Source organism: Clytia hemisphaerica, unplaced genomic scaffold (assembly GCF_902728285.1).
Source record: "Clytia hemisphaerica strain Z4C2 unplaced genomic scaffold, Clytia hemisphaerica genome assembly, whole genome shotgun sequence".
NCBI lineage: Eukaryota > Metazoa > Cnidaria > Hydrozoa > Leptothecata > Clytiidae > Clytia > Clytia hemisphaerica.
Window position 1 is genome coordinate 67971 of NW_027103608.1, and position 72089 is coordinate 140059.

At 35.1% G+C, this 72089-nt stretch overlaps 3 protein-coding genes and 1 long non-coding RNA gene across 4 annotated transcripts; 2 read left to right on the plus strand and 2 right to left on the minus strand.

The window, feature by feature from the left end:
• Positions 1 to 26645: 26645 nt before the first annotated feature.
• On the minus strand, positions 26646 to 27899 carry LOC136802179 (uncharacterized). The gene is made up of 3 exons (XR_010845972.1): positions 27784 to 27899; positions 27088 to 27186; positions 26646 to 26855 (listed from the first exon to the last, which is right to left on the minus strand). It is a non-coding gene; the product is annotated as an uncharacterized lncRNA (long non-coding RNA).
• Positions 27900 to 31552: 3653 nt separating this feature from the next.
• Positions 31553 to 36359, minus strand: LOC136802164 (uncharacterized). The gene is made up of 4 exons (XM_067058885.1): positions 35883 to 36359; positions 35351 to 35517; positions 33069 to 34671; positions 31553 to 32360 (listed from the first exon to the last, which is right to left on the minus strand). The coding sequence occupies exons 1-4, from the start codon at positions 35945 to 35947 to the stop codon at positions 31553 to 31555; spliced, it is 2643 nt and encodes an 880-aa protein (XP_066914986.1). The 5' UTR covers positions 35948 to 36359.
• Positions 36360 to 46042: 9683 nt separating this feature from the next.
• On the plus strand, positions 46043 to 47149 carry LOC136802165 (uncharacterized). Its single transcript, XM_067058886.1, has one exon. It carries the CDS (start codon positions 46043 to 46045, stop codon positions 47147 to 47149), a length of 1107 nt encoding a protein of 368 aa, XP_066914987.1.
• Positions 47150 to 47640: 491 nt separating this feature from the next.
• On the plus strand, positions 47641 to 48582 carry LOC136802166 (52 kDa repressor of the inhibitor of the protein kinase-like). Its single transcript, XM_067058887.1, has one exon. It carries the CDS (start codon positions 47641 to 47643, stop codon positions 48580 to 48582), a length of 942 nt encoding a protein of 313 aa, XP_066914988.1.
• Positions 48583 to 72089: the final 23507 nt, after the last annotated feature.

Genomic DNA, 72089 nt, shown 5'->3' on the forward strand with positions numbered 1-72089 from the left:
ATTGAAATAATTCTCTTATTGTTTGACAACCTAAACAAAATGTAAGCAAGCAGTGGAAATATTCAGTGTGGTTGAACGCATTGAAAACTTGCGTTGTTCCACGACTTAATTTACTTTAGGGCTATGGGATGGGGGTAACAAACAACTGAAAGGTTAGAGTATTGTTTCAAATGAACTACAAACATTATTTTTTTTCCAGACCGATATACAAGACACTCGGATGAACAATAAGACCTTACCGTCCTTTTCCAAGGCTCGTTGATAAACAGCCATTTTGTGAAACCAGTGTGATAGTTGACGTTGCTATAGTTAAGCCCTTGATCTCTGGCTATGATGTTACCATCCACATTATCACCGCACAGCTAAAGGTAAATGAAAGGCTCTTAATTTTTCGCCCATTCAGTTTAAGTTGAAATGTGACCAAAAGGGAAAACAGAAACATGCTATGCAAAAGCCTTTTTTATGTATTATTTTTTAAAGAGGTCTTTTAAGAAAAATTTAAATGCATTGAACATAATAACACAAGAGAGGTCTTTGTGCAATGATGTGGATAAAAGAAAACTGAAACCTAAGCAAGCAAAAACTGCTGAGGATTTGGAGGAAACAGAGGGTTAACCAAAGGAAATTCTTACGTCAGGCCTTTCTTCCACATCTTTAGGAGACACGGCCTCTTCAATTTTCTTCTTCCAATCTTTCACCTCTTGGTCGTGGTTCAATGCTAGCTTTTTGTACTTTTTATTCCCAGTACCATAGGAATTGGTCAAACCCATTTTGTTGAACCAACTCTGAACGAAGCCTTCTTCGCACCTGCTGCCAACAACAATTGGTCGTTGCGATGCGCCACAACAGTTGCCCTATTTTGACCGTATCGTGCTTTGAAGACGATGGAATAGCACTGGAGTCGCATCGCTTTAACATCTCGTTTAGTGGAGTCTTGTATACCCATTCCTCCCTGACCCATGTTGTCATATCCAAGTATTCAGCAGGTTCTTGTTATTGTTAACTTACCTTTTCAGTATCTTATCAATATGCTTATAGAGCCATTCAAGTTTCTTTTGTTTATCATCAGTCTCTTGGATGTCTTTTGGTATCGGGTTATCTAGGCATAAGAAAAGAAAATATCCAAGATTTAATTGATGAAATTTAATGTACCAGCATAGTCATTCATTTGAAAGTAGGTCATTGTCATGGCAACAATCTGTCCTTTTTTGGCATTTGTTGTTTTTAAGACATTCATGGACCACATCGAGGTACCGAATTCTGATGCTGATTCTTTCTTTAAAATATCCTCTTTCACCTGGAAAAATGTGTAATAAATTCAACTATATTATTTAGACACAAAATTCAAATGTGTTAAAGTGTTATCTATTCAAGGTCATCCTTAATAATATTGGACTATTGGATCTTGCTTAGTGCCCCATGGAAGTGTCATTCCCTAGTTATTGGCTGGCACTGTATTATAGATCAATAACCACTTCTTCTTACCTCATAGAGAGTTTTAACCAAATGCCAATCAGCAAAGGCTGGATCAATACCCTCCAGACGATCATACGATGTATCACCAGACAAAAACGCTTACTTTATGTTGTGCATTCGTTCTTCTGTCATCTGATCACCAACCACCTTAATTGGTAAGATGACTTCCTTTTCCACTAAATCGTTTGTTCTGACTGGTGTGTAACTAAAAAGGTATAATTGGGATTGCTTATTTTCCCCTCTGAATAATTTTAATCTATGAATTATTGAAAATTTGTTATTGAAAATTAATTGAATTCTCTTGCACCATGTTACCTTTCCTGTAATTCTTTTGTGATTTCTTCAATGCCTGCATTAGATGACTCGTCTTCGAAAATCACACCCAGTGGTATCTAACAAGAACACGAAATGCTGAAATTTAGTCATTCACCTTACTTCCAAGCCTTCAACTTGGCCTTTGAAAAAACATTAAAATGGGGCCATTATGGCATAGTGGTCCACATGGAGTTAATTTTGTGTTTGGGTCTTCATTCATTGTCTATATCTGCACAGCGACCGTAGTACAGTGGTAGAGCATCCGGCTACGGTTCGCAAGGTTGTGGGTTCAACCCCCAGCCGGGTCATACCAAAGATTCCCAAAATGGTACTTGATGCCTCTCTGCTTGCTGCTCAGCAACTAAGAGAAGGATCAAGGGTAAGTGGAGAAATCCAGGGAGAAAGAGTGGCGCCCTCCCCTACCTTCGGGTAGATAGCTATCGAAAGAGGAGCCTTCGGGTCGCCTCCGACTGCGGTCGCAGACTTACTTACTATATCTGCATATGTTGGGAAATATGGGGTTGTTTGAATCTCACTATAACAGTTGTAGTGGAAAAATAGTTCAAATTAAATTCTATTTTTCAACTTACGACTTTGGATTTTTCCTTCATCTTGTCAGAGAATGGGTGTTTTATATGTCTCCTGACAACTTTAGAAAATCCTTTAAAAGCTGATAGGAAGTCCACCAAAACACGTGCAAACAGAACTTTGTAATTCGCCAACATGACTGAGTTAGTATGCTTAGAGGCCATCAGTGTCATGTCCTTATGTTCTTCTGGTTTTCTGAAATCTAAAACATTGAAATAATTCTCTTATTGTTTGACAACCCAAACAAAATGTAAGCAAGCAGTGGAAATATTCAGTGTGGTTGAACGCATTGAAAACTTGCGTTGTTCCACGACTTAATTTACTTTAGGGCTATGGGATGGGGGTAACAAACAACTGAAAGGTTAGAGTACTGTTTCAAATGAACTACAAACATTATTTTTTTTCCAGACCGGTATACAAGACACTCGGATGAACAATAAGACCTTACCGTCCTTTTCCAAGGCTCGTTGATAAACAGCTATTTTGTGAAACCAGTGTGATAGTTGACGTTGCTATAGTTAAGCCCTTGATCTCTGGCTATGATGTTACCATCCACATTATCACCGCACAGCTAAAGGTAAATGAAAGGCTCTTAATTTTTCGCCCATTCAGTTTAAGTTGAAATGTGACCAAAAGGGAAAACAGAAACATGCTATGCAAAAGCCTTTTTTATGTATTATTTTTTAAAGAGGTCTTTTAAGAAAAATTTAAATGCATTGAACATAATAACACAAGAGAGGTCTTTGTGCAATGATGTGGATAAAAGAAAACTGAAACCTAAGCAAGCAAAAACTGCTGAGGATTTGGAGGAAACAGAGGGTTAACCAAAGGAAATTCTTACGTCAGGCCTTTCTTCCACATCTTTAGGAGACACGGCCTCTTCAATTTTCTTCTTCCAATCTTTCACCTCTTGGTCGTGGTTCAATGCTAGCTTTTTGTACTTTTTATTCCCAGTACCATAGGAATTGGTCAAACCCATTTTGTTGAACCAACTGAACGAAGCCTTCTTTGCACCTGCTGCCAACAACAATTGGTCATTGCGATGCGCCACAACAGTTGCCCTATTTTGACCGTATCGTGCTTTGAAGACGATGGAATAGCACTGGAGTCGCATCGCTTTAACATCTCGTTTAGTGGAGTCTTGTATACCCATTCCTCCCTGACCCATGTTGTCATATCCAAGTATTCAGCAGGTTCTTGTTATTGTTAACTTACCTTTTCAGTATCTTATCAATATGCTTATAGAGCCATTCAAGTTTCTTTTGTTTATCATCAGTCTCTTGGATGTCTTTTGGTATCGGGTTATCTAGGCATAAGAAAAGAAAATATCCAAGATTTAATTGATGAAATTTAATGTACCAGCATAGTCATTCATTTGAAAGTAGGTCATTGTCATGGCAACAATCTGTCCTTTTTTGGCATTTGTTGTTTTTAAGACATTCATGGACCACATCGAGGTACCGAATTCTGATGCTGATTCTTTCTTTAAAATATCCTCTTTCACCTGGAAAAATGTGTAATAAATTCAACTATATTATTTAGACACAAAATTCAAATGTGTTAAAGTGTTATCTATTCAAGGTCATCCTTAATAATATTGGACTATTGGATCTTGCTTAGTGCCCCATGGAAGTGTCATTCCCTAGTTATTGGCTGGCACTGTATTATAGATCAATAACCACTTCTTCTTACCTCATAGAGAGTTTTAACCAAATGCCAATTAGCAAAGGCTGGATCAATACCCTCCAGACGATCATACGATGTATCACCAGACAAAAACGTTTACTTTATGTTGTGCATTCGTTCTTCTGTCATCTGATCACCAACCACCTTAATTGGTAAGATGACTTCCTTTTCCACTAAATCGTTTGTTCTGACTGGTGTGTAACTAAAAAGGTATAATTGGGATTGCTTATTTTCCCCTCTGAATAATTTTAATCTATGAATTATTGAAAATTAATTGAATTCTCTTGCACCATGTTACCTTTCCTGTAATTCTTTTGTGATTTCTTCAATGCCTGCATTAGATGACTCGTCTTCGAAAATCACACCCAGTGGTATCTAACAAGAACACGAAATGCTGAAATTTAGTCATTCACCTTACTTCCAAGCCTTCAACTTGGCCTTTGAAAAAACATTAAAATGGGGCCATTATGGCATAGTGGTCCACATGGAGTTAATTTTGTGTTTGGGTCTTCATTCATTGTTTATATCTGCACAGCGACCGTAGTACAGTGGTAGAGCATCCGGCTACGGTTCGCAAGGTTGTGGGTTCCACCCCCAGCCGGGTCATACCAAAGATTCCCAAAATGGTACTTGATGCCTCTCTGCTTGATGCTCAGCAACTAAGAGAAGGATCAAGGGTAAGTGGAGAAATCCAGGGAGAAAGAGTGGCGCCCTCCCCTACCTTCGGGTAGATAGCTATCGAAAGAGGAGCCTTCGGGTCGCCTCCGACTGCGGTCGCAGACTTACTTACTATATCTGCATATGTTGGGAAATATGGGGTTGTTTGAATCTCACTATAACAGTTGTAGTGGAAAAATAGTTCAAATTAAATTCTATTTTTCAACTTACGACTTTGGATTTTTCCTTCATCTTGTCAGAGAATGGGTGTTTTATATGTCTCCTGACAACTTTAGAAAATCCTTTAAAAGCTGATAGGAAGTCCACCAAAACACGTGCAAACAGAACTTTGTAATTCGCCAACATGACTGAGTTAGTATGCTTAGAGGCCATCAGTGTCATGTCCTTATGTTCTTCTGGTTTTCTGAAATCTAAAACATTGAAATAATTCTCTTATTGTTTGACAACCCAAACAAAATGTAAGCAAGCAGTGGAAATATTCAGTGTGGTTGAACGCATTGAAAACTTGCGTTGTTCCACGACTTAATTTACTTTAGGGCTATGGGATGGGGGTAACAAACAACTGAAAGGTTAGAGTACTGTTTCAAATGAACTACAAACATTATTTTTTTTCCAGACCGGTATACAAGACACTCGGATGAACAATAAGACCTTACCGTCCTTTTCCAAGGCTCGTTGATAAACAGCCATTTTGTGAAACCAGTGTGATAGTTGACGTTGCTATAGTTAAGCCCTTGATCTCTGGCTATGATGTTACCATCCACATTATCACCGCACAGCTAAAGGTAAATGAAAGGCTCTTAATTTTTCGCCCATTCAGTTTAAGTTGAAATGTGACCAAAAGGGAAAACAGAAACATGCTATGCAAAAGCCTTTTTTATGTATTATTTTTTAAAGAGGTCTTTTAAGAAAAATTTAAATGCATTGAACATAATAACACAAGAGAGGTCTTTGTGCAATGATGTGGATAAAAGAAAACTGAAACCTAAGCAAGCAAAAACTGCTGAGGATTTGGAGGAAACAGAGGGTTAACCAAAGGAAATTCTTACGTCAGGCCTTTCTTCCACATCTTTAGGAGACACGGCCTCTTCAATTTTCTTCTTCCAATCTTTCACCTCTTGGTCGTGGTTCAATGCTAGCTTTTTGTACTTTTTATTCCCAGTACCATAGGAATTGGTCAAACCCATTTTGTTGAACCAACTGAACGAAGCCTTCTTTGCACCTGCTGCCAACAACAATTGGTCGTTGCGATGCGCCACAACAGTTGCCCTATTTTGACCGTATCGTGCTTTGAAGACGATGGAATAGCACTGGAGTCGCATCGCTTTAACATCTCGTTTAGTGGAGTCTTGTATACCCATTCCTCCACGTAATGCAGCACCCAAGACAGGACAGAATTTGTCGATTTCTGTACACAGTGCCACGTCGTCAAGAGAGATTAGACTTTCCACAGAAGCATCAACTCGAATTTCTTGCAAACAGCTTTTTGTGGACCTGTTCCAGCAGGGTTTCAGTGGACACCTAAATTATTGAATATTTATAAATTGAACAACTGCTCTCTCGAGTTTATTCGAGAAGAACGATACAACGTTAAGACAATTTCACCAGTGGAGTATGCACAAGTCCATTTTGATTTTTTCTATACATCCATCAGAGAAATCAAATTGATTTTTTGGGTTTGAATTTTTTTTCTTTTGGTACCAAGTTATGAAATAAGGAGGTTGTTATAAAGTGATTTTTACACAAATTTTCTGTTGATCCCCTACAATTTAAATTAAGAATTTAAAGAAAAAAGTCACAGATTTTTTAAAACTTTTTTTTGTGAAGAGTTTGCTCCTGTTTGCTCAAAGGGTGAAAGACTTGTCATACTTGTCTCCAACATACTTAAGATTAAAACATACTTAAGATAAAGAGCCTTTAGATTTCCCAATTTTGAAAAAATACATAGCCAGTAAAATATAGAGCTTTTGTTTATAGTAGCATCGTTGAAGAATTCTTTCTAAATCTCAGATCTTTACTTTTTATCTGGTTTTTACTTATTTTTATCTCAGGATTTTACAGCGCTAATAGTTTTAATATAATTTTAGAACGTTGTTAAATTTTTCAGAATTTATGATGCAATTATACGATATTCCTAACTGCGTATGATTATTGAATTTTGAAATTGTATAAGTCGACTTATTTCCATTAAATTCTAGTCTTGAAATCCTCCTTATTTCACATCCCTGTCTCAATAAACCGGGTGATGTTTTAAGTTTGTTTAATTTTGTTGCCTCTGGGCTCTCTGCAAGGGAAACTTTTTGAAGAAGCTAGAGGGGTATTTTTCTACCGGGGACGAAATTTTTGCCAAGTTTTCCAGCGGGTATGTGACACAGGGGTGTTTATGTTAGTTCTTTCGTTAAGGGGTGTATCAAAAAATTGCAATTTGGAAAAAAAGTTTTCGAACGTTCGAAATTAAAGATTCGAAACTCGAAAGTTCGATTTCGAACGCTCGATTTTGAACGCAAGGAATTCGAAACCGGAAGTAAAACAAGTTCAAAACAAAAACTAATAACTAAAAATACTCAATGCTTAAGGCAGACAAACTTTCCCGAGAAAAAACAATTATTGAACTTTTTATTGAATATTCTTAGAGAGTAGAGAAGAGCATAATGGATTAAAGAAATATTTTTGGAAATTGCTCATTTTCCAACGATTCGTGAAAAAATTTGTATAATTTTCCTCAAATCCGTAGAAGTAAATCTCGTAAGTTTGTACGCCTGAAGTATTTGAGTAAATCTCTAAAGGGGCACAGTCTTCCTGGGCCTGAGCAGTTGTATTTAGGGTTTGTATTTACAATTCTAGTGACCCTATAAATATTTTGCTTGCAACTTGCGAATCGAGTGACTTGCCTGAATCGCTTCGCAATTTTTATACATATACACTAGTTTCAATTTTTTACAACATTAAAGTTTGAAAAGAGCAATTTCATTTTTATTTTTTTTCCACCCTCCGGTCCAAAAGATCATCTCCAAATGTCCGTAAACCAGAAAATAAAAAAGTAATTGCCTTATTGAAAATATTTTTCACAGCCAAAGGAAAATTCACTCACTTTGTTCAAAATAGCCTAATTAAAAAACACTTACTTCTTCTTTCTCGGGTAAGTTATGGCATGTCTTAAAATTACCATAATTTTTAGATCGCATTAGTCGACAGAAAATGACCAAACAAATGACTGAACGTGAAGGGTACTATGATGTAGTTTCTAACCTGATGTGTAACCTAATTGTTTTTTCGCTGATTTTCGCGAAAAACCGCAAAAACTGATTATTACGTAATAATCGATGACGTCATCAAAACTAAAAATTGAATTTCTCAAGAATGGTTTATCTAATTATCTTCAAACTTTCACCAAAGATGTATCTTACTAAAGTCGATCATTTGAAAAAAACTCTTTTCGAAATTTTGATGACGTCAGCAGAAATTAGTAAAAAACGAAAAATCCTATTTTCTACTGACGTCATCAAAATTTCGAAAATATTTTTTTTTCAAATGATCGACTTTAGTAAGATACATCTTTGGTGAAAGATGTATCTTACACCCCCCCCCACAGATAACGTCAAGCAATGTACTGATGTTTACCAAAGATTGTAGCCATTTTTCATCAAAGTTTTCCCGTTCCGTCGCAAAGTCCGTACTTGGTTGTACCAATGCGTGTATGTGTTCTTTTAACTAATGACTTTTATTTAAAAAGAAATTAAAAGCTCCACTTGGCGCTAGGTCCGTGCTGTGTTTTAGGCGTACCACCTTCTTTGCCAACTTGTGCGATGAGGTTCGCTCGATCGCGCAAACAATGAAAAAAAAGGGGGAAATGATAACATAGCGCGAACCAATGGGATTATGCGAGCAGCAAATTTTCATGTATTTCATACACGAATATGTTTTGGAAAGCTTATAAAGTATAGTGTGGTTGGTGGTTACAAGTATCCGCGATTTTCACAAAAAGGTATACCTTTGATTTTTTATAATGTCAAACCTAACTTTTGAAAACCCCCCACCCCCTCATAACGTCAATTTGACGTTTTGCGTTGTCAAATGAATATGGACGGCTCCCCTTAAGTGCTCGGAGTGATCCAATTTAATTTAATCGCAATCAAACTCAGTGAACATAATTGTAATCGAATAAATCAAAGATTAATCGAATGTAATTGACAATCAATCGAAGCAATCGAACATAGTCAACAATCAATCGAACCAATCTAACCTTACTCAAACGTAATTGAACACAATCGAATATTACCCAGGAATCGACCGTTTGATTGAGATTCAATTACATTCGACAATCGAATTGCAATTATTCGATCGCATTCGATTACGATTTTTGTTTGAAGTTGTTCGATTGACACCGTCTGGCTATGTGGACGCCCCTAGAAGTAATTAACCGAGCAATATCGAACATAATGGTTGTATACAATCAAATGACAAATCCTGGATAATGTTCGATTGCAATTCGATTGCGTTTAAAAATTAAATCAATCGATGCTCGATTACGTTCAAAAGTTTACTTTAATTTGACTTTTAACACTGTTGTTCACAAAAAAGGAGAGGCAAAAGGTGGACAACCTGAACATTGACAAATGACAATTGAATACTGGGAACCTCCATCACAAACCAATCTAACTATAAATTTATGATTAGCTATCCTCAATTTATAAGAAAACTATTTGTATTGAAGAAATGAGGATTAGCTACTGAATGATAGATCAAATTTAAAGGAGAAGAAATTGGGGTTAGCTGCAAAGGGATTGTAAAAAGAAGTTGCAGTTGATGGGTGGTGGATAAATTATCATGAAAAATATCAAGTCCGAAGATGTGAAAATGTATATATTGTAGATAGCGTTACCTCAAAATTCAACTTGATAAGTTAAAACCAATATCAGAGTAGCCATAGTTCTTCCAAATCCATCCTTCTGAGTTCACATTCATAAAGATATTCTTGGATTCTTTGATAAACATTTCAGTTGAACAACAAGCGGAAGGAGACTCCATCTTGTCTTTCTTCGCCATCACTTGGGATTTTTCGCAAAAACTAAATTGCTGACCGCTACCGGTACACTCGCAAATTGGTAGAGTTCGGCCGCGAAGGTTTTTTCCGGTAGACATTATTAAACAGGAAAGATCCCGGTACTATTGAACAAATTATCCCTTGTTGTGCGCAGATTTGTAATACCTGCGCAGATTTGTAATACTTTCTGCGCAGATTTGTAATACCTGCGCAGATTTGTAATAAACTTTGCGCAAATTTGTAATACTTGAGCTGCGCAGAAATGTAATACTTCTCTGCGCAGATTTGTAATTTAGAATTGATATTTTCATTGGTAACCAAGTTCTATTCTGCGAACAAAATGCATTATAAAAAACTTAGAAAAAAATACCCAAATAAAGTTGTGATTATTGAGCACATCGAACAAATAATCAATTAATATTTCTTTTCTAAGCAGTGCTTTTATAAGAAATTTATCTGGTAATATAAAAATTGTTTATGAGAATAGCGCGAACATAATTTTTTATAAGAACTGCTTTTATAAGAAACTAATCAATAACTCGTAAAATAAAAATTATTTCTTGTCGGTAACTGTTCATTTCGAAGTAAACAAGATGCGAAGAATAACATGAACATGTACATTTTTATAAGAACTGCTTTTATAAGAAACTAATCAATAACTCGTAAAATAAAAATTACTAGCCGTATGCGCAGCGTCGCACGCTGCGTGTCCCATTCCATTGAATCACTACACATCTAAAAAATTCTAACGGAAGAAAGATAGCCGCCGATTGATGATTTGATTTTGATTTTAGGAAATAAAGGAGAAAGAAGATAACATTGCATTGCAATTTTTAAGAACAATTAAATAAATGGCTTAGCAAAAGTATATTTTAGATCTTCTTAGCCATCGTGGCTAGCCATCGTGGTTGGACATTCGAGGGTGACTTTGAAAAGTTTTGAAAGTGATAGGGAGCCGCTATTATAAAGTTTTAAAGAGCATCTGAATAAGAATTCTTTAAAATGACAAAAAAAATTGGGGAAGATGGTTGACTTTAACCCATCAAGCTCCAAAAACTTGTTGAATAGAAAATAGTATCTTGGGGTCTCAAAGTTAGTCTAGTGGTAGGAAATCTGCTTAAGGTGCAAAAAGAGGATGATTCAACGCCATGAAGAGGAGGCTTTGTAAAGCTTTGTTAGATTTTCGAAAACTTTTTACAAAATGTTGTAAACACACACGTTTAAGCGTATTAATATATAGATTCGAAAACTTTTTACAAAATGTTGTAAACACACACGTTTAAGCGTATTAATATATAGATTACAGGGACAATTTCAAAGTGAAAGTTTGAAAGACACTTTTGCTATACCCTTGAATGAAGTAACTAATTTTACGCAAGCCACAGTTGGCTTACTGGTTCAAAAGAATGCACATTCTTCAAAAAGACCAAAGTTCAAACCGGGACAAAGTATTATTATATAAAAATGTTTTGAAAAGTTTTGAAAGTGATAGGGAGCCGCTATTATAAAGTTTTAAAGAGCATCTGAATAAGAATTCTTTAAAATGACAAAAAAAATTTGGGAAGATGGTTGACTTTAACCCATCAAGCTCCAAAAACTTGTTGAATAGAAAATAGTATCTTCGGGTCTCAAAGTTAGTCTAGTGGTAGGAAATCTGCTTAAGGTGCAAAAAGAGGATGGTTCAACGCCATGAAGAGGAGGCTTTGTAAAGCTTTGTTAGATTTTCGAAAACTTTTTACAAAATGTTGTAAACACACACGTTTAAGCGTATTAATATATAGATTCGAAAACTTTTTACAAAATGTTGTAAACACACACGTTTAAGCGTATTAATATATAGATTACAGGGACAATTTCAAAGTGAAAGTTTGAAAGACACTTTTGCTATACCCTTGAATGAAGTAACTAATTTTACGCAAGCCACAGTTGGCTTACTGGTTCAAAAGAATGCACATTCTTCAAAAAGACCAAAGTTCAAACCAGGACAAAGTATTATTATATAAAAATGTTTTGAAAGGTTTTGAAAGTGATAGGGAGCCGCTATTATAAAGTTTTAAAGAGCATCTGAATAAGAATTCTTTAAAATGACAAAACAAATTTGGGAAGATGGTTGACTTTAACCCATCAAGCTCCAAAAACTTGTTGAATAGAAAATAGTATCCTTGGGGTCTCAAAGTTACTCTAGTGGTAGGAAATCTGCTTAAGGTGCAAAAAGAGGATGGTTCAACGCCATGAAGAGGAGGCTTTGTAAAGCTTTGTTAGATTTTCGAAAACTTTTTACAAAATGTTGTAAACACACACGTTTAAGCGTATTAATATATAGATTTCTTGTCGGTAATTGTTCATTTCGAAGTAAACGAGGTACCAATAATAACATGAACATATTTATTTTTTATAAGCACTGCTTTTATAAGAAACTAATTTCCTTTAGATTAAAATATATTGATTCGTTTCTCACAAAGTTAATGTTCATACAAAAGATCGATAACCTTTGTGCGATTTTCTGATTATTTTCTAAGTCTATTTTTCGAAACTTTTCTTCGTGGGAAACATATGCCCTCAAAGTAAAAATCTAAAATTACAAATTACAAATCTGCGCAGAGAAGTATTACATTTCTGCGCAGCTCAAGTATAACAAATTTTCGCAAAGTTTATTACAAATCTGCACAGGTTTTACAAATCTGCGCAAGTATTACAAATCTGCGCACAACCAAGAGCAGCCGCCGGCTAGGAAATACAAAATAGCTGTTCTAAAGGCCGGTTTCTCCTGGAAAAACCCATCTGTTCTATGCCAGGGTACTCCTGGATTAAAGCAGCTGTTCCGAAAAAAAAAATGGCTTCCTGGAAAATATATATCTGTTCTGATAAAAATTTGATGCTCCTGGAAAAAAATAGCTGTTCTTAAGATACTCTGCTGCCTGGAAAAAAAATTGCAACTCCTAGAAAGAAAAAAAAATTGGGTCTCCTGGAAAAAAAAATTATTAATATTAGGTCTCCTGGAAAAAATTATCTGGAAAAACTTCAGAAAACTTCGAGAAAATTTCTCGATTTGTCGGGTATAAGCAAGGACCATTATATAGCTATATAATGGTCCTTTCCTTGGTATAAGTATAATTAATTTTCACCCTCAAAACATACGGGGCAGTTGAACCCGACTGGTTTTTTCGGCTGTGCGCTAACAAAATTTTCATGCAATAATCCGCCATCTTTCATCAATTGTAAAAGGGGTTACGCACGATACGAAAATCTCGTGTTCGCAAGCGAAAGGTTTTTTACACTACATACCGTAGGATTGCTAAACTTCCTTATTCCCAGCGGAACTTTCCGATTGCTAGTGTACAACGGAAAAGGACCAAACCCCACAAAAGTAGATTTAACACCGATTTTAGCTTTCAAAACAGGGAAACAATTTCATAATCAAACATACACTTTTTTAATATAAGAACAATTTTATAAGAACAACGAGGCTCAAAATCGCCAAAAAATAAGAACATTTTAAGAACAATGCTGAGCCTGAAACTACTTAATTTCAATCAATTTAGGGGTCAAAGTAATAAAAACTGGGTATAATGCCTAAAATACCTGACTTACATCCTATTAATAAGAACATGATAGAAGCTCAAAGTGCAAAAAAAAAAAAGAACAGTCTAGGCTCAGAAAAATTTTACTGGTTCTTATATAAAAAAAGTGTAATGCAAAAGAAGAAAAAAAAATCTCATACTGTATATACTGGGAAATATTTTCATAATCTGAAAGAACGTCGAAAGGAAAAAATTCCCCTAACAGAAGGCATTTTGTAATTTTCGAAAGCATGCTGCAAAAGCATAAAATATCACATAATTGGCAATCATAATTTCAAAAATTTCCAAAAAGAAAAAAAGTCTTCATGCTAGGATATTGCTTGAAAAAATTTTCAATTGAGGCGAAAATAAAAAAATGTAGCCTTTCTGGAAACCAACCGGGTGAAAAATAATAATTTTCTGATCTGGCCGCAGACTATGGGTTCATCTATTTAGTTCATTATAAAAAAAATCAAGTTGGAGCATTTAAGCTATAAAAGTAGTTTGGTTCGATATTCCCACTTGTAGATCAAGAATTGTTTGTTCAGGGCTTACTTCATACTGTTTGTACATAAAAGTTATTGTTAAAGTTCTATTTCAATGATCTTATATATATTACTTAAGGAGTCTAGGTAATGTTCTAGTTGGTGAGTTGGGGAGTTGGGGAGTTGCTAGTTGGGGAGTTGGGGAGTTGCTAGTTTCGAGTTGGGGAGTTCGTAAAACTTTACGGCGACCGAAAATTTTCTAATTTAAACTAATGTAGCCCAAAAGTATAATTTTCAAATTAGCCAGTACCAAACATATTATTGACTTTAAGATCATGAAAATGGTAAGGTGTTGGCTAGCAAAGCCGAAATACTTAGTACTGTTATGTCATTGTCATAATGCTGACAAACATGACACGTTCTTGTAAAAATATTAACAAAATCTTTAAATACAATGATTGTCAAACAAATTCCCCAAAAAATATTGATCATACTGCAAGTGATGCTTATTGTATAAAAGGATATAAGTTGACAGTCATCTTAGCCTCAAAAAATTCGTAGAGATAGCTTATAGAGCTAGAAAAATAATGACACTTTCTTTTGTCATTTTATCATTGGAATTGACACTTTTTAATAAAAATTTTGATCACATTATAACATACAATGGTTCTAAAGTCACTTTAATCAAGAATTATATTTATACTCAATGTGATGCAGGAAATATAAATGGATATGAATTGACAGTAGAAAATAGCTTTCCATACTCTCAGCGCACGTGTTTAAGGCAAATAAGCATATTACAGGTGGTATATGTATTATACGTATTATATGTGTTATATATTACTCTCATATTACATTTACTTTCAAGATCGTACTTTTGATGTATGTTATTCTTTTTCGGTAGCCGGTAATTTTTTAACTCCCCAACTCGAAACTAGCAACTCCCCAACTCGAAACTAGCAACTCCCTAACTCGCGACTAGAATAGTTTCCAAACTCTTACTTAAGTCATCAAAAAAATCAAATAAATTTTTTTTTCTGGCCGGCGCATCAAAGCTTTTTTCCTTGACCCGCATTCCGGAAACACTACATTTTTTTTTATTTTTGCCTGACAGCAAAACTTTTCTACATTTTTTAATTTATGCATGTAGAAGAAATTGTCAAGTTAACGACAAACATTTTCCACATTTTAAACGCACGGGGAAGAAAATGTCCAAATTTACAGTAAAAATTTCCACGTTTTAAAAGCACGTCAAAGAAAATATCCAAATTCACAACCAAAAGTTTTCCACGTTTTAATCGCACGTGGAGGAAAATATGTCCAAATTCACAACCAATAGGTTTTCCACATTTAAAATGCACTTGGAAGAAAATGTCCAAATTCACAGCAAGTTTCCACGTTTTAAAAAACGCACGTGCAAGAAAATGTCCAAACTCACAACCAAAAGTTTTCCACGTTTTAAACGCACGTGGAAGAAAATGTCCCAATTCATAACCAAAAGTTTTCCACGTTTAAAAAGCACGTAGAAGAAAATGTCCAAATTCACAGCAAGAATTTCCAAGTTTTAAACGCACGTGCAAGAAAATGTCCAAATTCACACAACCAAAAGTTTTCCACGTTGCATTTTTAAAACATCAATCATCCATCAGTAAATTTTGCTCTGGGTTTAAATTTAAATTAAGCTAACCAGTTCATATCTAACCACAACCATTTCCTTGGGTGCCGCATCTACCATCTGTATCTGACCATCATCATAAAAAAGTGAGTTCAAACTTTTATTTTTGATGTCGCAAAATTTTTCAAATATAGCATGGTCAGATTTATCCACAAATATTCAGTCAACTGCCTAGTTAGAATTTGTGTAAATATACAGGCAAAATTGAAGTTAGTTTGTTGTGAAAGTTGATAAAATATCGACCGGATAAAATATCCTGTTTTTCAAGAAGAGATTGCATCATCTCTCATGCCAAACCAAACGAAACATCAAATTCAGGAAGGAATAATAATAAGAAAACTTCATCATCAACCATTTCTTGTAACAATCACACGAAAATCATGATCCAATTCAACTCTTTAAAGCATAAAAACCAAAGAAAAATAGCCAAAGAGCGGTAGCAACCAGTTGTTTATTTTTGCCGCCATCTTTGTTTTGACTGTTAAAAGGCAGTATGGTCCGATCAACAATACGCTTCCGAACCGAGCGACGTTTCCCGATCGAGAAGGATAGTTATATTTTCCCGCGACGTTTCTCAAAGAAATGACGTCTTCATCCTCGTATAAAAATACTCTACTGTTTTTGACGCCGGAGCTCGATTTGCAAAGAGATTTGGAAAAAATCCATTACGTAATGCTTCCAACAGACAGTCGGGTGCAGGCGACAATTCTCCATGTTCGGACTTAAGACAGTTGCACACGACGACGAAAGTCTGAATGGAAACGAGGCTAAAAAAGCTGAAAAATCGATTTTATCACCCCGCGTATCAGCTTTTTCCCGCGCTTTTGCCAAAAGAATCGCACTCGCTCGCTGCGCTCGCTCGTGCGTAATTACGTAATCTTTTTACATCATAAACTCTACGGATGCCGTAACTTTCCTTCTTTTCAATTCCACGTGAAGAGAGAGAAGAGCTGCTGAAAGACTTTGTGGAATTTTTTCTTGAACAAGCTCATGTGGAAAGTTTCAAAGGATTGAACATCAGATTATCAGGTACTATCTTTTCTTACAACTTGATCCTTCCCTTTCGTGCTGTTTCTAGGATATGGGAGTAAAATAAAAGTAAAGGTTTTAGAGGAGCCTTTGCTAAAAAGTCTTGAAAAGTAAGGAAACATGGATAGCCCAGTAATCTAAGACTTTAGGACAGACTTTCAATATTTTTCATGGTGTCCACAGCCTGAAACTTGACCATCTAATAAACCTTAGCGGAACATGGACCATGGGGGATGAGGCGAAACTTTGATCCCTCCCTGGATTATGACACTGATGCCTTAGCCTACTCCAAAGTTAAAACACGTGAGATGAAGATGTTTGGCTATAGAAAGCATTGGTAAGGTGTAAAATAATGATTAGTTTAAAAATATTGGTACAGCTGATTAGGAATGGCACTTTATATGGGTTCTTGACTGCTTGTCTTGAGACTGTAACTTTGATTTTTTCCCTGGCATTTGTTTTAAGTCTTGTTTTTCGATTTGGGGGCCGTCGACAAACGATTTTCCTTTTTTTTTTAAGTCTATCTGAACTACTTCATAATTTTAGATCCCATACTACTTCACACATAGTTGAATATGATTGGTTCCGTGGTAGCATTATGCGGCCATGTGCCTTTTGTACTCAACTCTGTGTGGTAAAAGTTCTATGTGATCGCCCATCTAAAATAAAAACCAAGACAGATTGCACTGGTCTGAACTACTTCATAATTTTAGATCCCATACTACTTCAAACAGAGTTGAATACGATTGGTTCCGTGGTAGCATTATGCGGCCATGTGCCTTTTGTACTCAACTCTGTGTGGTAAAAGTTCTATGTGATCGCCCATCTAAAATAGAACCAAGACAGATTGCACTAAGCTGAACTACAGTACTTCATAATTTTAGATCCCATACTACTTCACACAGAGTTGAATACAATTGGTTCCGTGGTAGCATTATGCGGCCATGTGCCTTTTGTACTCAACTCTGTGTGGTAAAAGTTCTATATGATCGCCCATCAAAAATACCAGACTTGGCAAAAAAAACTCACAATAAATTACACATAAAATATAACCAAGACAAATTGCACTGGTCTGAACTACTTCATAATTTTAGATCCCATACTACTTCACACAGAGTTGAATACGATTGGTTCCGTGGTAGCATTATGCGGCCATGTGCCTTTTGTACTCAACTCTGTGTGGTAAAAGTTCTATGTGATCGCCCATCTAAAATAGAACCAAGACAGATTGCACTAAGCTGAACTACAGTACTTCATAATTTTAGATCCCATACTACTTCACACAGAGTTGAATACAATTGGTTCCGTGGTAGCATTATGCGGCCATGTGCCTTTTGTACTCAACTCTGTGTGGTAAAAGTTCTATATGATCGCCCATCAAAAATACCAGACTTGGCAAAAAAAACTCACAATAAATTACACATAAAATATAACCAAGACAAATTTGCACTGGTCTGAACTACTTCATAATTTTAGATCCCATACTACTTCACACAGAGTGAATACGATTGGTTCCGTGGTAGCATTATGCGGCCATGTGCCTTTTGTACTCAACTCTGTGTGGTAAAAGTTCTATGTGATCGCCCATCTAAAATAGAACCAAGACAGATTGTACTGGTCTGAACTACAGTACTTCATAATTTAGATCCCATACTACTTCACACAGAGTTGAATACGATTGGTTCCGTGGTAGCATTATGCGGCCATGTGCCTTTTGTACTCAACTCTGTGTGGTAAAAGTTCTATGTGATCGCCCATCTAAATAAAAACCAAGACAGATTGTACTGGTCTGAACTACTTCATAATTTTAGATCCCATACTACTTCACACAGAGTTGAATACGATTGGTTCCGTGGTAGCATTATGCGGCCATGTGCCTTTTGTACTCAACTCTGTGTGGTAAAAGTTCTATGTGATCGCCCATCTAAAATAGAACCAAGACAGATTGCACTAAGCTGAACTACAGTACTTCATAATTTTAGATCCCATACTACTTCACACAGAGTTGAATACAATTGGTTCCGTGGTAGCATTATGCGGCCATGTGCCTTTTGTACTCAACTCTGTGTGGTAAAAGTTCTATATGATCGCCCATCAAAAATACCAGACTTGGCAAAAAAAACTCACAATAAATTACACATAAAATATAACCAAGACAAATTGCACTGGTCTGAACTACTTCATAATTTTAGATCCCATACTACTTCACACAGAGTTGAATACGATTGGTTCCGTGGTAGCATTATGCGGCCATGTGCCTTTTGTACTCAACTCTGTGTGGTAAAAGTTCTATGTGATCGCCCATCTAAAATAGAACCAAGACAGATTGTACTGGTCTGAACTACAGTACTTCATAATTTTAGATCCCATACTACTTCACACAGAGTTGAATACGATTGGTTCCGTGGTAGCATTATGCGGCCATGTGCCTTTTGTACTCAACTCTGTGTGGTAAAAGTTCTATGTGATCGCCCATCTAAATAAAAACCAAGACAGATTGTACTGGTCTGAACTACTTCATAATTTTAGATCCCATACTACTTCACACAGAGTTGAATACGATTGGTTCCGTGGTAGCATTATGCGGCCATGTGCCTTTTGTACTCAACTCTGTGTGGTAAAAGTTCTATGTGATCGCCCATCTAAAATAAAAACCAAGACAGATTGCACTGGTCCAGACTTGGCAAAAAAACTCACAATAAATTAAACATAAAATATAACCAAGACAAATTGCACTGGTCTGAACTACTTCATAATTTTAGATCCCATACTACTTCACACAGAGTTGAATACAATTGGTTCCGTGGTAGCATTATGCGGCCATGTGCCTTTTGTACTTGACTCTGTGTGGTAAAAGTTCTATGTGATCGCCCATCTAAAATATAACCAAGACAGATTGCACTGGTCTGAACTACTTCATAATTTTAGATCCCATACTACTTCACACAGAGTTGAATACAATTGGTTCTGTGGTAGCATGAAATGTACAGGCAATTGTGTTCAAAAGGAATTGCCTTTTTAGAATCAAATGAAAAGTGTAAAACGTTTTCTTTCCTTTATTGTGATGAAAAAGTTCCAAAGGAAAATCAATTGGAGGGTTTTGTTAGTGATGATTACAGTGTTAGGGTTTTGAAAGAAATAAAACCATCAGAATATCTGTCTGACAAAACAACAGAAAAGGAAAAGAAAATATCAGAATTCTTTGTTGCCCAAAAAGACGAGAATGGTTATGTACTCCTCGACACCCTAGAAGAGGAACAGCAAAAGAAAGAGCAGGCACACGGCGGTTTTTTTTTACTCAAAATCTCCCGTTTCAAAAGTTTTGATTACCTTATTATGAATCTGTTTATCTTATCACGCTAGGCGAACATATTTTTTCCGCGGCCCAAAACTTTTTTATCAAATAGAAACCGTATTCAATGTTTTTGGAGAAGCGCGTTGGAATATAGTTGGAATGGTTTTTGTATGCAATAGTTTTCCTAAACCTCCTCTAGAAAATCCAGCGTGATCTCAAATTCTCTTTTTTGCAGAAGACAGTTTGTGGTCAAGTTAATGTTGTTTTGTGGCTTTTAATCTATTTAATTTAAAATACTTATTTATACTGGACATGGAGAGGAAAAATGAATTTTGGACTCCTCAAGAAAAAAAAGTCGAGAGTCTTCAAGAAAAATGGTTCAAAGAAGACATATTGAAAGACAATAAATGTGTTGTAAGTTTTTTGGTTGAATTTTTCATTTATATATGTGGCCAATAGCAAGAGTAGGGATGGGTGGGAAACACTAAATTTCTTTGTATATTTCACTATTCTGACTCCTTCTACTCTGACAACAAAAGTAACAAAACAGCCATGGAATCAGTCACAGAAGTTTGTTGTCCAAATGGACTTCTCCTATCCTGCTTTATGTGAATTATTTATAATTTTTTCCAATGTCCTCATCTATTATTTTCATGAGATTTGTTAGGTAACGTAATTGCTTAGACAGAAGTTTTTGGCTAAAATTTTTGGCAAATTTTCGTAAGGCTTGATGACTGTTCGGTGATACCAGACGATGAATTTAAGTAATTCCACCAGCAATAATTATTCGCATACCTAATTTCACCAGCCTAAATTAGGATACCTCCATACTTCAGTGGATGCAAGTAAAACCAGCGGGAAATTGGGTATTAAGATTTGTTCAAATTGGCACGCTAACAACTCTCTCGAAGTAGCACACAGTATTGTTGGAAATTTTCCTGCGCGGTGTGCTATAAAGTATTTCTACAACTTGAGGTTTTAATTTTCCGTAATACTGAACAAATGATTTCCGGCCCATGTCTTGGGGTAAGTAATTTATGCTGGTGGAATTATTTAATTCAATAGACCGTTGCGGTCGCCTAAAGGACTATAAAACCTTCTAAAAATTCATGTTGGACAATTTTAAATAACTAATTTAAGCTTTAAGAATGATTTTTATTGATCTTTTTTTCACTTTTAATTCTACAGCTCAATTACAAAGGAACATCCAAGATGGAAAGTGGAATCGAACGCATGTTAGGACACAAATTGTTACTGGGTGGCCCACTCATGGACCAGTATCTTGAGCACATTGGCCATGCAATTTTGAAAAAACTTTCGCAAAAACATTTGACTGGTTATGTACTACCTTTAAAGGTTTTCATTCCTAATCAGATTTTTTTGATACTGATGCGTCTTTTTGTGGCATATGGTTGCGAATCTCAAGATGTATATCCAAAGGTGAGAAAGAGTTTGACAAGACCCAAACGGAAATTACGAAAAGTTGCTTTGAACAAGCCTCCGACCAAATCTTTTATTTGGATGAACTCAATGCAAAGTTGTGAAAAAATCTTTGCTCCAGAAAGATTTGATGGTACAAACTTTTTAGCCAAAAGGGTTTTTGCTCGAAAATTGTTACCTGGACAAAAGAAACAGCAACAAGTGTACAATGGTAAAGCAGTGGTAGTTGTTACATCTTCTACCCCGATCAAACTTGAATACATTTATAAAACTGGTATGTTGGCTGTATCATTCACTATCCAAAGATACAGTGCAGATGGTATAGCTCATGACTCAAAAGTTCAGGCTGAAGTTAATAGTGCAGATGATTAAACCTTTTAATAGTATTTAATAGTATAATATATATGTGTTCAAATTTTTAATTTTTTAAAGAAGTAATTTTAGCAAATGCAGTCAGGGAAAATCTTTAAAAATTTGGTATTACGATTAATTAGATTAGAAGGAACACGTACCTGAACAAACGTGTACGACTTAGATAAGCGCCTTTTTCTTACTCTTTATCTTTAAATTGAAGCGGGCAGCGGACTAACAGTCTTTTTAAGATATTTTAAGTTATAAAACAAACCGCAAGAAACCCAGCATGGAGAAGGGGTATTTTTTAATGCAGAATATGATGATCGATATCTTTTTAAAATTCTATGTTGGGATTTTTGCGAATTTCCCCGTTACTATGGCCGCGCGCCCCGTTAAGACTTCCGTTCGAAATCGAAAACGAAACTAAATTCCAAAGTCCAAAATTGCTGTGCGCGTAATATCAAAAAATCGAAATTAGTGTCTGACTGAAATGGCAGGCTAGATCTGTGCTATTTTGCCTTATTTTGAACTAGGTTTGAGGGTTACTTAAGCTAAACACCAAAAACTTTGACTTTCACAAGAAGTTAGAGTGGGCGAAACATTTCATTTTGAGCAGTAGACCCTTTTTCAATTTTTATTCCCTTGATGTAAATGAATTTATTTTTTATTTTTATTTTTATTTTTTTTTAATTAAAGAAATGTGTCAACTTTGGAGGTATTGGTATCTTACACGTAAGAACTAAGAACTGTTGGGTTGTTTTTTCCAGACAATTTCCATGACACAGCATAGAGCTTGTTTGATTTTTGCAGCATTTTTTCATCATTTTTAAATTTTTAAAAACTTTTCATATATAGTGGTATGTGGTGGTATACATAGTCATATATAGAAAACAGAAAAATGAAGCGACTGCTTGTTATTAGTCATATAGTGTGTATATTATATTATATTATTTTTAAGCAGACAAGATTTTTTTACTAGGCATATTCATCAGGTATTCATTTTTGATGAATTAAAAACATTTCAAAAAAGAGGTTTTATACTGAGAGATTCATCCCAAATAGGGCGAGACCAATTTAATTTGTTGTTCTACGGGCAAATTGCTAGCAAAATATGGGGCGGTCCTTAAAATAAGAATAAATTTTTCATTTATCAGGTGTAGTGTGTAAGTAGTGTAAAGTGGAAATTCAATATTATTTTTTTTTTGGTTTTAGTATAAATAGGATCTGTTGGGCCTGTAGAACAACAAATTAAATTGGTCTTGCCTAGTTTAAACTTTTTGTGGATAGATCAAGTTTTTAAAAACCAATATTATGCCTTGCATTTATTTATGAATATTTTTATTTTCTTCCAGCGTAATAATATAAAATAAGAAAGTAAAACTATGGACTGTGAATCACTTATTAGTGAACTACTCCAGATCCTGCCGAAGGGAAAAGGCAAGAAAGAAAAACACAAAGTGCGAAGAAAAAAAGGAAGACTAGCCGCTTCATTGGAGGTAAATATTTTTTTTACATTTTTTTACATTTTTTTAAACAACATTACCTTAAGGGAATAAATTAATGTGAGAATTAATTAATGCGGAATTAATTAATGCAAATTTGACCTTTCTTCGCAAAATTAAATTTCTGCCATTCGCATTAATAAATTCCGCATTTTTTTCTAAATTCCTCAATTCCGCAAAAAATCACTTAAAATGGGCCTATTCGCATTAATTTATTCCGCAAAACATAAAATTTTTTTGGGTTGCACGCATTAATTAATTCTCACAATAATTTATTCCCTTACTTATAAGCAAAATTATTTAATGCATATAAATGAAACTTCAGTTGACCTATGGTTCGGCCATTCCTTTCTCATCTTCAGGGATATTTTCCCCATTTTCTCATGGACGTATAACTTTTTTCTAATTTTAGAAAGAAATACCAGAATTGTTGAAGAAAGAGTCAATTGGTTCAATACGCGCTAAACTTTGGAGTCAGATTTATCGAAAGTTTCGAAAGGGTGATCCTTGTAATGGAGAGACTAGTCACGATGAAGGAGATAGTGATGTTGAGCGACCTTTGGTATGTACTGAAAACAATTATGCATCTCAAACTCATTATCTCAATTATTAGGGGGTTGGGTATACAGGGTGGGTTTCAAAATTGTTCGTCGAAAAATTTTTTTTTTCTATTCGCTCTTTGAAAAAAGATCTCACAGGCTAATTAGGATACTTAAGATACCATTCCTGCCAAAAATATATCTTGGGGCTCATAAATTTTGAAAATCGACTAACCACCCAATTAAACACCCACTGATAATCGGTCTTACTATTCGCCGGAATTAGCCAGAATGAACCAGAGCCACCTGAGTCACCCAGAGCCACCTAGAGCCAGCCAGAGCCAGCCAGAGTGACCTAGAGCCAGCCAGAGCTACCCAAGAGCTAGCCAGAGCCAGCAATCAGCCAATCAGAATCAGTCATTTTGTCCTTATAAGGACAAGTTATGCTAAGTTAAGCTCAAGTTATGCTGCAGCCACCGGCGGATTTTTCCAAATATCTGTTCCTTTTTTATGAATAAATCTAGGAAACGTATCCTAAAAGAACACCAAGGAAAAATCCAGGAACAGCCTAGAAAATATCTGTTCAGAAAATCCAGGAGGAAACATTCAAGAAAACTACATTTAATTTTCCGGGAATTTTCCAGCAATGTTATGAAGAACACATCAAATTTCCTGGAGATCTCTAGAGAATATCTATTATTTTCCAGGAGCGTCAAATTTCTGATAGAACAGATATACATTTTCCAGGAATCCATTTCTTTTCTGGAACAGATAATTTTTTTCCAGGAGTATCCTGGGCAGAGAACAGATAGTATTTTCCAGGAGAAAAGGACCTCAAGAACAGATATTTTGTATTTTCTAGCCGGTGGCTGCTCTTGATGCTTATTCCAAGATAATTCAACAAAAAAAACAAAAAACAAGAGCCGCAAAGATGCGGATAAATATTTCCTTAACAAATGATAAAATAATTACATGTTTTTTCTTTTATAAGCATAACGTTTATAAGCATATGCAGGCTCAGTTTTTGGTACCTAAACAATGGCTCTATTGTTTGAGAACAATAGAATGCTAGCATAAGGCGAGCCTGACATAGGGACAGACACTTGCTTATAAAAAAAAAACATGTATGGACAATTTTTTTCTTTCAAAAACTTCAAACTTTCAAAATTGAGTTTTATCTGTTATAAATCACAAAAATAATATTTTTCCCGACGGCAAACCAACCTTTTTTAAATTCTTTTCTAATAAGAACATCTAAATATTGGCTGAGGCTGGATGTGCTTATTTTTTTGACCATAGGTTACACTTGCATAAATTGCTATTTAAAATTCAGATCTCGGTATACTTGAAAAAAAAATGTAAAAAAAAATAAAAACCCGAAAAACTTTTTCAAATCATTAGTAAATCTCATTCTTTCCCACGGAATGACGTCACACGAGGGGGGAGAGATCGAACATACTCAAATAAAAACAAACAATTTATCAACAAAATCATTTTAATGAGTTAGAACACAGTGTTTATTTTCCCCTCGAAATCCAGAAAATCGATTGGCTAAAACACAAGTCACATGACTGTCCGTGGCAAAGAATGGTTTTGAGGGAAATATGGGATAACATTGGGTAGGTAGAAAACCTGGCCCACCTCTCTGGCCCGGGCCATATGGTCTACCCTTGGCCCACCATTTGGCCCACCTTCAAACATTTTTTTCCCCGATTTTATTCTCGGACAACCAGGTTATAATGATATGTGTGTGTCGGGAATTTCATTATGATTTCATCAAGCGCGTTGGCGTTATTGAATCAGCCGTTTTACGACAAACAATTGGTCAAATCTTCTAAATGCTCTAAGAAGAATTAAACGCTTTTTTTTATAAGAATAGTGTACTTTGGATGAGAGGGTCAATTATTCTTAAGAAGTGCCAAAATTGAGGGTGAAATATTTTTAACGTAGGTCTTGTCTATCCGTTAAAATTTCTAATTTATTTAAATAGATTAGAAGTCAGCCTAATGGTAGCGCATTGTGCTCTTGCACAGGGGATCCCGAGTTCAAGCCGAGTTCGAGTCAACGTCAAAGTTTTTCGCCAGGTTTTGATAATTTGTGTTTTTTTGGGTGAAGATTCCGAAAAAGGGGTCCGAAGTCCTGAAAAGTTGAAGAAACAGCGCTACGGGGGTTTTTGGCACCCGTACAGGACTTAACCAGACCCTCTCCCGGGGGTCCCCTTAATCTATGTCAGGTGTATAAAATGCAGACTCAAAACTTTTTATTTATTTTTTGTTTATTTCATTCTCGTTGTTTTTCTAAATGCCAGAAAAACCAAAGTCCAACCTCAGAATTGGTTTGCAGATTTTCAGAATGATAAGAATCAAATCTGTTTTAGAGTTGTAAGGTGGGCAAAAGGGTAGGCCAAGGGTAAGCCATATGGCCCGGGCCAGAGAGGTGGGCCAGGTTTTCTACCTACCCGATAACATTTTCGACTTGAATTTCAAAATTTTTTGAAATTTACCGGGTGCAATGAGGGAAATTTTAAATTAACGTAAGCAAAAACGTCAATCGAATTTAATCAATCATAAGATGGATAAGATTACTTTTTCTTAAGGTACTGAGAGTAGAGTATAAAATACTTTTCAAAATGCTATGCACACAGTAACAACCATAAAAAATATGAAATTTTTTTCAGCATATAAAGAAGAAAACGGATATGATATCAAGATAAACAACTACCTTAAAGCGAAATTTTCGCGGTTTTGGGTGGAGCAGAAAAGGCAGGAAAGGCAGAAAAGAGGAGATTTTCCCAGTCATCCGCCAAAATAAGTTTTCGCTAAAATTCAAAAAAATGCCATTCGGCAGAAAAGTTCCCTTGAATAAAATTCGTTTAGTAGAGTAAAAGCTCGTCTTCTCGCTGTAGAGAGCCAAGCGTACTGTTCAATTAATTTCAGTCAAACAAAAACAATAAATAGAGTACAATTCTTCTAATTTCAATCCCTGGGAAAATGATAGAATTTTGCCAAAAAGTGGGTGCTAAGCGAAAAATTAGTTCTCTTAAGAATTCCAAGAATATATTATTTTATAAATTGTTAATTTTAAAATAAAAAAGGTAGTTCTTATTTTCTTCTTCACGACGCTCTCGAGCAACACGCTCTCCCTGAACAGCTCATATTGGTAACAATCGATAACATTGGTGGCAGCATTCTAAATAAAGAATGAAAATTAAAGTTATGACTGTGAAAGATCCGTGGTACGGTAGATTTTGTTAAGCTTGAAGCTAGACAAAGTGACCATCGCTCAAAAGTCTGTGGATAAACTGCTGAAGTTACGGTAACAAGTAACGCACACTAATTGATGGGAAGCACAAAAATAGATCTAGATTTCAACTCAGATCTAGATGAGATAATTGTTTCATACATACAACAATATAACTTACGCTGTCTCAGGCTCTCAGGCACTTCTTGAGTTTAGTGAAAACAGTCCGTAATGATTGTGATATCGACGAATCGTCTCTGCTTCGGTTGATCCATTTTTCCTGAATAAAAAGAAAGTAAAAACATTATTTGAACTTTAACTTATTATTTACTTTAAAAATATACTAATTTAAACTTAAGATCATATAAAGATCAGATGCGTACTTCTTTGTTCTTTATTTATCGACGATGTTCCTATGTGTGATGCACGTGGTAATTTTTTATAATTGAGCAAAGTCCACCACATCGTATTATTCCCGACTAACTCTATCGCTGGATAGCCTGTATCCGACGATCATATCTTTTATTGCGCAGTGATCAAATAAAAAGTTCGGCTAATCGCATTTTTTTTCGTGACCCTGTCTAAACGGCATTTTAGAGCGTGTGAAAATACCTTGCACCAGGAGCACCGGAATTTTCTGGTGTAAAAAATTGCATTCTTTTAGCTGCACCGGAAAACACCAGAGATTTTCGGAGCGCCCGGAGGGTCCTAAAATTATGGCTAACTAACTATGGCTTAGGGCACACACACAGCATGACTACTGACAGAAGGGAAGGGGGAGCAGAATGTTATTTTCTTTTTAAAGAAGGAAAGTTTTAGACAAAGACACAAACTGAATAATTGAAGATATTAGCTTTTGTGAAATGTGAACACTTACCTTTCCTTTCAAAAAAGCCAGGATTTCATCCATATTTTTAACGTCTATCGGTACCACTTTGAAAAGGAACTACGCATGTTGAATGTGCCGCTACAATGTTTTCATCGTTGAGGTTTATCACTGGTCTCACTAAATTTGAAAAATTACAAAGCAAATTAACCGCGTGAAGCTGAACACATCCCCGCCGGTGGCTGCAGCATAACTTGAGCTTAACTTAGCATAACTTGTCCTTATAAGGACAAAATGACTGATTCTGATTGGCTGATTGCTGGCTCTGGCTAGCTCTTGGGTAGCTCTGGCTGGCTCTAGGTCACTCTGGCTGGCTCTGGGTGACTCAGGTGGCTCTAGTTCATTCTGGTTCATTCTGGCTAATTCCGGCGAATAGTAAGACCGACTGATAATAGCTTTTTTGCCCTTTTTGGCCAGCAGCCAAATTTAGTCGAAATCAATACATTTAAGGCATCAACTTGTAATATTGGGCCATTTCACTTTGTATCCATACAGGTGGGGGTAGACAAATAGTTCTAGAGGGTAATCTCCAGGGTTTGTATATTTTCATATACGTCCCTGTGTGGTTTTTAAAAGGAACAGCCAATTTTGATCAATGTTAATGTACTTTTCTTATCTAATCAGGTTAACGAAGATACTCCTGAATCGGACGAAGAAACTACCGAATGTGATAGCTTTGAGATGGAGATTTGCAACAGAATGGCTGATATTATTCGTTTGGAGCAACGACATGCTAAGTTTCATAAACATTTGAGTAGACCATCAAAAATTGGAGCAGCAGCAGCTGCAATATGTAGTGGTATTACTGGATTAGTAAACGAACAACTTTTTAGAGACATACAACTTCACATTATATCACCAAATAATCTGCGTGGCATATTCTTTCGTGAAAATAGGGACATTTTCACCATCAAAGCTGGAATGTTTGGTATTAAGCCAATCATTGTGAAAGGAATTTCTGACTCTTCAATTATTGAGCAGAAAAATCATTCTATAGTGTTGGCTCACGAATTTAGAATTCTCCAATTTCTTGGTCCCCATCGTCACCTTATCGATTATTATGGCTTAGTCGAACTCAATGGGATTCCTCAGATAGTCTTGGATGATGATTTTAAATTTGCTGGTTTTGAGAGGTTCTACCAAGAAAACCGTCGCTTTGATATCTACACCATTCAGGCATTGTTTAGAGACATAACATCTGTTGTTGAATTCCTCCATGTGAAGGGTGTTATTCACATGAATATAACAGAAGATTCTTTTGTGTTCAGTCTCGATGTTTCTGGTCCAGAGTGGAGGTATTTCCCCATCCTTTGTGATTTCTCCTGTTGTTGTCTGGTCTCTGATGTGAAAGTACTGACGCCACAATTGCAGAGCAGATTTCGATCAACAAAACATCTTCCCGTAGAAGTGATGCGTGGAGAAAAATTGCCATCTTTCAATTGTGACATTTATGCTGTAGCTGTTTTGATGTCACATTTTTCAAACCGTTTGAACACTCCTCAAGAACAACATATTTTTGATGAAGTTACTATCAAGCTTTTAAGAAATACTACAGATATTTTTATTGATTCATTGTATGATTTCATTAAAAACTAAAGTATTTGAAACTTTTTCTTCTTTGCTTGTTTGACTTTCCCTAATTCCCATATAGAATTACCCTGCCTTTGTTAAAGAAATAGTTTTTTTGTTTGAGATTCAAATAGCCTGTCTGAAATTTCATAAAATAATCATAAAATTAAAAATCCAAAGTATGGGTGCATTTGAAATTGCTTCAGAGGACTACTTTTTTGGTAGGTTCCAAAGCGATTTTCATTTGCGAATCTCGAGGTGGGCGCCAGATACACAAATGTAAAAGTAATAATATAATGAATGCTGTAAAAATACAGGTGCATTTGGAAAAGTTTCAGAGGACTACCGTTCCTGGTAGGTTCCAAAGCAATTTCATATGCGATTTTTCTACGTCTAATACAATAGGGACCTTTAGCATCGAAAACGTATTAAAATTCTCATGAGAAAATTGATATGAAAAGAATACAACGGGCACAAAAAAAACCGTTCATGGGGGTGGAGGATATATTGTCCAGAAGTATTGAAAAAACCGTGAAAAACATTGAGTGCGCATTGAGTTTAAAGCCCGAAGGGCTAGAGGAGAATCTTTATCCTTTCTTAGGCAAGAAAAAGTGAAGCCTTAAAAAATGAGCCGTATTTTTGAGGACGGATTGAATCTAGCGATTTCCTTGTTTTTGAGTGATACTTTTTCGAAATTTTGGCGGAAAATTCTACTTTCAATCCGGCATTTGTTGAAAAACCAGGCGGGTCGCCCTAGGCCGCGCAACTTTGGTAGGAATTTTTGGCTTCAAATCCTACCAAAGAGATTGACTTCTATACTTCATTGGTCCAGGGGTCAATTTGATGCTGGTCCAGGGGGTGAAAAATAGAAATGTTCAAGGGTAAATCACTAAAAAAATAATATATCCTCCACCCCCCGTGAACGGTTTTTTTTCTGGGAGGGTCCAATCTAGCTCCGATTTTGGTTGCACACTTGATCCTTGGGAAAATCCCTGGGAGTGTTCTTTTCATTTTTTCAAAATTTTTTACTTTTGGGGCCTTTGGATAAGTTCGCGAAAACGAGGCTAAAACTATTGGGCAGACTGAAGACTCCAAATATGGTCCGATTTGGCAGAAATTTTGCACACTTGATCCTTAGGAAAATCCCTGGGGTGTTCTTTTTGTTTTTTTCAAAATTTTGATTTTTGAGACATGGGAACGATTTTTTCACCAAAGCGAGGCTAGAACATTGGGGCAGGCTGGAGACTTCGAAAATGGTCGTATTTAGCTGAAATTTGGCACAATAGGTCCTCGGGTGAATATCTGAAGGTGCTTTTTTCATTTTTTGAAGATTTTCATTTTCGGGGCCTAAGGACGAGTTTTTCGTCAAAACGAGGCTAATAACTTTAAGAACAGGCTAGAGACTGTAATGGTCGTATTTGGCTGAATTTTTTTACAATTGGGCCTACGTGTAACTTTAAAAATATTGAAATTGAGCCAGTGCGGTTGGCACGTTCGACAGTCGGAAAACGGAAACGCAAAATAAAATTCGCAAACGGAAAGGTAAATAATTTGTAGATAAATGACTTTTACTCGAAAAGCACTATTTTCACAATAAAGATATTGATAAATATTTCACACTACGCTAAGATAAATTAGCAATTAGTAACAATTAAAAGGTCAGCTGATATTAATTCCCTAATGGAGATGATAGCAGCCTCAAAATAAAACAAATGATTAGCATAACTTTGATAACACGCAGACTGCGGTAAAAGAAGAAAGGAAAATAAACAAAGAAAGAAAATAACACTTGGCCTGAACATGTTAGACGGCTGTTGTTCGGATTTCGGTATTTGTAAAACAAAGACAAAAACAAAAGTCGTCGTCAAATTATCGACACACACTCAAACAGCTGGCAAACGAAGTTTAAGCCCAGATACACGTTTTTTTATAAGAACAATTTTATAAGAACACGAGGCTGAAATTTGGCCGAAACCTAAGAACAAAGTAGTAAGAACAAGCTGAGCCTCAGATTTCAAAAATTACTAATAAAGTACTGATTTTAAGGGTTTTTAACATATTTTAAGCCATTTTAAGTTCTTAAGTAAAGGAACTAACCGTATTTAAGAACATCGTAAGAAAATTTAAGCCTAAAAAATGTTACACTTCGGTTGTCAGTCGACCTTCCAACCTTTTTACAAGTTCAGTCTTTTTACCAGTTGTATTCATATTGCGAGACTTCAGTGCATTTTTTCAATTCTTCGACGTTCATCTTTTTAGGATTCAGAACATCCTTTAAAATATGATTTGTTCCGACATGGTTTTTAAGTGTTAACTTGTCGGCAAAACGTAACCCACAGGTTACGCATTCGATAGGCTTCAGTTTCTTTGTCACTGACTCAGTTAATTTTGCTAGTTTAGCACATTCCATCAGCTCTATACTCTCTATACATACTTTGCATGAAGTTAAATCCTCATCAATTGTGCGGGAACAAGCACATTCGATTTCTCCATCCGTTGGGAAAGCTTTCCTCGGTCGAAAATGAGAATGGTATGAATTTGATGATACCGGAAAATGATACGGGAGATAAAATTTCCGAATGTAGTTCGATCGAGCGATTTGATGCCACTTTCCTGTCGCGTCTTGAGCAATGCTTCGATTTGTATTATTACGAAGCTCTTGTTTTAAGGCCGCGTGCTTTGCCTCTTTCCCCTGCATACTCATTATCCCATAACCAACCCCATACTTTTCAAAGACATTCTGCACATGGTACGGTATAACATAACCCATGGTCCAAACCGTTAGCTGGCAGTGTTGTTCGAAGAATAGGGAAAACATGTTGAAAAAAATTGTGCAAAGGTCTCGTATTACTTCAGGATAGTTATTGAAACCCACATCAATGCGATTAATGAGTGAGCCAATATCACGGAGGGTCTCGCAAATTTTGGCCAACGCTAAACGTTTGATCTGTTGTGTTGGTGTTTCATCTGGAGAGCAAAGGGAATCAACCAATCTGAAACTGAATAAAACCATACATAAATAGTTTGCAGAGGGGTTTGAACCCACTAGGCTTGTTCTATCCCCCTATATACCCATCCCCTTCTGAAATGAAACCTTTACCCTCCCTCCTTTTTGCAGAAATCAAACTCGCTCTATGCGCTACCAAAGTGATCAAAGACTACCAAATGTTTACAGTTGAAGACAAAAATTTTACAATAAAAATTATAACTAGCATTTCTAACAACAATTTTGATGGTACACATTTTTACTTTAATACAGACTACAGTGACCATTTGTATACGATAAAGTTAAAACCAAACTTTCCGACCCCCCCCTTTCTTATTTGATTCCCCCTAGTTTTTGGCAAATCTTAGTACACCCTGCAAAGGCCCTTCAAAAATTTGGCATCCCTCCTATCAAAAAGGGGTGCAATCTAAAACATAGCTATGACAAAGCTAATCTATTACTGTCTATAAGACAATAAGTAATAGATAAATGATAAGCGAAGAGATGATTCTGTCAGAAGAATTTTCTTCTGTTCTGGACCTCTCATGCGTTTTCGGGTAGTTTAAATTACTCCCTTTTAAGAAAAAAAACATTAACATTTACGTAAAGAATGGTTGACACAAATTCATCTAAGGTCAATTTCCTAAAACCTACTTTTCAGTTTTTACACCATAAAAAAAACTTCATAAGACACTAGATTAAAGTTATTAAATTAAGTTACCTGTATTGAGCCAAAGAGATTGCTTGAGATCCAATGAGGCGAACTTCTAAACGCTTAAGCTTGTTTTCTTCTGCATCATGGTGTTTCACAATTTCTTTAGCAATATAAGCAAGCCCACATCCGGTTTTCTGTTCTGTTCCATTAACAATCTTCTGTGGACTTTTGAGGGCGTCAATAAAATCTTCAAATTTGTCACGTCGGACTGCTTCTTTGTAGATTACATCCAACACATGCTTCCAACAATTTATCTCAAGATGCATTGGTTCCGGTGCTATCCTGTCTGCAAAATCTCCGATTCGTGGGGGGCCTATTTGTCTCAAGCCATTCTCTGCCATGAAATCAAGCTCCTTTTGATGAGCTACCTCCGGATTAGGGTGATTGTTTTTTAAACGAAATTCATTCAGGGTTGTCAGCTCAGCATCTCGGGATTTGGTGGTTGGTATTTGCCATCGGTCTTCCTTTTTTGTACCAATGGAACCACCCATTTCTGTTAAACTACCCTTGTGAACATTGGCAAAGGGCGAAGGGTATGTGGCACTACATCCGAGCACATTGGCGGCAAAGCAGATCCATGATGTATCAGCTGATGGTACAAACTCAAAAGTGCATTGGGTGTCGTTTATCATGAGGATGTTACCCTCTATCAACTTCATTTCCTCGCAATGTTGTTGCCATAGATACTCGCATACCCGGTCTTTTTCTGAAGCGCTTAACATGTGAAGGAGATAATGGTAATCACGACTTCTAATACGGTTACCGAAATTCCAGAGAGAAAGTGTACCAATTGTCATTGTTCGCTCAGATGATTCTGGGGCACCATCATCTGAAAACTCAACAATAAAATGATTCACATTGTCCTTGAACCATTTCAGGTTCTCTCTTCGAGAATTTACTTTAAGATTTAAGTCAACGATCATAGTAGTCAGAGCTGTCAAAGTACGGGTCACACCAGAGTATCCTTCAATTTGGTGTAATTCACCAATGTTTAGACCTTTAACAAATTTGTCAACAGATTGATGACTAATCGATTTCGTATTTAGATCTAAATTGTATTCACCATAGGTCATTGAAATTTTGCCAAAAGTTTCACTACTTGGATCATACATTGATTTCTGAATTTTGCATTGGAAAGTATATTTACGCCTTGACTGAAAGGTGCTATATTTCAAGGCAATGGCTCTGTCCAAAGCTCCTTTATCATTGACCTTAAATTTTCCATATAATGTTTGCAAAAATTTTCCACGCTTGTGGTTAAGAAAAAGTTTTTCCATCATATTTGATGAGGCATTGCTTTGAAGAAAGTCCCATGCTCCATAATTTGCCCCTTCAGCTCCACCATGGTAATATTCGAGCATTGCCTTTGTCTTTTTTCGCCTTCGATATCTAGTTGAACTGAAATTGTCATTAATCATTTTGTTTGTTGTTGGTACACCCTCTATCCTTTTACGCCCTTGTTCGGTTTGCTCAAACAGTGTACGAAGTTTATCGGATTCTTTGCCTAAGGCATTCACGTTTTCCTCCAGTTCCTCCTTTTGCTGACTTTTATTCAAAATTTCTTGCTCCTTTTTACAAATTTCAACATCCAGGTTCTTGAGTTTCGCCTCTAAAAAAAAATTATAAAACTTCAGTATTAATCTTACTTATAGAATAAAGGGACGCAATACTCCTTTAGGTGATCGCGAGGGTCTATTGAATAAGTATTCCACCAGCAATAATTATTTGCATCGTTCCGCACATTAATTCCGGGCTGGAAATCATTTGTTCTGTATTACGGAAAATTAGAACCTAAAGTTGTATAAATACTTCATAGCACGCCACACAGGAAAATTTGCAACATTACCGCATGTTATTAAGAGAGAGTTGTTAGCCTGCCAATTTGAACAAAACTTATATGTAGGTAATATGAAATTTCACGTTGGTTTCACTTGCATCCATTGGAGTATGGAGGTATCATAATTTAAGCTGGTGGAAGTAGGTATGCGAATAATTATTGCCGGTGGAATTATTTATTTAATAGATCGTCGCAATTGCCTAAAGGACTATTCATTACGTACACGTCCAGAATCCAAACTAGTGCGCACCAATCAAAATCTTTTAAAATAACAAGGAATCATCTATTCGGTGTAAAGGTAATAAAACCTCAAAGAGGAGCACATCAGAAGCTTTTCAAATCTGAAACAGTGATTAAGGAAAAGTGAAGGCATTTTACCAACAAAGAAGAATTTATAATTAAAAAATTTCTAATTCAATATGACAAATGCTTTTGGGAAATAATTTTTTACCTTTTTGTCCAGCAGTTGATGTCAAGCTTATAATTTTCTCTTTTACATTTCGATAGGCTGCCTGGAGGTTCCTGGTTGTAAAAGACAGGCTAGTGATTTTACGATTCGAATCACATCTTGACGCATGACCACTTGGCTTGGAGCAGTTCCTTTTCTTTCCACAAAGTCTGTCGAGGAAGAAAAATTATAAAATCAATTTCGTGATTAGACTTAAAAAACATAAATTTTGAAAACATTTACTTTGAATTGACGTTTTTACAAAGAGGACGTCCTGTTGAATATTTATATATATATATATATATAAACAGCCACGTAGAGAAAAAAATCTCAGCGTGGTCACTGCGGCCGACCATCTGCTTTGAGGTATTTTTCATTACATAATAACTGATGGACTACTTTTTTATTCCACAGAACATCCTCTTTAAAATAACGTCTATAGGGTGCAAAAAGAAATGATTTTTTGAAACATATAAAAATAACATTATTTATTATATACACGAGAAAGATAATAGCATTCAAACACTTTACTTACTTGACTTTATCATTATTAGCAGTTGGAGTTGGAGTTGGTTCAGGAGCAGCTTCAATTATATCCATATTCAAAGATGCAAATCAATTCCAAAAACACCAAATAGGTAGTGACAGTGTGCAGTTCATCACGCACAAACAACACACTTTTGTAGTCAATGATAAGTTTAAAATCCACTATGGGATGACAATAATGGCTAAATAAGCAGTATAGTTTCAAATTTTTCACAGTAGCTATCTTTTAAAAAAGTATTTAGATTTTCCTAAAGAATAAAAATGAATGATTAAGAGAAAATAAAAAAATACAACAGAAAAACACCTCTGCCCTTGTGTTTTTATTTTCGAAATTCTGTTGAAAGAGGAGGATTTCTAGAATTCAAAATGGCGGATTAACACGTTTTTTATGAAGTGGTGGGAGGTGAAGATACCATACCATACAAAAGTTAGATAAACAAAGCACAGACAAAAGCTTGTGACACCAAATTTTGGCAGCACTTTCCTGATATAACAAAGCAACTTTCTAGCACATAAATTTTGCTAAGAATGAGTGTAAGACACAAAGATATCCTCTCTTTGTAGAAAACCACCAATTATAGCCATGGAAACATCAATAACAACATGTATAGTTGATGAATTGACAAATTATGTGCTAAATAGGTCAATCATCTCAACTTTGTCCTTTGTAGCTTTTATTTACAGTGGTTTGAGGCCATTGAATATAGTTTTATCTCCAGTTTTTGAACAAAAAAAGACATACATACCTCGAAAAAGAAAACACGATTGAAGGCGTTTCTGTTAAATCTAATTAAAATGAATGCCTCATACATAAAATTAAACCTATTTCCAATCAAAATCAAAAAAAATTAGGTCCTAATCTATTTTATAAGGAATATGATTCAGTTTTGAAAAACATAAACAAAGACCATAAATCAACCAAATTTTTAACGCGCGAAATGAAAATCGTCGCGCAATGCATTGTGGGCGCGGAGGAAATTTCGACGAAAAGAACCACCGTGTTTTCAACAGGTCTATTAAAAGATAATCATCAGCTCCATGGGAAAGAGTATGATATTCACAAACAACTCTCATCATCATAGCATCTTGTTTTCCCTGATTTAAATCAATTGGTGTAGTAGAAATGACTTGGATTGAGTTGGAGCTTTACTGATTGTGGACGAGCTTGTTGTTATAATGGAGCTAGCGGTAACACCCCTCATACCCGCAGAAAGACTTGCAACAGAGATATATTTTGGAGCTTTACTGATTGTGGACGAGCTTGTTGTTATAATGGAGCTAGCGGTAACACCCCTCGTACCTGTAGAAAGACTTGCAACAGAGATATATTTTGGAGCTTTACTGATTGTGGACAAGCTTGTTGTTATAATGGAGCTAGGGGTAACACCCCTCGTACCCGCAGAAAGACTTGCAAAAGAGATACATTTTGGAGCTTTACTGATTGTGGACGAGCTTGTTGTTATAATGGAGCTGCTAGAAACATTTGAAATGCCAGGATGACTTTTGACACTTGCAATATCAGAAAGAATATTTGGACTCAAGGATTTACCAAAAGTATCAAGAGTATTACTTGATGGTGAATTGGAATTAATTTTTGGTACTTGCTTCATATACGACAGAATACTTCTTGATGCAAATTCTACTTTTTGACGTGAACTTTGTGCAACTGAACTTGTAATTTTATTTTTGACAAAAGTAAATGGGGTGCTCTCAGATGGTTTAATTTCTACTTTCTTTGATATAGAAGGCTTTTCTTTCAAAAAGGAGCCACCAACATTCCCTATTTTAGTTTGCTTTGAAGACTTCTTTGTCAGAAGTTTTGAGCACCTCTTATATTTTAACCCATTAAGCAATACAGAAGCAAAATGATTTGGCTTAGGACTATTTTTCAATTTTGGTCGGTTGCTTGGATGATAATGTAAAATATGTAACGGTGATTTAACAAATGTTGGATTAGATATTTTGGTATTGTATATCATTCGGTATATATCCTGACCATTATCAGGGAAGTGACATTGTATAGTTTTTCTCAAAGCAAAAGACAAAGCAACAACACATAAGAATGGAGACCAAGACTTATCTACTGAACACAAAAGTGCCTCATTCTCAACAGCCTAAGCACATATTATATCTTTGAAATTTTTATCCAGGGTATCATGAGAAAGAGAGGACCTCAAAACACGTTCAATACTTATATTAGCTTTTGGAGACCTTTGATAAATATCTTTGAAAACTTTATTTTTGGAGTGAAAGTCTGCATTCAAAAAAAGCTCTATAGATGTCAAAGATCTAAGATGACTTACAGCAATGTTGGATCCAAACAGAAGTAAAGATACAGAACTATACAAACAATTTCCATTAACTTGAGTCCTGAAAAAAGGAAAAGAAAGATTTCTACATTAAAAAATAATAAAAAAAATATACTCCTTTTGATTAGCAGAAGGATAACAACTTCTTTTATAACCTTTTTTTTTATTTTTACTTTTTCAGCTTCATTCTTTTTTTAGTACCTAAAAATTCATTTAAGCCAAAAATCTTTTAATTTTATATCCAGTGGGCATTATCCTTAACCATTGTTAAACCATTCTCTATCAGACTTCTTTTAAGCTAAAATTGGAAATTCTGTTCTAGAATTACCTGATTTTTAATTTATTTCACTGGCTATGGCTGGTAGGGCCAAAATCTAAAAATAGCCATAAAGCCAAAAATAAATGTTTATCATCTGATTAAATTGACAAGGCAAGCACCTGGGTGAATTGCGCCAAATCTGTACCGTGGTTTTGCAATAAAGGCAAACTGTATTCAAATTACCATAGAATGGCATGTGTTAGGTATTAGAGTTATTTAGTTATTACTATTATTAAGTTTTTGCAGATTTGGTACTGTGGCAGAAAGTATCAGTCAGGACTAAGTCATTTTTTGATATTTTGTTTTGTCTTTAAAATACTAACAAAAATCTGTGACACGAAAATCTCTATCCTGTCTTTTATCACGCACATGCCCGTCTTCCAACCACTTAATTTTAAATTTGGCTTTCTAAATTCTTGTCAATTCTATGTAGAAATGTTACTCTATAATAGTAGTATATGATTTGAAAAACTACAAAGCCATTTTCTTGAACCAAGCTTGAGTTATAACTGAAAATGTGTGATGGACGAGACTCAATTTTGTTGTTTTAACACATCTAAACACATCTACTTCTATCACTATGACAATTTGAAGACAGTTTGTCTTGTTTACAAACCCATGGCATGGTACAGATTTGGTGCAATTCACCCACCTAACACCCAGCAATATACACCTAAAATTGAACGTGAATGTGAAGAATCCAGGCCACATTAATTGAACAGCTTGACTCAAAAGGTCACGGTCACGTTCAATACCAAAGCTTGACCAAACTTAATGAATAACAACAAAAATTTGATTTAGTTATTAATCAAACTCATTTGATAATCATAAAAATTGAAAATTATTATATAATTCTCTTTTACATTTTAGGTGCATTTGCAGGGTAGAGTTGTCAAAGCAGATTCAATGAAAAAAGGATTAAAACAAACCTTAAAACTACAATCTTCTTGTTGTCCTCTTTCACACCAGCAGGAACAGAAAAGTCTGCACAGTTATCTTTTTGTACATCCAAATTCCTGGAATCCCATAACCGCAGACTCAAAGTGTCTTCATTGACCGAAGAAAAACAAGAGATCTCCTTAACTATCAACTTTCTGAGTTCTCTAAGACCTTCAAAATTCCTTGCTTTTATCATATAATTCACACTAGACAAGTGACTGTTGGCAGTCATGATTACACACTCAATCCAACTAGCATTTCAACACCATTTCAAAAGTTTATAAATCCGTTTTTCTTCTAAAATTGTCCAAGGTCTTTTCAGCTAATTCCAGCTTAACTTCTAAGCTTCACTCAATAAGAATTTTCCACGAGACAGACTAAGAAATGTGAATCAAGTGTTGTTTGTTACAAAAACTGTTAGCTATTTAAATAAGAGCTGAGAGAGTTTTGAGCTCTGGTAATGTGTTTAATCTTAAACATTTTCATATTGAAATTTATTTTTCACAGTTTTGGGGAAAGAATACTCCAAATATTGACTCTAAGGGGCCACTCACATATCGATGTTTCCCTCCACTAACGTCATAATGACGCAAGGGGTGGGGGGAGAGGTAGTGACGCTAAAGATAATGCATCAAAAACATCAACTTTCAGGGCTGATTAAATTAGAATTTTTCTAACAGGTAAACCCATTTTATTTTCGCTCTTTTTCATGGTTTTTACACAAAATATCAGTGCGATCGGTGTCAATTGGCAGAGACAAGCCAATTCATTTTCGAAATTTTCAGAAAAGGTTGATATTTTGTTGAATGTAAAAAAGACAATAGCTAATGTGTAAATAGAAGACATTACCATTTCATCGATTTTTTGTGACGGTAGGGGGTGGGGGGTCTTGGACTTGGCGTCAGAATGACGTTAGTGTTTGGAAACATCGACATGTGAGTGGCCTCTAATACACATTGTTCAAAAGCAAATAATATATGCTATCATTTTTAGGTGCCGATAATTATTTTGTGAAAATTTTGAGTTTTTACTAGAATAAGCTAAATATTTCCCTAAATTGATAAATAAAACTATATATTTTCTGAAACTACATTAAATTTGCCACAAAAATGAAAGTATGAAGTTTAAAATGTTCCCTTCCTGTAAAATCTATAATGGCTGACAAATAAATGGGCAAAGATTAAGAAAAAATTCACTTTTTTGGTTAAATTTTGAATTTAATAAACACAAAAGGTATTGAGTATTTGTCAACAATTCATTTGATTTGGTGACCAATTACAAAAAAAAACCAGAAGTTGGAAAATCAATTCCTATAAGAAGTTATCACAAAATTGTTAAGAGAGATTCTCTAATTTTAAGCAATTTTTTGCTCGGAAAACCTTGCAGTAGAATTGCCTAGAAAGGTTTGACCTCAGGAAAAGTCTAAACTGTATTTTAGCCAAACAAAACAAACTTGTATATTACTTTAGCTTTTTTATACAAATTTTAGCATCATATCATAAAATTTTGAAAAGAGGTAGAACCTAGAATGTGTGGTAGGGGTTTTCTTTTAAAATTTGAGAAAAAAGTTTAGACTATTTTTCCATTGATTTAATGAGAAGAAAGCTTTTTGAAAAAAAATCTCCCTAGTAAAGAGAGCATCCCAAACTACAATCAAAATCGAAATATATGAGACAAAAGGGAAATTCCACACCAATTTTTGTAACCCCGAACTTCAAAAAACAAGAAAATAAACGAAATTCTCAATATATTTTGAACATGATTGTATGTTTTATCATAGTTTTTTTATTTTATTGCACCCAGTCCAATAAAGACAGGATCTAGCTTGAGAAAACTTCTTTTGCCTTTTAGCTCTTACAGGAACGAGTGTCCGTTTTAAATCAATATCGGTCTTAGTAAAGATGTGCAGTCTTTAGTTGTAACTAAAGCCCATTTTATCCAAAATCATGAAATCAACAGAGTAAGAACTATAATTATAATTAACAATTATGTACATATATCTTTATTTGGATATGTGTGGTGGTTTACAGGTTAATTAGGTCTGGTCAGCATCTTTTAGAGGGGGTTTTAATGATAATTGACAAAAGAAGGCTTGAAGGCTTTTTTCAGAGTCCTGAAAATGATAAAGTAGTATGATTAAAATCATTCTGAACAAAATGATTAAAGCTTTTGCAAATTAACTGGTATACATTGTTTTTTACAGAAAGATTTGATTTTTTTTGGTATCACCATTTAGAAGTTTTCCAATTTTACATGCCAAATCTTTACACACTAGTTGAGTTTTGGAGAAATGTCTGTCAAACGCCGCGGGTGCAGGAAAATTTCCATTTTTTTTAGCTGCCACCGTTTTTTATCAAAAGAATATGAATACCAATCTAAGGTACAGTTCTCTACCTTGACTCTGGGTGTTAATAAAAGTTTGAAAATATTCAAAGTAATCCTCGCTAATTCACCTAAGTACAAGGAGAGGTCTATTCTACTTTATAACCGATTTATTACCTGTTCAACTATTTTACATGTCAAAAATTTCATAACTTTTTTCTATTTAGAATCTCTTTAGACATTATGCAGGGGCGGATACAGGCTATGTGAAAGTTGTGAATTCACAAGGTCAAACTGACAGCAAAAATAAAAATATCATATCATGTAATTCTATCTGTCACAGACAGTTTTTATCAGTGTTTCTTTTTTTCTAAGAAAACTCCTCTTTTCTTCTCTCTTCTCTCAGCGGTTTCGTTTCTTCTATTTACATTTTGATCTACGTCACAGTAAACAAAAAAACCCCTTCGCTTCAGTAGAAAAAAACACTCCGTCTTACTGACAACAATTTGCAGATGTTTGAAGAGAAGAGAAAAATATAAATCAATGAGAAGGAGAGTTACTTTAATGTGTATTAACATCATTTTTCATACTTTTGCACGGAGTTTCAGTTCATTTCAGCTTGTGAACAAGATTATCACAAAGCAACAAATATTTTCGTGATTTCATGTGATGTGTTCTCGCTTGTTCAAACAAAGAAGCTTTCACTTTAATAACACCAAACAAAACTAAGCAAGCAAAATGTGCGCGACAATTCTTTAAAGTTATTATGAAAGTTTTTACATAATGAAAAATTGTTGTGAAAATGGTGTTATAGCGTGAGTATGGATGCGAAGAAAAAGCAACAACGAGTGATACCAAACGATGTCAACTTAAAATCTGATCTTCATCGATTGCGAGTTATTCTCCAAAGTGAAAATGTTTCAAACTCCGCTACAAAAAAGCTTAAAGATCGTTACGAATTAATATTAAAGAAGTGAAATAGCTGAACTATTTAAAATAGCACAAAACGAAATATTTTCGGGTAATGAAACAAAAGATCACGATCATGAAGAAAACGTCAACAACTGGTACAGGGAACAACCCTTTACCACAGAACGAACAAACGAAAATTATTTCAATTCAGAACAAATATCGTCTATCATAAAAAAACTCAAAAACAACAAAGCACCTGGTGTCGATGGCACAACCAACGTCCTAATCAAATATCTTGAACCCAGTCTCACTAAAATCCTCACCACCATATTCAACAGTTGTTACGACATCGGATAATTTCCGGAAAGATGGAAGGAGGGAAAAATAATCATGTTATATAAAAATAAAGGAGAACAAAACGACACAAAAAACTACAGACCTATTACACTACTCAATCAATTCGGTAAAATATTCGAAAAAACGTTAGAAAAAAAAATTAGATAATGGGCAGAAGATAATGACATCATCAATAAAGAGCAATCTGGATTTAGAGCAAAAAGAAGCACAAATGACCAACTATTTTTATTAACTCAAAAAATCACAGAAGCATTTAACAGAAAACAGGGTGTTGATACAATTTTCATTGACTTTGAAAAATGTTTTGACAAAATATGGAAAAAAGGACTTCTTTTCAAATTAAACAGTATCAACATCCCACAAAAAGATTTGAACATAATCAACAGTTTCCTACACAATAGACAAATTTTTATACAGATTGAAAATGAAAGATCCAACAAATTCGAACCGAAAGAAGGACTACCACAAGGCAGAGTTGCCTAAGTCCACTTCTTTTTATACTCTTTGCAAGCGACATTCCAACCGCTCTAGGCGTCTTTCTATCACAGTTCGCAGATGATTTAGCAATCTACGCAATGATAAAAAACAATAACTACCATAAAAACGAAAAACTACAAAAACTTCTAAACAAAATAATAGTCTGGTGTGAAAAATGGAAACTACGTATAAACATTGGAAAAACTAAATCTTTATCATTCACAAAAAGTACAAGAGAAATCAACAGAACATACAAAATCAACAATAAAAACATTACTCAAACAAACGAAATGTACTTTCTTGGAATCACATTTGACAAAAGACTCTCATTCAACACACACATAGACATTACAATTCAAAAATCACAAAGATGCCGCGGCATACTCCATCAACTTAACAATCTACAAAAAAACATCAACTTATCAACAAAACGTAAAATCTACCTTTCACTAGGTAGAAGCATCATCGAAAATGGAAGCCCGGCCTTATTAAATCTCTCTAAACAAAACACCAACAAATTAGAAGCATGCCAAAACAATTGCCTTAGAACGCTATTAAGAACTGATTATCACACAAGAACAGATGAATTACGTCAACGAGCAAAAATAGAAAAAGTTTATGACAGAAAAGACACCTTAGCAAAAAAATGGTTTATCTCAGCTACAAACAATCCGAATAACATCATCAATCAACACAGATATCGATATTTTCCAGATTTCGACCAACACAAAACTCCTCATTACACCATAAACCATTAAAAAAACCCAAAAAAAGAATCGTGATACATACATATACACTGTCATAAACACACAAACAAAACCTGAATAAAAAAAAAAAAAAAAAAATCATAACCAATTTCTTTCTTACAAAAACCTATCAAGCAAAAAACCACAAGTAAAAAAACCAAAACTTTGGAAACGGCCATAAGGTAAGAACCACTTATTTCCTATCAACAGTTCTGCTTAACACATTTCCTCACGTTGCATTTCAGGAACTTAATCTATTTTAGGTAAAAATACGTACAGATGTAGACGACATCAAAATCAACAAAGGATGGGAAGAATCGAACAAAAGATTAGCACCATCGTTAAATAACGGACAGATCCATCATCATCAATATTAAAGAAGGCGATACAACAGAAGAAACAAAGTGGTACTTTATTACTTGATGAAAAGGCGTCCAATGTTATCAGACACGAAAAATTGGAAGATTATTGCAAGAACTCTTCTGGACTATACAAACCAGTAAAGTAAGTAGCCTCTTGTTGTTGTTTGAAGGGCTTCAAAAAGAAAACCTCTTATTAGGAACCCGGACCAACCTTAAATTTGTGCCCGATTTGCGCAATCGCTAATCATCGCTCCGGTCATCGCTGTTAAGGCTGCAATTTTTAGTTAAATGGCTGATTACAATTAGCCTAGAGATTTATCACACCCTTATAGGGGCCTTATATCATGAAATATCGAAGAGGTGCTTACAATCTAAACTGCAACCATACCCCTGTCTCAGTGAACCGGAGAATGAGAGAATCTTTCAGCCAGTGAGGATAACGTGAAGTAAGAAAATGTCAATATGGGGATGAAAAGTCTTATGCTCCTAATGGGTAGGATTTCGAATTTTATTGTTTAAAGCTAAAGAAATCCATTAAGCTAGGGGTGGCAGGGATGGCCGAAATTTCAGTCTCCTTTCGAGTGCTGGAGTTTATCTCTCACCAGGGACAACAGTTTTTGAGTCAGTTTTTTCAGTGATACAGGGGTGTTTTTTGCCTGAACTCTACACAGAGATTGATTATGGACGCAATAACGAGTTAGAATTATTTCAAACAAAATATTTTTCATTTTTTAGGACTACCGCTGATGGAAATTGCCTTTTCAATGCTGTTTCCAAGAAACTGTGTGGCGATGAAAAACTTCACCTTGTCCTACGTTTGCTCACAAGCATTGAGCTGTATATGAATTGGTGAAAGTATTTCAAAGAAACTCGTTCGTTAGCGTTGACATACAAATCATCTTTCAAACATGAATTCGACCTCATACAGTTATTTTTCAACTTCACATCTTCCGAAAAATGTACAAATATCGCCGAGATGCCAAAGATATTTCGAAACGAAGCGACCCATATTTCCAAGCCATGTACATTTTCGTCAATGTCTGCCGTATACGCTCTCTCTTCTGTCATTGGTATACCAATATTTTCAATATACACTCCAAGAAACAGCCGTGTTTTCCCAGTGTTTGCCAGAGTCGTCAAACTTCCTGACATAACTTCAAAAGAGATCATTCATGTACTTTGGTCTTCAACCTCAAAACCAGGTGAATACACCTCCCCAAATCATTTCGTGTTATGTGTGGATGCCAGCTCAAAATCTGTTTCATCCTTAACACCTATTTCAGCTCTTTGTAAATCCATCGAAATACCAGAAACAAAGAAACGAAAACAATCAACCATAACTTTTGCGAAAGCGGTAAAGATAACCACTAGGCGTAGCTAAACCTCAGAACTCCGATCAAACACCAATGCAAATCGATTCCTACGAAAGCACTTCTTCTATCGAGACCGTGTCGAAACCTACCGTCGATCAAGCACCAATCCAAATCGACTCCGACCAAAGCACTCCCTCTATCCAAACCGTGTCAAAACCTTCCGTCGATCAAGCACCAATCCAAATCGATTCCAACCAAAGCACTTCCTCTATCAAATCGAAACCTCAGACCACCGATCATACATCAATCCATACATCAATCCAAATCGATTCCGACCAAAGCACTACTTCCTCTATCGAAGCCGTGTCGAAACCTCAGATATCCGATCCAGATCAAAGCACCCTTCCTACCGAATCAAAATCTCAAACTAAAGGTCCTACTCGTGGGAAAGAAAAAATTGACTGTCATCCTAATGACATTGGCTTAGTTCTTGGCAGGATTCCCTTGATGACAGATTCTGAAAAGCTCGACTTCATTGAAAATGTTTGGAAACCATGTACAGATTACAAGTATCCACAAAATGAAGAAAATAAACGTAAGTGGCGCTTTAGTAATGATTATATCACTCCAGGCAAATCGAAATATTATCATTGGCTAGCATATTCAGCTCACCATGATGGGGTGTTTTGCATTGCTTGTGCCTTATTTGGGAAAACCGTCTCAACACAGTCTAAACTTCAAAAACTTTTTACTGAACCTTTCATGAGATGGAATGGAATGAATACACGTTTTAAAAATCATCAAGAGAATAGTGAACTGCATAGGGCTTGTATGGAAATTAAGCAAGCGCTTCAAAGCCAACGAAAAGGAGAAACCCAAAAAATATCAACTGTTATTGACAAGAACAAAGCAAAAAGGATCGAAAAGAATCGTAGTAAGATTATGCCAATAATCAAAACTGTTGTCCTATGTGCACGACAAAACATTCCCATGAGAGGACATAGAGATGACAGCAAGCACATAGACGATGCGAGTAACAACCCGGGAAACTTTCAGGAACTTTTGAAATTTAGAGTTGACAGCGGCGACGTAGTTTTGAAAGATCATTTGGAGAACTGTCCAAAAAACGCATCTTATAGATCTAAAACGATTCAAAACGAAATCCTGAGTTGCATTGGTAATTACACGGGGATTGGCTGAGGAAATCAGGAAAGCTCGTTGTTTCTCTGTCATAGCAGATGAAGCTACATATTCTAATACAAAAGAGCAAATGTCTTTAGTTATTCGCTTTATTGACGAGAACAGTCAGGTACGTGAAAGATTTACGAGGCCAAGATTACGATGGGGCTGGAAATATGGCTGGGGCTAAATCAGGAGTAAGCACGAGAATTCGCGAACTGTATCCCAAAGCTCTCTATTTCCACTGTGCTTCTCATAGATTAAATCTTGCGGTTGCCTCGTCAACCAACATTAGAGGTGTGAGAAACATGATGGACTCCGTTAGAAAGTGCAGCGAGGTCTTCCGTTTTTCTGCAAAAAAGACGGATTTACTTAGAGTAAATGTGATTCTACTAATGCCCACAGAAAGGAGGGAAACACTTCTTGATGTTTGTTAGACACGTTGGTTGCAGAGGATAGATGGTTTGGAAAGAGTAGAAGAACTTATGTATGTGATTTTAGAAACACTCGATATGATTGCTAACAACCACGATGGTTCATACAATAACAAGGATGGAAGAGCTGATGCGCGCGGACTATACTGGACATTTCGTTCCTTTACTTTCATCGTCCACCTCATCATTGTCCGTAATGTGATGTCTTACACCCTTCCACTGACCTATAAATTGCAGAAGAAACAACTGGACATTATCAAGGCATACGAAGCTATTGATACCGTCATTACATCACTCGAAGAATGTCGCGAAAACATAAACACAGTTCATAAGGAATGGTATGATCAGGCCGTTGAATTCGCATCTAAGCTTAGGACCCAACCATCAGTCAAACGGATTGCAGGGCAGCAAACTCTCCGCGAGAACTATGACACCGATTCTCCCAGCGAATACTACAAGCTATCGCTCACCATCCCATTACTTGATCGGGTCTTCAATGAAATGAAAGAACGATTCTCGCCGAAACGGCGAATTCATTTAAACGGAAACTATATCCGCCCAAACATAGTTATCTCAACGGAGGATTGGAAAGACAAAGTCCGGCAGTTTGCGAATGAATATGTGGACTATCTACCTGAAAAGACAAATTTGGAAACTGAGCTACGTCAATGGCAGATATATTGGACAAATCAGGCAAAACAAGGCAACTTACCAGATACGATCATCGATACGCTGACCGCAATTAATCCGATCAAACATTGGTTCACGAATATTTATGTCATGCTATGCTTAGTTGCGGTGGCACCAGCAACATCTAACTCCTGCGAACGATCAATGTCTAAGTTAAGAATTTTGAAAACTTATCTCAGAGCTACAATGAGCCAAGATCGTTTATCATCGTTAGCTCTGGCAAACATTCATCGTGAATTTGATCTCGATCCGGAAAAGATTTTAGACATTTTCTCTCAAGAATATCACCATAGACTCGAGCTTTGTGATTTTGATTTACTAAATTTCTAAATTTTTACGTTATTTTTTCTTAGTCTACGTCTAGATTGATCTTTTAATCGATGCGTCCAAGTATTTTCTTTTTTGATTTTGATATTGGAAAAGCCGAAAATCCAACATTATAGAACTAAAATAATCAGTAAATGTAAAAGGTTGCCAATAACAGAGTGAAACGAGTCTCAATTTGAATTTTTCTAATCTTATCTGTTAGAAAAAAAATGAAATTTTAGAATTGTAGAAAACTAAGCGATGATCTCACATTCAATATTTTCGTTACTTTTATTATGTACATTTTATTTCTATTATATATCTGTAAGTACACTAGTACTCAGTATAACAGATTTATGGCGTGTCGGGACTGCCTCCGTGCTAACAAATCTAGTTTATTATCTTCGACGTTAAGTTACTAGCTTTCCTTCCGTAGGTTTGGATTCGAGTTATACACTATCTATAACTTAGAGAAACATCGTAATTAAGCGTAATTATTTGTCAATAGCGCACCGCGCTGAATCTAAAAATAGATTTTATTTCAATAATCATTACTCTCGATGTGTTTGTACGAGTTCCAATCCCATCAACCTTTGCGTTAATCTCTTTTGCACGTTAATTGCATCATTTGACAAAAGATATATAACAACTTGCACGTATCTTTAATTGAGCCGCATTGAATTGTGGGATTGCAACTCGTACAAATGTCAAAAAAAGTGAAAAGTAATAATTATGACGTAGGCGTTGCGGAGCGCTATAAGAGTCGAATAATCAAATAACACGGCGATTTCGCCGCTCACACCTTCCGCCTAGGGCGTGGAAGTTTGTTTCGCGCGTTTTTATGTTTCGGAGTCATCTGTCTAACTTTGCTACCCTCTAATTGGCTGAAAGTTATTGCTGACCCTGCATATTTTGGTTTGTTTTGATAAATATTGCAAAGAAGCTTCGATTGGAAAAGAAATGGCGCTGGAAAAGACTGTGAAACAATTTTCTTTGATGTTTGAACTTCGTGTATCCCTTCGGGGGATTGGTGTATCCCTTCGGGGGACTTTCACTTCAAGCGTTCTTTTATCAAAAGTGGGATAGTTCAGGATCAAGAATTTGGTTGTACAGGAACTAGTAATCTTTCAACCTTTCATAAAATGCTATTTTAGCTCATTTCCTCTATCATAAAATATACTCATAGGTTAATGTTCTGGTCAGACTCATTTCCATACTTTTTTGTTCTGTAGATTATTTTTTCGACTGTTTTGCTTTCAATTCTTTCCATAATGGCGGATTTCAATTTCAACTTTTTGCTTGCCTGGTGGCGATTTTATGCTTGTTATATTGTTAAAAACTTGCCTTTTTTAGTGGAGAAGTTATTAGTTGTAAAGAAAAATGGAGCAAAGCTGGGATGGAATCATAAATATTGGTTTAGAAATTAAAGATTTGAATATTGTTGATTTGTGGAGAACACCTAACGGATTGGTCTATAGGGATGGTTATTGCTGTAAGAGAAGTATGAAGGTTGGCGACATTACCTATGAATTGAGAAACAGGATTTTCAAAAGTGAAAGAGGAAATCCCATGTTTGAAACTGTTTATGAAGAGACAAAGATGGGCCAGTGAGGTTGATGAGTAAAAATCCTACAACAGTTTACCGAAGTGTCTTACAGAAATTAAAAATGCAGATTAAAGGAAAGCTAAATGGACAGAGATTTTTCGGACTTTCTACTAAAGATTATGAGTCTGCTTTAGATTCAAAATGTAATAATTTGACAATGAATACTCTGTTTGCTGATAAGGATTCTGACAACTTTATACCTGTCCATGTTCGGAAATCTACATTCAAAAGAGTAGTGAGTACTGGTATCCCATTTTATGGTCCAGGATATGAACGGAAAATTTGCAATGTTTCTTGTCGACTGCAACCGGGATATGAAATAATTCGGCAAATGCAACTTCCAAATTCATCCATGTATATTGACGTTCATTTGTGTATTGAAAGAGGTGATGATGGTCCAATTTTCAAAGGGTTCACAAAATCAGAGCCGATAATTAACGTTTCCAATAAGGACATAGGGATAGTTGTGGGAGAAGTATTTTCAGAATTGAAAATCAACAAAAGAAAGAATTGGTCAGGTGTTGAGTTTTTTGGTCTGGACCGTTCTGAAGTGATAGATATTACGAGTAAGCCACCAAAGATACCCAATGATCCATCAGAAGAGTTAGACAATGTTAATGACTACTCAGAGATATCAGTTCTTAATGATGCTTACCAAATTAGGAGAAGAAATGCTGGACCTACGAGCAACCTGTGTCCAAAGGCAATAAAAGCACGTAACGAAACTATTCACAAACTTGTGCAGTATGCATCATTTGGCGATGTTGCTAGTATGTATGATTCTTTTCTTTTTTTGCTATAAGCTACATCAGCCTACGTCAGAACAGGAGCTAATGTTTGTGAATGCACAAAGTTGTGAATTTACAGTATGTAATATTCCAACTCAACAAATATAATATTAATCAAATGGTTCTCTATTTTGGTTTGATCTATGTCTAGTAGTATTTTCTAGAAAGTTTTTTCACAACTTGTGTCTCATCAATATCTTGTACATGGACTGAAAATTACAATCAGAATTGTTTTGAAAAGTTGTTAGTGTAAAAATATATAGTGTTACGCCAAACGATTAGTTTTTCATTTTCATTTAAGGTTTCGTGTCGTATCTTTACGAAGAATTTTTCGATGTCATCAATAATGCAATAGACAAAACGTCTGATGAAAGTATGCGGAAGCTTTTTAGAAAGTTGAAAGTTGTTCAACGACCAGTATCATCATCATGTCAGGAGACAGCAAGAATAATGATGGGGAAAAATGAAATGTCCCAGAGAGCCTACATTGAACTGAGAGAGTCCCTCAAACACAATAACATAAACATTCCTCCCTATGTTGAACTGAAATCATATTGTAAAAGACTGGATGTTGGTAACATTATGCCTTTGCATCATAGTAACGATGATTCTTGCCAATGTATGGGTTTTGGCTCTACAGCTAGAGAAACTCTTCAGTATGTTTTTAAGTGTCCAGAGTATGCTGGAAAGATGCAATTTCTCTCTGAAGAGAGAAACAGCAGGCTCTCTTATTTTCTCAAATCAAAAGACGGCGAGCTGTATAAAAATTTTGACCCAACGAGAAGAACTTTGATTCTTAGAGAGACTGGTGACAACTTCAGGAGTGTTGGACGATACCCAACGGAACAGACATCATTTTGTATCTTAAATTTGATAGATCTTGCCTCTGGTCCTTATGGACAGTTTATCACTACCCTATGGCGAGGAAGTGAGTCTCGTCGCACCCTCAAAATTCATTGCCAGGCTCATTATGATGAGATGACTGATCTTGTAAAAAATAGTGTCACTATCAATCATGGCTCAACTGAAGAAGTTTTCAACGTTGTGCTTATATTTGTTGCAGATCTTTCTTTTGTTAAAGAGGTTTTGGGAAAATGCTCCTGTACACATACTTATGGATGTTTTCATTGTATTCTTCCGCAAAAGTCCTGGTCAGCTGTAAAACCCATCGCTGGAAAATCACGCTCTATAGCGCACATGGATGAACTTGGCTTGAAAGTAGAAAAATCTCTTGGGGAAAATCCAAACAAAGATAGTGTACTTTACAAGAAATTAGCTCAAGATGCATTTGGTCAGTGGGTAAGAAAACAAATTTATTTAGATATTCACTAGCCTTTATGATGTTTTTTCATGTCCCTATACTTTCAGTAAGCAAATTTTCCAGAAAACAAAAAACAGATGAAAATCATATAGATAACTGATACACCAAAGCACTTCTACTTTTAGGAGAAAGGTAATGAATGAAGCTGTATCAGGAAAGTTTCTGGGGATACATTTTTGTTCTCAAAAAGCTTTTTTTTCTTTTGCTGTATTAAAATCAGTTTTGAAACTTTTTGATTTTCTTTATTTTTTAGGCTCCTGTTATGTTGAAAGGTGTTATTATGGAACTCGTCCCCCCTTGTGGGCTACATCTCATTCTGGCCCATCATCGGTATCTTTGGAAGTTTCTCCATGATATTGTCTCAAAGCGAAAACAAGAAGAACTCATTCCAAAGGCCCTCCGCAAGATTGGTTGCACATACCTAGCCTTTCAACTGGACAGTTACTTTAAAAGGTTGGTATTCAATTATAGAAATGTATAATACACAACTTCAGAAATTTAATATAAATTTTTACTTTTGCTACATATGTCAATAAGGAAATAATTGGGTGTGGATGGAGTACCTTATCAGCCCTTTTTACGCAGACCCTAAGTTAACGCCAGCCCTTATTGCGGCAAAGCTCAATGTTTTTTTAATTTTTAGCCCGGTCATAATTTATTATTATGCTAGCGACAACAAAATAATGCCAAAAAGGGCTGGCTTAAAAAGGGCCATCAATAAAGTATTCAATAAAAGTATCTTATTCACAGTTGATATTGTATTTTTTTTTTTCAGTAAAAAAAAGCATTATGATGGATCTGAAAGTCTTAAAATGATAGGAAATGATGCTAAAATTCTTGAGGATAACATTGACGTGTTCCTGAATGAATTCTTAAAGGCTGGCGAAACCTGGACTTCTGCTAAAAAGTTGCGCCAAATACTCAACCTGTATAAGCTGTTTAAAGATCTAGCCTTGTAAGTCGTTTTAAAATTCTTTCCGAAATTGTCTGATTTTTTTTTCTCATTTGTTTTTGCATTTTTGTTTGATCCAGTCAAATCTTGTACCTTAAGGGGATTAATTTTCGCGGGGATTATATTTTGTGAATTTTGCAAGGTTTTCCCTTGATTCGCGAAAATTAATCCTCGCAAAAATTTTCAAAACCTTTGGATTCTAGAAATTCGCGAAATATAATCCTTGTGAAAATAAAGTTTTTCAGACATTGGTAATTTTAAAGGCTTTTTAGACGTAATTTTCCCTTTGTTTTTAAGAAATAAGCCCACTTCTCGCGAAACTTGCGAAATTTAATCCTCGCAAAAATTTACAATTCCCGTCTTCGCGAAAATAAATCCTGCGAAAATTAAATTATTTCGCGAAAAAGTTGCCTCTTGAAAATTCCCGCAAAAATTAATCCCCTTAAGGGTAGTTGTTACTTTTAATCGTCTTTTTTGCTTAATCTGGCCTTATTAAAATTTCAATTGAATTTTCTTCTTTAGGGATATCAGATCACTACAAGGCAATGAAGAGCGAATTAATTCCTTCCATTCTCGTGCTGAAAACTTTTTCCAAAAGTTTATTCACAATGCTGGCACTGCCAATGTTTCTGGCTTACCTTATCTTCACTACCTCAGGAACCATTTAGGTTTAATAATGAAGAATTTGTTCGAACTATTTGGGTATGGCTATGGTGTATTTTCAACCAATGGAGGAGAGCATCTAAACAAGAGGATAAAACATTACGAATTAAATGAAACTAACCTTGACAATTTGAGATTTCAAACTGTGATTAGATTGATTCGAACAAAGCAATTTCATTTTTCATCTTGTGTAATGAAAGCTCACAGAGAAATGACATGTTCTCGTTGTAATCAACCTGGCCATTATCGGAGTAATAAAAGTTGCCCAATGCACCCCAGTCACCCAGACACTGGTTTTGACAGTAGCGACAGCGAAGGAGAAGAGGAAAACTAAATTTAAATTAATTTATTTTAATTTATTTTTTAATTCATTTTAATTCATTTTAATTCAGTTATTATTAGATTATTAGTATTATATATTTTTAAAGATAAGGAATGTTCAAATAATTTAAGCAAAACAAAAAACAAAAAAAAATAGTTGTTTGAAGTTCTTTCCTTATTACCTAAATGAAGCCATAAAAGATTAATGTTCTTGTCTGATTGCAATTGCAATTGGATCCAGGTTCGACCCCTGGTTTTGGCTGTTATATACCCTTGTCCAATGGTGGCAAGCTTCAACAAGCTCAAGTAGTTTTGTCAAAGAAAAATTTCCCTTACCAGCCTTAAGGATCTTAATTGTAATGTTTTTTGATATTTTGCAATCAACTGAATGTATCTTCAAGAAATTCTTGAAGATTGGTGCGTCCATTCAAAACACAGGTTCGACCTATAGCAGCACACTGCACCATTTAGTTCCATTAAGGAAATGGAACGATTGCAAAAAAAAAAAAAATTTTTTAAACCTATTTTCTTCTTGTATGCTTTTAGTGTGAAAATCTATCATCATGAAAAAAGAAATAATTCAAATTATACATAACATCTGTATTTATTTTTAGAAAAGTCATCATTTTTATTGCTCATGTTAATTTTAAAGTTTTAACACCTTTTTTGATAGGAAATTCAGGTTTTCGTTTTGTATAGATATATATTTCTGGTGTCCTTCATTCATGTTACTTTTTAAAAGTTGCATGTATGATTGCACAAGAAATGATCACAAATATCATAATAAAACAATATTTAATTTAAATTTGGATTTTATTTTAGAACATAATCAATCTAAAATGTTATTTATTTATAAGAAAATCACAAATTTGCCACTTGTTTGATAATAAGCAAAATTTTTACCAGACTTTTCTAGGAACAATAAACGTTCATCTAACGTTGTATGGACGTTGTAAACGTTACGTGCCCTGCCCTTTTAGGCACATAACGTTGTTTTGACGTTCATCTAACGTTATATGGACGTTACGTGCCCTTATATTATAATATATATCTATTTCTATATTTTTTTTATTTTTTTTTATTTTTTTTTTATTTTTGTTATTTTTTTTTTTCATACTTTATACATCGACGTTCATATAACGTTATATTTCCCTTACCTTTATTATTGGTTTTTCCTTTAGTTGACTGAACAATTTTCCATTGACAATTTGATCTTCATATGCACATGGTGAGTCAATTTCATCCAATTCTTTTCATTGATGGGTTGCTTGTATTAATAAATATCACGCCCAGCTTTTGAGACTGGAATTCCTAATGATTAAATTAGGCGTTTTTACCACTTAAACTAACGTGACAATGTTTGTGTTGATTCTCAATATTTTTTCTAAAAAGAGAAGTTGGAAATATTAAGCAAAGAGGAAAATTGGTGATTTAAAATTAAGATTTCTTCAAAAGTCACCTTAAAAACAAAGAATTTAAGTGAAAATTTCATACTGATTCAAAGCTGTATTTCAAGCACAAGAAATTAACTGAAAATCCATACTGATTACTAAAAATAAAACAATCCTAACAACCAGAAGCTGTGTTTCAAAACTAGTAAACAAAGTAATATCTTCTATGTAACAAATTTATATTTAGAAATAGCTTTTATCTTTGAAAAATGGGGGTGTACAAGTTTTCGGATTGCTAAAAAACCTAAGAATTATTTTCTGTGATTTCAATTATTCCGCAGAATATTTTCTCAGTTCAGATAAAGAATAAGAATAGTTTGTTATTTTTGTTAATTCTGTCATTTTGCAAAAAAGTCAAAACAGTTTCAGAAAAATCTACAGAAGGAACCAAATTTTAAGATTGAGAAATAAGAATGCGCTCCACGAAACTGTTTTCTTGTTTGCCTCGAAAAGAATAATTTCCATTTCATTAACATTTCCTTACAAGCTAAAGAATAGAAACAAATAAATGGAACTATTACCGGCAATTGCTGTAACTTAGGACTACCTGACAAATTTTGTTTCATGATTAAGGTACCTTAAGTAGATTAAGTTTCTCGTAGATTAATTTTTGCTATTTTGACCATTTTTAATTCAGTCCACGCAAAAAGTTTGCAAACAACTCATTTGTGAAAAAAGTCCAAACAAAATTTTCGGAAATTTTTACAAGTGTCCCAAAAATAGAGAAAGAATCCCACACAAAATCTTTAGCACAACGCAGTTTGCAAAATTTTGTCAATGCTAAAATTCTAAAATCTAAATTCGCGAAAAAAGTCCACACAAAAATTAATCTTAAAGGTATGTTGAGAAAAGTTTGATGATAAATTGGTTAAAATATCAGAACAAAAAATACAGTCCAAAAACAGCTGATCCCAGGTTCCATGTAAGGCGGCCATCAAAAAGTTGCTCTGTTCGCGTCGCAGCGGGTGCTAAAAATGCATGCGGCGGAGGGGCGGGCGGAAAAATTCCCGGTTCTTGGAAACGCGGCAATTGGTCAAGAGCGGGTAGTGAAACAATACAATTTTTCGACGGCCGCCAGAGCGATTGAGAAAAAAGCTATACTTTGAAAGAACAAATTGCTTTTCCCAGGTTTTTTCCCGCGTCTCCGCATCGGAAAATCAGTGAAAAATATGATGCAGGCGGGTGACGGGAACAGAACAATTTTTCGATGGCCGCCTAATTATCCCAAGTTACAGCAGTTGACGGTACTATATATCTATCAAAGTAGAGTTCTACAATGCTAATAAACTTTTGACAATAAACTGTTATCAATATGAACTTTTTATATACAAGCTGATATGGGAAAATGATTTTCAAGTCAAAAAAATGTCTTAAAATGAAAATAGCTGTGTAGTCTCATGAAACAAACCTTATGTAGACTGTAAACTTTAAAAACAAAAAATAAAATATAAACTGATAAACTAAATTCCAACATCATGGGTTAAAAAGCCAAGGCTGTTGAAACAAGCATTTTGATGTGTTATCGTTAAAGGTCCATGCATGTCTGGATTACATTTTCCATGTGAAATTTCAAAAGGACGATGATCCTGCAAGATTGAGGATTCAAGAAAAAATTTCCCCTCACAACAGGGTTTACAAAAATTGAGTAGGGTGCACAAAAGGCATTTCTTTCTATGTCCGTTGTGAAACGAACACATTTCAAGTTGCTATTGAATGTATCAATAGACCATCCAAGGACAGTGTAAAAATTGTTTCGTATTTTGAAAATATCGCCGTCATTTACATCTTGATGTTTCGAGATGTAGCCAATATCCAACCGGGTTCCTTTTTCAACTGTTATAGTACCTACTCCTGGCTCAAAATTAAAATGAGTTATGGGTAGGTCCAAACCAAAATCACTCATTAATGAAAATGAGCTTGCCCATTGTGGTACCTCATCGTTTTTGTCAAGGCCACCACATGGGACAAACACTTTAACTTTATTCTCACCCTCAACTTTCTTCACTGGAATAGCAAGTCTTCCTCCTTCAAAACTAATCATTTCAGCTGCCAATAACTCCCCATCAACCAATTTATAGACTTGTAACTGAGTCTCTTGTTTGAAGGAGACCCACGGACAAACTAACAGCTTGTCATGAAAGCGCAAGTGCTTAACCAAACACTTGTCGTCACTGAATAGCTCAGAAACTCGTCTGAGCGATTTGATAGCAAAACTTCGCTTATCAATACTACCAATCTTTGGCACTTCAAGTGGCTCACCAGGTACAAACTTTTTACCAAACAACACAGCAAATGAAAGCTTAGGAACGTCATTGATCAATATTTTCTTGTGGTGTGGATTACATACATTTGATTTCAAGACATTACTATCTCTAAGCTTTTTTTTCACACGAGTTTCAATGTTTTGGTTGACACATAAGAAGAATTGTTGAAGAGAGTTATGATTGAGCGCCATTTTCTTTTTGATGAAGCCTTCCTTCTCGGACTGCGTATGTTATTGTAGCCCCGGGTTTCCGTGATCGGAAAGGAACATTCTACCGTGCGCTATTTTACCGAACGAAACTCAAAACCGCTTTATAGTTCCAAATCGAAATCGCCGTGTAATAGGAATAAAGTTTCATGAGAATCGGAAAAAAAATCGGTGAAAAATCGGGATTATTAGAAAAAATCGGGAAATCGGATTTCTTTCACATAGTGACCTAAAAACCTGTATCCGCCCCGGTTATGTCTCACAACGGAAGCTTGACAAAGGTACCAAATATCAAGCCATTGACTCTCTGAAGGCTAGGGCCAACAAAAAGAAAGTCAGGCAAAAACTGGTATCTGAAACCGGTAAAATCGTCACAATGAGAGATATCCATAATCTGAATCAACTTAGCAAGACTGAAGATCCATCTAGGAATGATTTGCAAAGGGTTGTAGACATATTGAGAGATGAATTTGGTAAGTGATAATTATTATATAATGTATAACCTTTTTTCATTGGGCTGGACGCTAAGCCTTGAAATATCAGGAATTACTCAAGAAAATTTCCTTTTACTTTACTTTCCCATAACTAAAAAATATACATAATTTCTTCAAAGTGACAGCTAGCATAGCGGGTATAGGGCGACGCCGGGAGGGCTGGTTACAAGGCTGGTCACCCCCTGTTCATTATATTTTTTACAAAATTAGGAATCTCCCCGCCCTTTTATTCAAACCCCCCTACTATTTGGGACCTTAGAGTATTAATTAATATATCATGAAAAAATCAAAAATCAAATTTTTAGACATTCGAAATTTCACTTGATGAAATTATTTTGAATTCGACCCATTTTATACTTCCACCCACTTTAAAAAAAGTTCAGTAGGTCACATTTTTTGAAAAAATTCGATTTAAAATGTTTTTGATAAGGATCTAAACTGACTTACATACATATTGTTTTCTCTCGTTTTCTATCGCTTTTGAGCAAACACATTCCACATCGAATGTGTTTTAAAATGTAAAAGTTTGAATCGGAAAGTTCCATTACTGAAATGTGAATGGAGCTTTAGATGCAGAAATTTGACTTATCTATTTGTCTTTGGATGTAACAACTCAAGCAAGGTACCACACAAAATCTTTATAAAAAATACGACCAAATTTCTACAGAAGCTGTCAATCCATAGTTAGTAATCCATAGTTAGTAATCCATAGAAGTCTATGAAAAGCTAAGCAAAATCTTCACTCAAAGGAAATTGAGCAACATTATAATATGAGCGCAATGAAATTATAATTATATCATATAAATTATAATACTTTCTTCTCTTTAAGGTTGCTCTGTTAGCGTAAAAAAGACAATTTCTTTGGTTTGTTTTTCCAAGACGAATGAAAGAAAACTTTGACAAATTTCCAGAAATTATATTTCTTGATGCAACCTTTAAAGTAAATGAAGTCAGAATACCCGCATACATTTTTCTAGTGAAAGACTCGTTAGGCCAGAGTGAGGTTGTAGGTGTTGCATTATTGATAAACGAAAGTAAAGAGAACCTTACCTGGCTAATTAATAAGTTTGCTGATGAGAACCCAACCAAAAAGATTCGAGTGGTAATGGCTGACAAAGACGTAAACGAGAGAAATCGAATTGCTGAGCTTCTTGGAGTTCCAATCTTAGTTTGTTTATTTCATGCTTTAAAGGCCATTAAACGCGAACTGTCGACTCTTTCGTTAGCCAAAACTGTCAAAGAAGAAGCGAAAACTCTCTTTGAAAAAATGTGCTATGCTTGGAACCAAGAAGATAGTTTAAAAAGTTCGAAAAACAGTTCGAAGCTTTAGAATCTCCTGACCTTGTCGCTTACTACAAAACAAATTGGAAGCCAATCTCTAAAGAATGCGTAAGATGCTTTAAAGCAGAATCAGGAGACTTTTTGAACTCGACGAACAACAGACTCGAAAGTTTTAATAGCAAACTGAAGACAGTTGTCAACATTCATTGCAGCCTTGAGGAGTTTGTGCGAGGTTTCTTTACTGTTCTCAGTGCCTTGCGTACAGAAAGAGATGTAAATGTGGTTAAAGAATTTCAAAAGACTAAATCTTCTATAGCCAAAGATCCTAATATTGTAGCAATTCGTGACCATCTTACATCTTATTGTGCTGACTTCGTTTGCAACGAGCTAGCTGCTTTCCCAAAAACGTCGGAGCGTAAGAGCACTATCAACTCGTGTGATTGCCCATTTTAAAAGTCAATGCAGCTTCCATGCAGGCATATTTTCAAATCGCGCTCTTTGAAAGGATGTACACTGATCTTTGATCAAGATCTTTGTGAGTTTCGTTGGTCAAGGGCATATCTTCATCAAAATCAGCGGCTTTTTTTTGGAATCGCACCTTAAAAGAACGCAAACGATCGAAATTTCGTCCTCGACAAGTCGCCCGATGGCTGTCATGAACCAAGTTGAACGATTTAGGAGTGCCAACGGTGTATGTCAAAACCTTTCAAAATTGGCATCGGAGGCAGGGGGTTCTGCTTTCATCGGAAGGATGAGACTTTTACAAAAGCTGGAAGATCTGTGGCGAGACGGAAAAGGGGCTCGCCTAATCTTTCCTCCAGATCGTGTCGAATCAGAAGTTCATCCAAGAAACGAAACCTCAACTGCTCCAGATCCTCCAGATCGTGTCGAATCAGAAGTACATCCAAGAAAAGAAACCTCAACTGGTCCTGATCCTCCAGATCGTGTCGAATCAGAAGTACATCCAAGAAACGAAACCTCAACTGGTCCTGATCCTCAAGATCGTGTCGAATCAGAAGTACATCCAAGAAAGGAAACCTCAACTGGTCCTGATCCTCCAGATCGTGTCGAATCAGAAGTACATCCAAGAAACGAAACCTCGAATGGTCCTGATCCTCCAGATCGTGTCGAATCAGAATTACATCCAAGAAACGAAACCTCAAATGATCCTGATCCTCCAGATCGTGTCGAATCATAAGTACATCCAAGAAACGAAACCTCAACTGGTCCTATTCCACCAGATCGTGTCGAATCAGAAGTACATCCAAGAAACGAAACCTCAGCTGGTCCTAATCCTCCAGATCGTGTCGAATCAGAAGTACATCCAAGAAACGAAACCTAAACTGGTCCTGATCCTCCAGATCGTGTCGAATCAGAAGTACATCCAAGAAACGAAACCTCAACTGGTCCTGATCCTCCAGATTGTGTCGAATCAGAAGTACATCCAAGAAACGAAACCTCGACTGGTGCTGATCCACAATTCAAACATGAAAACACAATTGTTGTAAGACATTTGAAGATGCCTTCAAGAATAAAACCCAAAGGAAGGCCAAAAGGCTACACCAAGACAGTTATCTGAAAAAAAAGAAAACGAAAGAATAGTAAATTTAGTTGCATAGTAAACGAACCCATCCCTCTTCATTAATTTTTATTTTTATATTTATTTAAGAAATTTCAGCAATGCATTTTCCAACTACCTGACAACATGGAGAGCTTCCTGCTCAAGAATAATTACTTGTTAACCAGTCACCTTTTGCGATTAAGGATGGTTGATATACACTTTTATCTGAAACCCAAATTTTCAAATCATTGATGGATTTGCTTAGGATTATCAGGAATTCGACCTAAAGTTCCTAGTAATGCATGCCTATGGATTTCGAGCCAACATTGGCTGCAAGTTATCCAAAATTTAGACTTTTACCTCGATTCTTGCAATTATTTTTCTACGTTTTTAGATTCCAAAAGTAAAACTGACAGCTCCCCCAAAGTCCCGAAGATTCAACTTGGGTAAATCAAACGTTATCTTTATAGTACTTATGGCCTTCCTTTCTACCCCAACAACGTTTGCTTTAAGGATCCTTCGAATATGTTGCGCGCCCTATTTCCTACATTAAGCACCGCCCTATTTTAACAGCCGCCCTCTTATAATCACTGACCTCCAAAAAACGCCACTTATTAAGCGGCGCTTATTAGTAAATGATTGGGAAATGATCGGGATATAATTTACAAATTAATCTCATTACACCTTGACAGTAAAGATATGGTATGAAAAACCACCCATGTCAGAATGCAAAATCCACAATTCAATCAAAATGCACTTTAAAGGCAAAATTTTCCAATTCAGAAATAAGCTATTAAGGGACGCCCTCTAATAAGCACCGCACATTAAATCATGAAAATTTAATAAACACCGCGGTGTAGGGGAAATACGATATAGTTGTTGGGTAACATACTGCATACCAAACGTGATGCAATCAGGATTAGTTTTGAGATTATAGATGAAAATAGACTGAAAATGTTTCCAATTTTCATGGGAAGTAGTCTAATTACAAAAAATATTGTTTCCACATGTTAGCAAAAAGAGAGTGGATTTTAGTTTTAGAATTGAGATGGAGACAGTTGAAAAAAAATTACATGGTGTTCTCACTTTTCTTTTGCAGACCTCAAACGATAAAGGAAAAATGCTGAAAAATGTGGAAAAGTCACAGCCCAAGGTAGTAAACACTGCATGAAAAACTGGGATTTCGGTTTTCTTAAATCTGTAGAAATCCGTTAGAGAAAGGTCAGAAAACGTCTGAATGTGAAATTTCTGTCGCGTTTACTTTTGTAGTAAATATGGTATTTATTTTGAGGAAATGTCTGAATGTGAAATTTCGGCATGTGAAAATATGAATGAACATGTGTTTATTTTATATTTACTACAAAAGAAATATCATATTTCCAAGAAATGAAGATTAGAGATATATTGCAAGTATAGGTGATTTCAGTACCTAACTCGAGATATCGAGCTTCAAAAAGCGCAAAAAAACTGGACAAAATAGCTGTTTCTGGCTGAAAAACACGGTTTTCAAGGGTTAATATCTCGAGTTAGGTACAGATATCACCTATACTTGCAATATATCTCTAATCTTAATTTTTTGAGAGCTTTCCAAAAATATACAACAGGTCTCCGTTTTCTCGAGCTAAAATTTTCATTAATTTTTAACCCTATGATTTTTGCCTGAGACCGTCATATTTGTCCGAAAATCACACCAAAGTGTCCGAAAAAAATTTGGAAACATTGTAATTTCGATTCCCCTACCCCTTAGCTTTCCAAAAATGTATAACAAGTGCTTCTAACAAAACATTCGAGCGATTCCAAAAAATCGAACAAAATTCCCCCTACTACGACACCGAACCGGGTACTTGTCCAACTTTTGATTCTGTATTTTTCAATTTTTGTGCGAGAGGTTGTTTGCGACAAATGTTTTTTCACCTGTAGTGTATGTGGGATTGTTATTACAGTGTTCTTATTGCCCTTTTGTACTGTATTTTGTTGTAGTGTCTATTTGTTGTTTGTTATTTATTTGGTAGTCAGAAAATCTGCCGTATACTATCTTCGCTTTCTGATTTGAATGATGGCGCTGCGATATGAGATGATAGAAAGGAATGGGAGTACCAATCTTTGTGGAGTACTCCTTTGATATTTCTGTAGCGAAGTGAATTTATCTCCTTACAGAAAGTAATATCTGGAATTTTTTGTGTTAAGTGGTTTAGATTAATTATGTCAATGCAAAACATTTTCAAGTATATTTAAAATTGTTGTAAGTCTGAAGTTGTTGTAAGTATGAAGTGATTTATTTTTTGTAGAGAACAGTTTTGATACACGTTTTTTTTTTTATAAGGAACACGTTTATAAGGAACTCGAGGCTGAAAATGGTTCAAAAAATAAGGAATTGTTAAGGAACTGCTCAGGCTGAGAATAAGTGGATTTGAAATAATGTACCTTATTGGGACTAATTTGACCAAATTTTGATCTTTCAAGGGGCAAAAAGTTCAAAATTTCCTATGTAGTAAGGAAATCGATAAGGAACTTTGAGACTGAAATTCTCTGTAAAAATAAGGAACTCCAGGCTCAGAGCAAAGTTAAGGTTCCTTATAAAAAAAAAAACGTGTATCATTGTATGGAAAGTTTCAATAATTTTACAAGTTTGTTAATTTGAGCATTTTACAAGTTTGTTAATAGAGCGTTAAGAGGTGTTCAGAGGTGTTCAGAGGTACAAAGACTTACAAATAAAGTTCTTAAATTTTTTCTTGTATAAAGTGTTTAAAGTTTTCTCTTTCTATTTATTTTTCTTATGAGTGCTAAGGAACCATGTTTCTAACTTCTATGTTATAAACCTTAGCCATGAGGTAGCGGAAACACTAACAGCTGAATGGTGGCATAACTCAAAGAGATATTAGGTATTTCAAAGTATACTATGAGAGTATTCATGTCTTACCGTCTTCGTTTTTTAAATTTGTTGGTGTTGTCGTAGCGTTAGCCGTTTTGTTTTAAATCTTGAATGGGAAGTCTTGATTTGAAAGTCTTGAGTTGAAATGGATGGTATTTTAAAATTTTTTGGGTTTTATTCACATATTTTTTTATTTTAGATGTCTATTGTGTTAATGAATTTTAATATATATTGTGTTATTGTTTAAAAAAATGCTAGGTTTATCTCATTCTCGAGTGTGTCAATGAGGTGAATTTTCTGGTCTGTAAAATTTATCAAATTTTGCGATTTTCATAATGAAGAGTATTGAGCTCAAATTTAAACGTATAAACAAGTTCAGAATATTGTGTAATTGATTTATTGTGAAAATATAACCTTTTAACTGAAGTTTAGGGCAAACTCTTTTGTTAAAACTGTCAAAAACCGCGAGTAAACGACCACTGAAGTAAGGTCCCAAAATTGCTGTTTATCAAAAAAAGCAACGACTCGGCCGAGAGTTAAGGGTCAAAAACAACTGTTTAGGGTGGCCTGCACATAGGGGCACCTGATCTAGGGTCGGGGCTAATTTTATGGCTTAAATATTTTCTTCAGGAAGTTATTTTGTCAAAGGAATTTTCGAAGTCCAGACTTTGATCTCCTGTTATTCGAGATAGGGACCATGAAAAAATAGCCCCGACCCACGGTTCGGTCCGCAATTTACCTGGCTTTCATGAAAATCTAAAATGGCTTTTTGATAGCCAATACAATCGCTGCATTTGCAGGTTTAGTGGGCCCCATTACTCTGCTAAAGAAAATTCATTGGATTCGAGAAAACATCAAAATTACAGACCAGACAAAAAATTACGCAATGCCCTCTACAAGCCATTGTGATTGGCTGATCGGGAAAAAGACGTGAGATCTGATTGGCGTAGAAAAAATTGAATTTTTTCTAAGAAGGAGGCGGGGAAGAAAAAGAGGCGAAATGTCTCAAAATGAACTTCAAAAATCAAGAAACTTGCAAAAATTGAAAGGAAAGAAATGAATTTTATTCTTCTTGTGAAATATTTTATAGCTCATTCATAGGACGGGGATGTATCTAAACTAGAAGGACTAGACATCAGATTTAGAAGAACGAGACAAGGTGTCTTTTTTATACACAATGCACCAGAATGCACAATATATTTTAAACTTTCTGTAGCTCAGACATAAAAAATCCAGAAAAAAATGACTCCAAAACCATCTGAAATCCATTTTTTCTACATCCTGAAGAAAAAGAAAGAATATAAATAAATCTAATATAAATCAAGATTTGTGTCATCAATCCATAACCTTAGAGATAAAACTTTCAGTGAGACAGGGATGGTTAGCATAAAATACCCATCTTTTACTCTTTTACTTCCATTCTCTTTAAAGACCATAATAGCATAACATAGCATTTTAATCTACATTCTGCCAGAACAGGGATCTTAGAAAATGAAAGAGCCTTAGCTCTTATGTAGGGAAATTAAATATCTAAAGTGAGGAGAGTGAAGGGGGTTTAGCATTTGCCAGCAAATAATAATGAGCTGAGTCAGGCTGGATTCTCCATGAGTTTCGACCAATTTTGAGGTGGTAATACAACTCCTTCTTCAGTTGACAGTGAGAGAATTCTCTTGCTCTTGTCCTCTGCGACTTGAATAATATCAAGAATCCACAATTAATAAAAGTTAACTAACCTTTGTTTTATTGTAGTTGAGCTCCAGCACGCATTTCAAATTCAAAAACATCTCAAAACTGAAGAAAGCTCGGTTTTTTCTTCTTCCCATCTTCTATCTTCGTTCTTAAATTGCACTAACATCATCATCATTGACAACACCAAAAAAAATCTAAAGCTTTTTGGAGAATAAAATAAAGAATTGTAAACAACAAAGAAGTGAATAAAAGTGAAAACTGAAGCTATAACTCTGGGCAAAAATAATGCCCTTCCAATAAACTTGTGCATCCAAAATACAGTTAAAATTACTAAGAAGTGTTTCCTGATTATAAATCATAATTCTTTGAAAGAAAATACATTTTGACTCTGTTAAATGAAAAGAATACCGGTATGCAACAATAAAATAAAAAAAATATCAAAGAAAATATCAGAGTCCTTCCCCTCTCAGAAAAAAAGATTTCAATGATTTCGAAAGATCGAGTGACAAATAACATTTTCCAGACTGTCCAGATTGAACGTACTTACTAAAATAAATTGTTTCAAAACATTCGAAAACATTTGTGCGCTCGTGTGAACACTCAGAAACATTCGATTTTCAAAGCGTTGTTTACATTTGAAAATTCGAATGTATTTTCGGCGTAAAGCTCTGTTTAGACTTAAACACGGAAAAAACTACAGACTCGCAAAATTCACCTCATTGATTTCCTCGAGTTGGCTAGAGTTTCTTCGTGTGTCACGTGTTAATATAACAAGTTTTCATTGGTTGATACATTTTTTTGAGGTGGTATGGTGGAGGGTGTTTGTTTGGTGGTGGTGGGCGTGTATCTTTTGTTTTTAAATTTATTTGATCTCATTGGTTTAAGTTATTTCAAAATGTCATGTGGTAGTTTCTTTTCATTTTGGTTGGCTAGGATGTTATTGTTTCGGTTGGTTAAGATGTTTTTGTTTTATTTTAATTTATTTCATTCGTTGAAATTTCTTGATGTGTTATGTGATTGTTTTCTTAGCTTTGATTGGCTAAAATGTTTTGGCTTTTTTATATATTTATATGCAAGTTTTTTGTATGTTATTTTAATGTCGTGTTTGGATATGTTGATGTTTCGAAATTCAGTGAGTTGAATTGAATTGAATTGAATATATTTTCGCTGCAACACAGCAGGATAACCCCTTACAAAAAAAAATAGATTTCTCTAATACAATGGGGAACCTAGAAGAAACTGAAAAATTATTACAGAACTAAGGAAAAAATGAATAAACGATTATCATAATATTAATAGTGACAACAGAGCGCATTGTTTTCTATTATTTAAGGTGTGATTTGAAATTTCACATGTTTTCGTTAAATTTTCTTTCTTGATTTCGTCATGATCACGCCAGTTTCGTAAGCGGCGTTTAGAGAATCGGGCGGAAAAAATATTTTCAAAATTCATAATGGGCGCCACCCACGTTCCGAAACTATCCGCTTTGCTGAATAAATACATGGTTTTGAGTAGTGGATTATAGAAGTTATCTAAATTTCTCGTGACCACGATTTCTTTCTTTTTAAAAACACTTTATGGTGACTCAGCCTATCTTCTTTAAGGTCTTCTAAATATCATTATCTGATTATATGTGTGAAAAAATGATGGATGTAAAAATTACAACTTATAACCACTAGGAACTGTATCTACATATAGACAATATATCAAATTATTGAAAGTTCACTCTTCGGTATCCTGAAACTTGCGTTTTTTTGGGTGAACAGCAAGTTTTGAAAAATTTCATTTCTTCCTGTTACGTGGTTTCCCAAAACTTGTTTAAGGTATGTGTACACCTTTTTTCCGATTTTTTGTCAAAAAAAAATTTTTCAGTCAAAGTGGAAAAAAAGTTACTGAATTTCATTTTTGTAAAATTGCGATCTTAAAATCTTTTTTTGATCCAGAGTTATAACCATTTAAATTTCAAAACAAAGTTCGTCTTATGATGGATTATTTACTCAAATAATTGTCTCTTTCGGAAACAACAAAGACAAAAGAGAGAATTCAGCTGATGTTTATTCTCACCTCTATTGAATAGTAATATTTTTGACACATTTCACTGATTACTCAAATAAACAGCAATCATCTCGTTAAAAATTTCAAATTGATGTAGAAAAAATTTTACCACACCATACTACTTTTAACGAAGTTAAAGTCACCCATAGCATTTAGATATCGACTTCATTCTTTTTTTATGAGATTCCCAAAAGATCAAACTTAAAAAGTGTCTTAGGATTTTATTTCTAACCGAGTTGTTTTTCCTCAATTTACAGATAACTGAAAAAAACACATTTAAATTTACTTTTTTATCGATATTTTTACAGAATTTAGGATTTAAAAAGTCAATTCCAAAAAAATCCCAAGACACTTTTTTAGTTCGATCTATTGGGAACAAACATAGTATCGAAATTATTTTTTCAAAATTCAAAAGCTATGGGTGACTTTAACTTCTTTAAAGTAGGTAAGGTTAAAATTCTTAAGATCTTAATTATATCCTGCCCAGTTTTTTAAATTCAGCTGAAACTTTTACCATTAGAAAGAGAATATTATTGGCTTTCAGAAAATATATACTTTTGATATATAAAAATTTGTTGTTCTAAAGATATGATCAATTAAAGAGAATGTGTCAAGAAAGGTGAACACATACCTTAAGCCTATAATCAGCAGGCTTCATTGAGGCAAAACGAGGATTGGTTTTATTAAACTCATTGTGAAGGCTTTCAATCCCCTGTTCACCATAAATCCCAGCACCTGTTCGCCACCGTTGGATGAAAGGGACCAAATGATCTTCAAGCATGTGCAATTTCGGCATTATTGAACATAATGGGAATTCTTGTCTAAGATGGCCCATGAACTTTGCGATGGTTTCCTCTAAAAGTAAAATTTAGGCATTAAGTAATTCAAAACATCAATTTTGGTGAGAACTTGGAAGATTTATATTTAGTGAAAACTCTCCTAAATTAGGTGCACCAAAATTCCAAATAGATAATATAATTAGCACCTTGCTGAATTTATAAAATTCACTTTTGAAGCTAATGAGCAAGGCAAAGTACTGTAAGTCTTTCACACATAAAAATTAAAACATTCACGCTAAAATTTAGAATTTTAAGGCAGGATTTTAGTGTTTCAACTGCATGCATAGATAAGTTACCTAAACTGGTAATATCCTTGTCTTCATACACTTGTTTTCCATTAATTTTCAGATGGCATACCGAGTACAGAGAAAACAGACGCTTAAACTTGTTTGCAATTAATTTGTTATGAATGCTATCCTGTACAAATCCCATGTCGTAAACATATTTTGGAATTCGATTGCAAAGTTTGACGATGGATACAGTCTGAGAAAATGAGTTTTAGGTGAGAATTGGTGAGATTACTGTATTTTGTAGTAATTTGTTGTGCCTATTATTAAAAAGCCAAAACTGATGACAACAGTCCTTTTGGAGATCACACTACCATTTTGATTTTGACTGCAGTTGTATTTCCTTTTGTTTAATTCAGAAATTTAATCATGACCATATAAATTAATGGAAAAGATCTGGAGTAAACGTCAAACAAAAATAGTAGTGTGATCTCCTAAAGGACTTTATTCAAGGTCTACACAAGAAAAGTAATGAAACAAACCTTCAACATTGTGTGCACATGATTGCCAACAAAGGATTTTCCATGATAGTTCTGTCGGCACACTTTGAGACTTTTGATGACCTGATCCAACTCCTCTATCAAGGAACTTTTTTATCGTTTTGTCAATTTGCTCATACTTTGATGCGATTCTTCCAATTCTCTTTCCTAAAAATAAATTAGCATAAGAAACTTAACATAATATTGGTTTAACACTAATATAAAATCCTATTGTTTAATTATTTGATTTGAAGAATACTAGAGAAGACTAAAGTACTTTCTATTCACTACAGTAATGTTAATGATACACTTTGAATGGATCAATATAAAGGTCATTACTTTTTCCTCTTTTTTGTTTTTGAAAAATTCTTGACGAGGGGTGAACACAGCTCTGATTTTCTCTTCATTTGATGGGTCTCTGAAAATCTCTTTGCGAATGGCATCTTGAATCAAGTCCAGTACTTCTTCTGGCTCCTGTATACACTCTTCCAGCTTCCTCTTTTTTGCAATGTAACCTTTAAAAAAACAATACAAATATAAAATACTACACAACCTATTCTACATAACAATATCCTGCAAACAAAATACTAAGAGATCAAAAGCTGTTTCAGTAGTGACTTTGGATTCTATTATAAAAGCTGATTTCAAATAGATCAATAATGGAATGTTTATGTCAAAGGAAAAGAAAACCTTTTATTTTTGAATTGCTTTCGTTGTTCAGTTTACCTAATCAATGGGAATACCAAATAGAGGATCATCAATGACATTGTTGAACTCTTTTGCACTTTTCAGGTCAGCTCCATTATCTCGAAATTGTTCCAGGTCATTCTTCATTTGAGCCAGTGTCCTTGGTTCACATGATCTCTCAAAAGGTGGAAGTTTAATTTCGGCCTTGGTAGCAATGCAAAACAAACAAGGATGACGACCTAAAAACACAAAAGCCATATCACATTAACAAGACACAAGACAACCTGCATATCGTAATCACAAACTTTGAAATCAGAGTACTTTGACTTTATTAACAATTAAGAAGGTTATTAAATTACCTTATGCTTCGGCCTCTAAAATATAAGAAATGTAATTTTTCAACAACCTTGACAACAATTTATTATCAATAAGCCAATTTAGAATAATTATTAGACAACATCCATTCATGAAATCTTGAAATACAGCAGAACCTTGGTTAACCACTTACAAAATTTCTTGCTTTTGTAAATCAACGACATCCTTAGAAAATCTCATTGCTGCCAAATCCAAATTACTACGGATATCTTTGGCTTCAAACATGTTGAATACTGTTGTGTTGTTCAGACTGTTTGGTTTTTTGAGGTTTGCAATCTGATACGCAAATTTGAATGAGTCACCACCATGATCGCCACCTATCTTCACGTGTATCTCAGTTTGCATGGGGATTGTGTGATCAACAAGTCATTCGGATCTAGGAAAGATAATAAGTAGCTATTAGTGTAAATATCAAGTTCTAATTTTTGAGATTTTATTTTATGTCTAGATATTGGGAAGCTACTTACAAGGAGTCGATGCGGCCAAGAACATGTTCTTTGAAATTTTCGATGTATGTCCATGCAGCTGTGCCGATGATGTAATTTCCACGCTCTTTTTCTGATGTAAAAGTGAATGGTGCCATTATTGATTTGATGATGACTTTTTCTACACATTTGATCAACTCTCGTTGTTTGGCTTCACTTGCTGGCTTGAGGTTGAATTTTCGTAACCATCTGGAGAAGAAGAGTATCATATTGTAATTACCTGAAAATTTTTAATCAAAATAAGCACATTTCAACTATTTCCTACATCCCATACTGATGCATTCAAAGTACAAGTGTTGCTATCAAAGCATGTTAAGACTAAGTGTATTGGCAAATCTAACCCTGAAACTATGTGTAGTTGGTTCCACGTTGTATTTGTCTGCAGTCTAAAAGCATTCATCAGGTCAGCTTCAATCACTGGCTTGATACCCACACGATGTAGCATTTCTTGGAGCTCTTTTTCATCAAACGTGTCAAGCAGTTTAGAGGCCTGGACTTCAATGGCCTTTTTGCTCGTTCCAGATGCAAGACTCATCGTATCCATGACCTTTCTGTTGCCTTTTGCCACTGTCCTTTTGTGTGCTTGGTCAGATGGAACATAGCTCGTCGTTATTTTAGTAAACGTAACGGGCTAAAGTTTTGAAAATTGAAAAACCTGAATTAATATTTGAATATTGTTTGAATTTTCTTAGAAGTAAATTATAAAAGATAATGGTAAAATCTTATGATTCATTTTATGATCCGTCCATTTTCATTTGGATAATCACGTTTAAACCTTTCATTAAAACTTGCTGTCAACTCTCGAAACTTACAAGTAGAGCAAATTGAGAAAGCGATTTCTGAACTTTTAAACTG

Bases quoted from the DNA above. Each gene is read 5' to 3' on its own strand.
- LOC136802164 (XM_067058885.1), bottom strand. From the start codon at position 35,947: ATGGATATAATTGAAGCTGCTCCTGAACCAACTCCAACTCCAACTGCT. The intron at 34,672-35,350 runs GTAAAAAATTAT...ATTTTTTTTTAG, and splicing joins ATCAACTGCTGGACAAAAAG to AGGCGAAACTCAAGAACCTG. The intron at 32,361-33,068 runs GTAACTTAATTT...GGTTTTATTCAG, and splicing joins ATCTCTTTGGCTCAATACAG to TTTCAGATTGGTTGATTCCC.
- LOC136802165 (XM_067058886.1), top strand. From the start codon at position 46,043: ATGCAAATCGATTCCTACGAAAGCACTTCTTCTATCGAGACCGTGTCG.
- LOC136802166 (XM_067058887.1), top strand. From the start codon at position 47,641: ATGATTGCTAACAACCACGATGGTTCATACAATAACAAGGATGGAAGA.